Source organism: Oryzias latipes, chromosome 13 (assembly GCF_002234675.1).
Source record: "Oryzias latipes chromosome 13, ASM223467v1".
Classification (NCBI taxonomy): Eukaryota; Metazoa; Chordata; class Actinopteri; order Beloniformes; family Adrianichthyidae; genus Oryzias; species Oryzias latipes.
The window spans coordinates 19576084-19638777 of NC_019871.2; the positions used below are offsets into that span (position 1 = coordinate 19576084).

Genomic DNA, 62694 nt, shown 5'->3' on the forward strand with positions numbered 1-62694 from the left:
TTAAAAAACACGAACATGATCTGTTTGCTAGAAACAAAGTTTAATTTAAAAAAACATATGATGAGGTGAAAATAGGTTTGTTTAAGCACTTGAAGCAAAAACATACTATTCTTCATTTGCTTTAGTATAAAGTTTTGAATTCCACATAAATGCTATGCATAGTTTTTATACATTAGTGGGACAAAATATCCACATAATTAAAAGACCACATATACATATATATTTTATCATTAATAAATAACAAATGGCACTATTACAAAAAAAATTGTGAAGTCTAATATTTTTTCCTTTCTCTGTGCATGCATCCTTTATAACATATATTATAAACACAAAACATTTATGCAAATTTAAGCTAAACTGGTATGGTACAACACAGGAGGCCTCCTTAAGTGTAAATTAAATGTATCTAATCTGAGAACCATTGTAGATGCTTTAAAATGATAAAAGAAATAATTATTATTTTATATGATATAATAATTATTCCTACATGCTTGATCAAATTTGGTATCACAGAGCAGAGTGCATTCGTTTGGTTGCAGAATACATTACATGTTTTGGTTCTATCCCCACAGAGGGAGCTGTGGGTACAGTTCTCACTGCAATGCCGGAAGAGACAAAAGGAATTAGCTGCACCGGCACTCCTGAAACTGTCTTTTGTGATCATTGTTGGGTTCTATAAAAGGGAAATGCAATAAACAACAAAGAAGAGAACATCAATCCATTTTCCAAACCCGCTGAATTGCTCCAGAGGTCTAGAGGCTGCTGGAGCCTATCCAAGCAACTGATTGGTTAAAATGGGGTACACCAAAGACAGGTCACCTGTCTGTGACAGGGCTATGCAATCACTCACATGCACACCCAGGGGCAATTTAGAATCATCAATGAACCTATGAAGCATGTTTTGCCCTCACATAAAAGGAGAGAACATACAAACTTCACACAAAAACAATGCAGCTTGGAATTGTACCAGGCCTAATTGGACACCACCATACAACCCTAAAGAGAAAATAATTTCCTTAAATGTATCTTTCCTCTTGTAAACTTTAAAACCTCTTTTGATCTTGCTGGAGACACAAAATAACTTGTTTGTGAACATTTAACTTAATAGCGAACCAGAGCAGCAGAGCAGATGAACTTGATCGGCCACATTCTACTGAACCAAAAAGCAGCCAGCCTGTCTTTTTGCTGAAGGCAAAGTTGCTCCACCCAAACTCTTTCAATGTTTGACTCTAATTCATTTGGTTTGTGCTGCAACTCGATAGTTTTATGTTGAATTGTTTTTCAGTGTGTTGGTTAGAGAAAAACTTCAAAGCAGATGGCATCTTAAATAAATTGTTATGACAACATAAGGACGTCCAGTTGTAAGTTTGAGAACTCAGAGGAGAAAAACAGTATTCCATAGAAAAGTTTGCAGAAACAAATGATCCATTGTAACCACTGAGACACTAAATCTAAGCTGGAACCTCCAGATCTTGAAAACAAAGCCAAAACAGAACATACAAAAGCATTTCAAGCTTTTCACAACACTAAGTTGGTCATGTGATGTGCAAAGTCAAAGACACAAATGAACTTGACCTCTTTTTCATCTGAAGATTCTGCTGTTTAAAGCAGACAGTAATAGTTGTTGTCAGAAAAGCATTTTTCCTTCCTTTAGTTCCTTTCTGTTTATCTTTCTGCTACTCTTAAAGCAGCATCTTTTCCAATAAGAGGTCCTTCCGTCTGCGTCAGCCTGTAAAGTCCACTTAGGGATCAGCTGTTGTCTATGTCGTCGTCATTTCTTCCTTTTGCAGTTGGAGAGTTGAAGGTCCTGAGCAAAAAGGTTCAGCTTCTTCTTGATCAGTGTTTTGTACTGGTCTAAAACCTCTCCAATGGTTTTCCCCTCCTTGGTTTTTTGTGGGTGGTGGGGGGGTGTAAGGTTATCCTTCTGCAAATAGATTCACAGCAAAACACTGATCAGATGGAACCGATGCCCACAAAAGAAACATAACTGCTGATGGCTGTGTGCTCTCTAAGGAAACAGCATTTTTTATTCACTGTAACTTTTTTGTTTTGTTTTCTGCTTTGATGATAGTTTAAAAGGCATGAAAACATTCATGAAAGTTAATCCCAGCTTTTTTCTAATTGTTTTTGTATCTCAGAAGATAAACCTTTATTTTTCATAAAAATGTCTCCCCCTTACACTTAAGAGTGTATTCAGACTGGGAAAAACGTTTGGCAAAGCGACCAGAGGCAGAAATTATGGAAGTCCTGAGCTTTTAGTTCATTCAAACTTTATATTTCGCTCAAAGATTTTGAATTACTGTATCAGCGTCGGGCTTTTTATTCTCTTGGCCCAATGGAGGCATGCTGCTGGGCGGTTCCTGGTAAGAAGAAAACTAAGAAGGTACTGATAACTGTTTATGACATAGATTGTAGGGGAAAAATAGCGAGAAGCAATTTGTTTCACATTAAAAATTGTTTTGATGAGTGCGACTCTTCCAACCACATTTCAAAGATTTGCTGCGTCTCATCGCTGTTGTGTTATGGCATGGTTTTAAGAGAATTCTTATAAGGAACTGCAAGATAGCTTTTAGGATGACATCACAGCAGCGCAGCACGCATGCCATGTAACCACGTTACATTTGTTCACGGCTCATCTGCTGTTACATTCTGACTGTGATTAGATCACCTGACCACCCGCTACGTTTTCCAGTTTCAGTTGTTCGGTTCTGAGGACGGATTGTATTCAGACTGAGGAATCTCAGAGCAAACTGAAGTCAGTCCGATTGGAATTGAACCAAGACCATTGTGAATTATGGGTCTGAGGGCGGTTCCTGGTCCCAGACTGTTCTGGATTATCGAGGGAAACAAACTCTGGTTCACTTAAAGCGGACCAAATGTGTCCAGTCTGATTACACCCATAAAAATCAGGGAATAAAGGTTCTAGGATATCAGTGTTTCCTGACAGGACCCTGAGTCTACTGTTACATGGATGTGGGTGACTGTCATTTGATTTGAATTTAGCGTTTGCAGTGTAGTTTGGATCATGTGTGTTTCAGGCCGTACCTGGATGGGAGCTTTTTTGACAATAATCATATAGTTTTTGATCCTGAGTGTCCTCATACACTGCAGGCTGGTCTCATTGTTAATGACGAGGTCAAACAGCTGGAGGGCCTCCAAAATCTCTGCCTGCTTCTGCTGGAGCTTTAAGATATACAGAAAAGAAAAGAAACACAATTACGACATCTCACTCAGAGAAAACTTTTGAAACTTTCTTACAAGCTTAAGTTGCGATTGAGAAATGGACAGAGTCTCTGGAAATGTTCTGAGGTTCTGTGAGGTAACAGCTTGGTTCAGGTTCAATGTTTATGTGGAAAATATGACAGCGGGAGGCGCATTCACAAAACTTACTAAGCCAGAGCTTTGGATGTTGTGAGGATTGTGCACCTGGATTTGGTTTTGTCAGAGGTGTTTTTTTTATTTATCATGTTCTGTTTTTTCGGGTGTTCCCCCCCAACCGTTACACCAGGTAACTTTTTAAATGCTTACGTTTATTTATTAAATGTTTAAGCCTGGTCTCCTGCATATGGGGTCCTACGTGGTTCCTGACAGATTTAGAGATGAACTTTTAGGAATATTTTTAGAATTTTGGAGTATTCTCAGAAATTTGAATTTAAAAAAATTGTTATGTAATGATAGGAAAGTATTAATAAAATATTTTTGATCGTGAAAAAACTCATATTTAAAAAATAAAAAGGAGGGTAAAGAGAAAGATTTTAGGATCATGACGATGTAAAAGACAAACATATTTAATGATCGGATTTCACACTTCTATACTTTTTGGAAATACTGTAGCTTGGTTTCTTAGTCACAGTTACTATCATCGCCTAGATTGGATTTTAAAGAACAAAACTTTGCTTTAATCATCTTTTAAATTGATAAAACTTGAATTGATGCATCTTTGTTATTAGCAGAATCAAGCTGAAATGAAAGTATAGCATGTAGAGACAAAGATTTTTTACATTTTTATTCAGAGTTGTTCTGGGAACAAAACATCTCTGAATGTCTTCAAGGCCAGCGTTCCTGGACAGAGATCCTGTCTAACATCAGGAAAGCAGCTTTATTTATTCCTTGAATGTTGAGCAAAGCTGAGTCAAACTTTCTCCCCTGAATAACCCACCAGAATTGGAACAGGAAACATTGTAGGTCTTTGTTCTTTTTTTAACTAAATTAAAAGAAACGAGCTTATGAGATGTTAATTAAGAATGCCATTTTTAAAATTGTAATTTGAATATATTATTATTTTTTAACCTGTGTTTAATTTGAGGATGGTGGTACCCAGTTAATGATGGAGTAACATTAGCTTCATATTCACATTTCTGTCATTACTTTTTTGTTTGTTTTTGTTTTTGCTTATCTGCTCACTGTGTGAGAAATAAAAACTGATTGAAATTCCATGACCTTCAAGTTCAAATGTGACATCAAATTTAAACGCAAACTAATAATTAAGTGGTGCAACTTTCACTTCAAGTGAAAGGTAAAAATTGCTTTCACCTTATCGACTTTTCTCTTCCACAGCTCTGTTTGCCAGTTTTTGTTCCACCTTCGTTAAGCACAATAACTTTTTATTTTTGTTGCTGATCCTAAAACAACTCACAGTTAAATTCTGCAGAAATCTCCTCACTGATGGAATCATAGATAAAGAAGGCTTGACAAGAGCCTCTTTTGTTCTCCCACGCAATAGTCAGAGCCAGTTAATCATGATAATAACTTGTTGCATGCCAGCAGCAAAACTCATCAGTGGCCAAGTGGCACAGTGTCTGTCCTTGGGAAGTCATGCATTCCCATCTATCTACCCCCCTGGGAGATAAGAGCAAATTTCATTCACCCAGGGGAGTGACAACTGATGAGACTTTAGCAAAGAGAACTAACTGAGGATTAACACTTCTTTACAAATTAAAGGTGTTCCCAAATAATTAGGAGCTTGTCTGAAAAACATTTCTAATTCTTACTCATGGAACGCTCACGTTTCACTTTTAGACTCTACTCCTGATAAGCATCTCAGTATCTAATTTATTATGCAGAAAGTTCCTATTGTTGCTGCTTCTGTGTGACTTTTTCCTATCTATCAGATATTTATTTATCCCTCTACATTTAAAGGTTAACAGCCTTTAAACAGAAGAACATTTATAATCCATGTCAAATGATGTTAATATGCAGATAAAAAAGAAAACAGTAATTTTAAACAATGCCAGATACCAGTATTCAGTTCAGAGCCCTAAAAGATCAGTAAGTCCAACAAAAGTTTAAATTTATTGGATAGGCAACTATTTATTTCAAAGGGAATCTTATCTTTGTACTTACAGTTTTATTTTCCCATTCGTTCAAGTTTAACTCCACGGACGGCATCAGCACTGGAGAAGGCAGCACGTCGGTCTTATTGCATTCAACCTGAGTAAATGGACATGATATTTATGTCACATTGTTCAGATTTTGTCCTTTCTAATTCAGTTTTTTATCTTTCTTTTTAAAATATACTCTAATGAAAATGGTGTTTTTGGTGTTTTCAACATGTTCTTGTGACATATTTCTGATGATGGAGGACATATAAAAAGAGGATTAAGCCTAAAATTCCATTTGTGAGTATTTCTTTATTTAAATTATGGTGAATCAGGAGCTGATAAAAAAATTTCTATTTTGAAAACGATCGTATTTGTGATGTAGAAAATACGCTTAGCAGGCCATTCCATTCTGATGAATCCACTTCTAAACCATTAGATCCGTGTATGACTTTGCTTTCCTCGTCTGAGCTGCATCAGGCTCCAAACTGTACGGCTGCATAGCTCCAGTATTGCTTGCCATTTTTGTTGCAGCAATGATTTTAGGTCTGGGGCATTAGGAGCTGTGAACTAGCAGGGGAGCACGAAAAAGACAACTTTCAGCAATGGGGAGGGGAAGGGGGGTGAGGTTGCTCAACGCCAACTATCCATGCTTTGAAAATAGATTAAAAGATGATCGAAGTGGAACTATAACCAGAAATGAAATGCTCTTTTTTTTAAATGTGTTCGGGCTAAACAAAATATGTGTATATATATATAATTAATGATGGTTTGTGAAAACACTCACACACCAGCGGACACATTCTAGAATAAACTGAAATAAAATAGTGGTAGAGCGTTTGCCCTGAAACTTGGAAATAGTGGTTTCAGAGATTACCAAAGAGTCTAAAAATGCGACCAATCCTTCTCTGCTTGGGACACAACATTAAGGAGTCAAACCCCCAAAAGGTTCCCTGCTCCCCCAGGAGATGGGGCAAATTTGGGAAACAAAATTTGCACCAAGGAGTATGACAGCAAGTGAGACGGCTCACTGAAAAATGCCATATTCCTGCACAGACTGCAAATTAAGTTCCACAGCAGCCCAAAGCAAACTCTGTCTCTCCGTCAATTTTTAAAGCAACTCAAAAGATCAGCTTTTAAACATAATATATTTATGAGCCAAAATAAACTATCAATGAAACGACATTCAAACAAAAACAAAAACTTTCTTACCTTCTCTGCAACCGACATGTTTTTTCGAGCCACAGAATTGCACCAAAAGTTGTTGGGTCTGGCGTGGACCTGAGGCAGGTTTGTGGAAATCCCTCCTATCAGCAGCCGCAGCAGCAGTAGGATACAGCCTGGAGGAGCAAATGATTGATGAACTGCCATTGAGCTGTTCCAAACAGGAACACACAGTATTTATCTGCTTGTTTCTGTTTGTTTATATCCTCCTCCTTTATCTTTAAATCTTGTGTATCATTAGTGAAGTCAACCATAAAACCAGCATCTTAACGCTTTATCAGGCATCAAAGCATGTGTGTGACTTCTGCACTCATCCTTAATCGCATAAAAAGGATTCTGGGGAAAGTATGATAACTGACATACTTTGGGTTGTAGCTGAATTCTAAATGTTTCAGTGAATGGATGAGAAAGGGTTAACTCCATCTCGTATCACTATCACTTCTCTATAAAGCCCTGCCCACGAATCGTGCTCCAACAAGTTGCAAAACTTTGTTTTTTAAAAGTGAATCAAAATAATTGGGATTCTTATTTCAATGATGTTTCTAGTGGAATTTATGAAGAAATATGAACCAGGATTAATATCCAGTTCAAGCTAAAATGACAAATATGTAAGGAGTCTCTGCCAAAACACAAAATATCACCAAGGGTCTACTTTGTCGCTAAAATATCTTTTTGCACTGTATGCACCTATTACCCGGTAAATATGATTTTTTTTTTACTTAGTGCAACACCCACCACAACCACCAATAAAAAAAGACATTACAGAAACTGTCAATAAAATGAATGGGGTCAAACTCTTATGGGGCTCATAAGAATTATTTCAAACTCCACTAATGAAACCAAAACACATGTGATGGGGATCTCCAAAGGAAGTTATGGGTATTATGGACCTTCAGCTTGGTGGCTATTTTGTGGCAAAATGAGAAAATTGGCAATTTTCCCACAATATGGAAAAAGAAAACTTTTGTTCAAGCAATCTCCACAAAATTTCACTTGCATGCCGCCAATTTAAGAATATTGGGGAAACTTTTGACATGAGTCATTGGCTTCAGCTGACTGAAACAATATGGCACACAAACGCGTGGTAAACAAAAAACCTATGTTACCAAGGAAATAGAAACATTTACTTTTGCTGACTCTTCTAAAAATTACTTAGACCTGTTTGACACCCCCATGCGACCAAAAAAAAAAAAACTGTAAATGTATTCAACAAAAGCCGTAAATATATTCACAAGAGCAAAGAGTTAAACACCTAAATGTAAGTGTTTATAACCAATGTTGGGATTTAATTACATCAGAACTTATTTTTGAGAAATCTATTTTAAAAATTCCATATTCCCAATACCAAATTCTACTATTTCTATTGGCAGATATTTTTTCCACTCATTACAAGGTAAAAAAAATCTTGTATTCTATTTGTTTTAACTTGTTTTCATAAGGACGTTTTTTACAGTGTGTCATGGCTGACGTCGTAGACGTGACTGACCCAGACGCTGAAACCCGGAAGTAACTCACGATCCGAGATGTGGGTTAGAAGAGGTTTATTTTTACAAAGTTTTTGTGGTTGAATCCTCTTCGGATGGAGACTTATAGTTCTTGGGACGGGCGTAAGGCGAGGCGTGGACGCCGAGGACGGCGGAACCAGCTTGGGGCAGGACGTGGACGCCGAGGACGGCGGGACCAGCTTGAGGCAGGACGTGGACGCCGAGGACGGCGGAACCAGCTTGGGGCAGGACGTGGACGCCGATGACGGCGGGACCAGCTTGAGGCAGGACGTGGACGCCGAGGACGGCGGAACCAGCTTGAGGCAGGACGTGGACGCCGAGGACGGCGGAACCAGCTTGAGGCAGGACGTGGACGCCGAGGACGACGGAACCAGCTTGAGGCAGGACGTGGACGCCGAGGACGGCGGGACCAGCTTGAGGCAGGACGTGGACGCCGAGGACGACGGAACCAGCTTGAGGCAGGACGTGGACGCCGAGGACGGCGGGACCAGCTTGAGGCAGGACGTGGACGCCGAGGACGGCGGGACCAGCGAGGGGCGCGGTGGAGAGCTCAGGATGATGAAACCAGCAAGACCAGTGGTGAGGGAACCTGAAGGATAATGCAGAGCGTGGTGAGTCAAATAACTTAGCTTGGAAGGTAGATACTAAAAGGCCAGACATAAGCACCGGAGTGAGTATAACGAACTGGCGCTGAATACTGATGAGAAGATCCCTTAAGAAGGCCGGCAGGGTGATGAGGAGATGAAGGTCAGCTGGTTCCAATCAGCAGAGCAGGTGCAGGAGCTGAGGGAGGGGGAGGTGAGCTGACAGGCACCGTGACAGTACCCCCCCCCCCCCAACGACCGCCTCCAGGCGGTCCAGGACGGCGATCAGGGTGAGCCCTGAAGAAATCGTCCAGGAGGGAACGGTCCAGAATCAAGGAGCGGGAGATCCAAGAACGCTCCTCCGGACCGTAACCCTCCCAGTCCACCAGGTACTGGTGACCACGACCCCAGCGGCGAACGTCCAGAACCCGACTGACCGTAAAGGCAGGGGCGCCGTCGATGAGCCGGGCGGGTGGCGGGGAAGCGGACGGCGGGCAAAGGGGACTTTCCTGGAGGGGCTTGATGTTGGAGATGTGGAAAGAGGGGTGTACCTTCAGAGCCGCCGGGAGTCGCAGCCTGACGCAGGTCGGACTGATGACCCGGTCAATGGTGTAAGGTCCGATGTAGCGAGGTGCAAGCTTGCGGGAGGTCGCCTGCAGAGGTATGTTTTTGGACGATAGCCACACCTTTTGCCCGGGTTGGTAAGTGGGACCCTCTCTCCTGCGCCGATTGGCCATGCGACAGTTACTGTCCCGAGAGCGCTGGAGAGCAGCCCGAGCCTGGCGCCAAATGCGTTGGACACGTTGCAGGTGGTGTTGTACAGAGGGCACGGCTAAATCCAATTCATGAGAGGGAAACAGAGGGGGAGATTAACCAAGAGAAGCTTCAAAAGGGGACATACCAGTGGCGGCAGAAGGGTGGTTGTTGTGTGCGTATTCTATCCAGATGAGAAACTTGGACCAACTGGAGGGATTCTGGGCCGAGAGACAACGGAGAGCGGCCTCCAACTCCTGGTTAGCCCGCTCCGCTTGTCCGTTAGACTGGGGGTGGTATCCCGAAGTCAGGCTAACTGTGGCTCCCAGAGCTGAGCAGAAAGACCGCCAAACCTGGGAGACAAACTGGGGACCCCGGTCGGAGACAATGTCCTTGGGTATCCCATGGTGACGGAAAACTTGGTGGACTAGGACCTCAGCCATCTCAGCGGCCGTGGGGAGCTACGGCAGGGGAATGAATTGGGCGGCCTTGGAAAATCTGTCCACAATGGTTAATATAACCGTGTTACCTTGCGACGGAGGCAACCCGGTGACGAAGTCCAGGGCCAGGTGGGACCAAGGGCGTTCGGCGACGGGCAGGGGGTGAAGGAGACCAGCAGGAGGTGAGTTAGAGGACTTGGATCGGGCACATACCGCACAGGCGGCGACGAACCTCCTGACATCTTGCACCATAATAGGCCAAAAAAACCTGCGTCTCAGAAGATTGAGAGTCCGGTGGACCCCTCCGTGGCAAGACACCCGGGAAGTGTGACCCCACACCAGGACGTCGGAGCGGAGAGAGGAGGGGACTTAGAGAGTGTTATCGGGAGGAGGAGGATGGTCAGGCTCCTCATCCTGGGCCTGCTGGACCCGAGTCTCAATGTCCCAAGTGAGATTGCCGATAACGTATGTGGGCGGAATGATGGGGGCTGCTTCCTGATGGTCGTGGGCACTGAACATACGTGAGAGTGCGTCAGGTTTAATATTGCGACTGCCGGGTCGATAAGTAATGGTGAAGGAGAAGCGGTCGAAAAAGAGGCACCAACGGGCCTGACGGGAGTTAAGGCGTTTAGCAGCGCGGAGATATGCGAGGTTTTTATGATCGGTCCATACGATAAAAGGGTGCTCAGAACCTTCTAACCAATGACGCCACTCTTCTAAGGCGAGCTTGATGGCAAGGAGCTCGCGATTACCGACATCGTAATTTTGTTCCGCGGGGGACAACTTCCGCGAAAAGAAGGCGCACGGCTTGAGTTTACCAGAGTGTTCCTCGCGTTGGGACAGGACGGCTCCGACCCCGGAGTCAGAGGCATCGACTTCCACGATGAATTGGCGTTGCGGATCGGGTTGTATTAGGATGGGTGCGGTGACGAACATGGTTTTAAGTTTATTAAAGGCGTTATGAGCCTCGGGCCCCCAAACAAACGGTTGATTCACCGAGGTGAGTCTGGTAAGTGGTGCGGCGAGACTACTGTAGTTTCATATGAATCGGCGGTAAAAGTTGGCGAAACCAAGAAAACGTTGTAATTGCTTGCGTGAGCTGGGAGTCTCCCAGTTAGCGACTGCGGAGACTTTGACAGGATCGGGTCGGATGTTGCCGGCTTCAATGATGAAACCGAGAAAGGAGACGGAAGTGACATGAAACTCACATTTCTCGGCTTTAACAAATAACTGGTTCTCGAGGAGGCGTTCGAGGACCTGACGAACATGAAAAGTATGGATTTCCGGATTGGGCGAGTAAATAAGAATGTCGTCCAGGTAGACAAAAACGAACCTATTTAGGAAGTCGCGAAGGACGTCGTTAACGAGATGCTGAAAGACTGCTGGGGCGTTAGTGAGCCCAAAGGGCATCACCAGGTACTCAAAATGCCCCAAGGGTGTGCTGAACGCAGTCTTCCACTCGTCCCCCTCCTTCATGCGAACCAAATGATAAGCATTCCGGAGGTCTAATTTAGAAAATATGCGCGCTTCCTGTACCGAGTCTAAGGCGGAGCTGATGAGGGGCAGAGAGTATTTATTTTTGACAGTGATCTGGTTCAACTCACGGTAATCGATGCAAGGACGCAGAGATTTGTCTTTCTTTTGGACGAAGAAAAATCCGGCCCCTACAGGAGACGAGGAGGGGCGAATGTGGCCGGAGGCGAGAGACTCGTGAATGTATTTCTCCATGGAGAGCTTTTCAGGACCGGACAGGTTAAATAACCGGCCCTTAAGAGTAGCGCCGTTTAAGAGCTCGATGGAGCAGTCGTAGGGACGGTGTGAGGGCAGCGCATCGGCTTTGCGCTTGCTAAAAACATTCTTAAGGTCGTGATAACAATGGGGTACATTTGAGAGGTCGGTCTCCTCCGGAGTGTGCTCGTTATCGGGGGAGACAGGAGGGATGGCGGAGCGGAGGCAGTTGGCGAGACAGTGGGGGCTCCAGTTTGTGATGTGGAGATTAACCCAGTCGAACTGAGGATTATGACGGCGCAACCAGGGGAATCCTAGAATTACAGGAGACTGAAGAGATTTGGTGATATAAAACTGAGTGACTTCATGGTGGTTGCCCGAGGTGATCAGGTGCACGGGTTTGGTACGGTGAGTAATGCGTGTTAGAAGTTGGCCACCCAGGCCAGCAGCTTTAACGGGATGATCTAGCGGTTCAATGGGGAGGTCGAGCTTGGATACCAAACCACAATCCATGAAGCTCTGTTCGGCTCCGGAATCGATAAGAGCCCGACAATCATGGTTACGAGAGTGATGACTAATTTTGACAGGAACATAAAGGAAATTATTTCCCTGAGAGTCCGTAGGGGCAGCCTCCCGCGGCCTGTCTTCTAGCGGGGGGCTCTCGAGTTTAAACGTAGTGTGCATTGCTGTACGTGGTGACCTGATCGTCCGCAGTAGAAGCAGGTACCCTCCTCCATGCGTCTGCGCCGTTCCTCAGGAGTGAGTTTGGAATGGCCGATCTGCATCGGTTCCTCCGGGGGTCGGCTGGTGTTTTCTCGCAAAAGGGAGGGTGGCGGCTTTGACACAGGAAACTGAGGAACAGAGTCAGCGATGGTTTTTCCGACAGAACGTGTGCGTTCGTTCTGACGTTCTCGGAGCCGCACATCCGAACGTAGGGCGGCGGAGACAAGCTCCTCAAAAGTGGTAGCTTCGGGCTGAGAACATAGATGGTCTTTGATGTGATCACTTAACGATTGGTAGAAAACGCCTTTGAGGGCAATGTCCGGCCAACCAGCCTCAACCGCTAATATGCGAAAGTCGATCAGATGTTCACTTACAGATCTGTTGCGTTGTCTTAGGCCCAGAAGGCGGCGAGTGGCTTCCTCTGCTTTGCGGGGTTGGTCGAAGACCAGACGAAACTCCCCAATGAAGCGTTCAAAAGGTTCCTGGAAGACGGGGTTAGCTGAAAGATACGCCTGGGCCCACTGAAGGGCTTTGCCACGTAGAGAGTTAACAACGAGAGTAATTCTACAGTGGTCTGCGTGGTAATATCGCGGGGCCTGCTGGAAAATCAGTTGACATTGTAGCAAAAAACCACCACATGAACTCACGTCTCCTTGGAACGGTTCGGGTTGTAGCCGGAAATTCTCCTGAGTCCATGCAGTGGTGGCTGGGTTAGAGCTACTGGCAGCGGAAGCTGTGGAGTTGGAACTAGTGTTAGCCGTTTGTTGGCTAGTTAGCTCAACCAGTGTTTGGGAGATGCTGTCCAGACGGCGAAAAAGATCTTGCTGCGTCGTGGCCATCTGGTTGAGTGATTCAGCTTGACGTCCGAGGGCTACACCTTGTTGTGAGACGGCGAGGCGGAGTCCTTCCGGGTCAGCTGGGTCTGTGTATGGGCCAGTTCGTTCTGTCATGGCTGACGTCGTAGACGTGACTGACCCAGACGCTGAAACCCGGAAGTAACTCACGATCCGAGATGTGGGTTAGAAGAGGTTTATTTTTACAAAGTTTTTGTGGTTGAATCCTCTTCGGATGGAGACTTATAGTTCTTGGGACGGGCGTAAGGCGAGGCGTGGGCACCGTGGACGGTGGAAACTGCCTGAGGCAGGATGAGAGCGCCGACGGCGGCAGAGCGGCCGGAGGCGAGGCGTGGACGCCGAGGACGGCGGAACCAGCTTGGGGCAGGACGTGGACGCCGAGGACGGCGGGACCAGCTTGAGGCAGGACGTGGACGCCGAGGACGGCGGGACCAGCTTGAGGCAGGACGTGGACGCCGAGGACGACGGAACCAGCTTGAGGCAGGACGTGGACGCCGAGGACGGCGGGACCAGCTTGAGGCAGGACGTGGACGCCGAGGACGGCGGGACCAGCGAGGGGCGCGGTGGAGAGCTCAGGATGATGAAACCAGCAAGACCAGTGGTGAGGGAACCTGAAGGATAATGCAGAGCGTGGTGAGTCAAATAACTTAGCTTGGAAGGTAGATACTAAAAGGCCAGACATAAGCACCGGAGTGAGTATAACGAACTGGCGCTGAATACTGATGAGAAGATCCCTTAAGAAGGCCGGCAGGGTGATGAGGAGATGAAGGTCAGCTGGTTCCAATCAGCAGAGCAGGTGCAGGAGCTGAGGGAGGGGGAGGTGAGCTGACAGGCACCGTGACACAGTGTATATGATCAGCTCTGATAGAATATTCTTGAATTGTTGGAACATATTTAGCTTTAGAGATTCACACCAAAATATATATAAGACGCCATCCAAATCTCTTAATGTAGACACCAAAGGTTATGAATCCAAACCTTTAACTTACTGCTATAAGCCATAACCGGCTCTCCCTGGATGCATGGTGGTCCTTTGCAGTGGTTTCCCCTCCATTTGACGTAGTAGAAATCAGGTCAGACTCACTTTCTGCAAACAATATTCCAAAAAATCCAAGTCTCTGTCTGCTGGGCGCAAACCGGATCCTTCACGACAGTTTTTGTCTGTCTTTCGCTTACATCACTGAGAAGTAAAAGTGAGTGGTGTGTGTCTGCAGTGTGCGCAATTTTTGAAGAATGCTGTGTCTTTGATGGAAACAGAAGTTAATGTTTCACCCTAGGTCCCTGTGCAAATACAACCTAGAATGTACAAACTCAGTTTAGACACAAGGATGTCCTCGTTATGTAATAACAAAATTGCTTTCTTTTTTGGTTTATGACTGTCGTTGAAATGCATAGTATATATACCCACTCTTTGACTAAATGGAGTTCTTCCTTTACACTCCTTGCTGAGGGCAAACCTCAAAGGTGGCACTGAATTGTGCAATAATTTCAAAGGAACTGTAGATTTCACAGATACCATTCCAGATTGAGATACGTTTACGACGACTTTGTCTGAACTTGTCTAAACTGTCGCTGAGCGTGTGTCATCCTCTTCTTACCAAAGTTTTTTTTAGTCCACACTGAAACAGGTGTTCCATGAATGTAAAGTTTTTAATTTCTAACTAACCATGACACAGATACTGCCCCCCCCTCCACACACACCCACTCATATTTCAGAAAGACATGACTGAAAGCTGCTATTTGTTTTTAAATAGACAACGTCACAGGATTTGACATTTGTGCAATGTTTTCCTGTGACGATGGAAATCCGTCCTGCATGAGGGCTTGATAAAAATTAAAAGTGAAAATAACAGACACTTCATTTCTATTTTACTCAAAGTTTTTTTTTTTGCGCTATCATCTGTGTGTGTGTGTGGGGGGGGGGGGTGTGTATGTGTGCGTGTGTGTGGTTGCTGCACGATTCAACTGAAGAGGTTAGCTGACTCCAATTCATATCACAGCTGGTTCCTTCCTGAAAGGGACAAAGCGGGTTTAGAAGATGAATGAATGGATGAGGTTATTTCAGTCATAAACAAACCAACCAGATGCCTCAATTAAAGTAGGCGGAGCCTGCTGGCCCCCACATCCAACATTTGAAATGTCGGATTGGCAGATTTCATGTAGCCCTCTTTCAAGTGGTAGGGGTGTGGACTTCAAACAAGCTCACTCCTGATTGATAGGAGTGGTTGCCATAGAAACGATGACACAGACCGCCTCAGTCTGACCAGGACCACTGTTTACTGACGAGTTCTGTCTCCAACACGCCGTCGTCTGTATTGCGATGAAGGGTGACTAAATTGACTTCTTTTGGTTGGAGCCAAAAGTAAACCATTTTCTGCTGTGTGGATGACGTCACACTCAGTGATCTTTTCTCAGTGAAATTTGCATGTTGTCCCCAATTCAATTCAATTCAATTTTATTTGTATAGCCCAAAATCACAACAACAGTCGTCTCGATGGGCTTCGAAGTAAAACATGAAATCAAAAGGATCACGAATACAAAGAGTTCAATAGGAAAATACTAAAATGAACTAACAAACTGACTAAGCTATACTGGCATCCCTGCCCTTAGACCCCCCTTCACTGTAAGGAAAAACTCCCCAAAAAAAACGGATTCCGGAAAAAACGAAGAAACCTCATGGGTGCCCACATGAAGGAGGGATCCTCCCCCAGGACGGACAGGCGATTTACCAGAACTCTTAGAGAAGAATTAACTTATCTAAATCTACAACTACATATGTAAAAGTCCAGCAGACAAGCTTCATCCAGCCGTGGTTGGGGGGACAGTCAAAGGCGCGAGTCGAGCCGGAGGCAGGAACCACAGCCAGGTGTAGGAGCAGGAGCAGAGACGAGGTACTCGGTCAGGTACAGAGCAGAGACGAGCCAGAGATGAGCCAGAGGCAGGATCCACAGCCAGGTGTAGGAGCAGGAGCAAAGGCGAGGTAAACGGTCAGGAACAGGAGCACGGATGAGCCAACAGGAGTCTGGAAGCACTCCCACTCCCCAGGAGGGGAGGAGAGAGGAGGGGATGCAAAGATAATCTCCAGGTGCTCTGGCCTCGTCGCACAGTCCGAAACAAGCTTTTCAGGTGGACTGTGAGATGTCTTTGTGTAATCCTGCGATGCCTTTGGCCTTTCCCAGCTGGGTTATAGGCTCCGGCAGCCCTTGTGACCCCTCACAAGATCCTGCAGCTGGTGAGTGAGTGAACTGTTCTGTTATTGAGATTATGCACACAGAGTGAGAGCCAAAGGAAGATCCAGTTGATGTGGAAGAAGTTTTTTTTACCAACTCTGTGGGACAAACCATTATCTGAACAGAGAGGGGCAGGAGTGTAGAAGTTTCGTATTAAAAATGTGTTTGGTTTTTTTAGGGCTTGGTGTGGTCTCATTTTGCCCTGCATGTGTCCTGGTGTGCGGCAAACCCCCTTACTTACAATTCATGGGAAAGACCGGGAGTTTGTGGTCTGTGGGGACGGTCAAAGACTCACAATGGAGGTTCTGAAACTGTTAGTGTGCAGAATAATGCTTTCCTAAGAAACCTGCAGTTAAAACATCACATGACGACACAAACTAAAGAATGCTCAGAGCTCTAGAAATTATTCAGAGATTATTCTTTTGCTTCTCACTTCAGCTCTGGGCTTTCCTTCTGTTTTGGAGGATTCTCTAACGTCTAAACCTCTAAATCTTCTGCTGAAACTTGTTGCTGAATTCCCCTCAGGATGCTGAGAATTGAGATTGAGAGATGATGAAAAGTACCGTCATCCCTCTGCTGTCAGAGGGTCATTTTTCTTTCTGCATGGCTTCAATGACCCCGTTGTTAAAATGTCGATGTGTGTGTGCGTGTGCGTGCATGAGAGCCCTTTACAGCACATTATCTTGTAGTTGCTCCTCCACACAAGCACTCGTCACCATGGTAACACCCAAGCAACAGCACGGCCTCTTCTCTCTCTCTGTCTGTCTTTTTATCTTGTGAGTAATTTTACGTTTTCTCCTTCGACAGATGTGATGCAGGCGAGGCAGCTCATCAAGAGAACCTGTTTGCCTCTTCACGTGTCCTCCACATCTTTTTTGAGAAATAAAAGGGAATATCTGATTTTTTTCCTCCAGGGGAGCAAATGCCTTTGGAACCACATGAGGGGTCCTCTTTGTCTCTTCTCTGGATGGACGAGGGTTCTGCATCAACAAGGTTTGCTTTCTGTTTAGTGAGGATAAGGTCCACAGGAATTAAAGAAATGTAAAGACAGGATTATTACACACAAACAAAACCTTTTGGTTATTTTATCCCAATACTGTAGCTGAGATCTTTGAACAAAAGCATAGACAGATATCCTAAAAGCCCTTCCATAATAAGACCTGCTGGATGTGGGACTCTAACCGGATCAGAAAAGAGAAATAGCATGGAACTTTTGCAGCATCTTCCCGTCTGTCCAGCCTGCCGTCAAGAATGCCACACCGTCCTGATATTGCCATGCTCTCACACCATGTGTAGCAGGTGTGTGGCAGCTGGAGGACCAACAGGATCGTGCTGCCGTGAAGCTCTGCTCTCTGTCTGCTCCATTCTATGCCCCTGCTGTAGACGCTATGTGGAGCTGCCGTGCTGGAGCTGGGGATGTGCCACTTCCTGTCTTCCTAAACATCCTTCCATAAAGTCTGAGCATGTCAGCAGACAGATGGGCTTCTCAGATGACTCACCTGAAGATTGCCCTCACCATGCAAAGGTAAGCTGCGATGACATTTACAGCAACAACAAAACGAAAGAAAAAAACATTTATGGTTTGTATTATTTATATCTTATTCAAAAACTTAGAATGAGTCCAATCTGGTTCTATGTTTGGATCCTTGTAATGTTATGATGTCAAGATGTTTATGATTTATGTGCAGATCAGAAAAATGTGATCCTCCTGACTACCAGAGAAAAATAGTTGTCCTGTTTTTAACACATTTCCACTATTAGGTATTTATCCAAGTGTGGACCAACATAATGACAAAAAATAAATGTACATTTTTGGAATTTTTCTTTTTTGCATTTTCTTGCCTCATTAATGCTGCTTTCAGGAAGGTGCAGCCCACGCCCGCTCCGATTGTGAGTATGTTCTGCTGATTTAAATGAAACTGAATCTAATGGAAACACAGTCAGAGTAGATTTGCTGGGCTGAAACTTAAATGTAAATGTTTGGAATTTAAAATAATAAAAAAGGTCAAGATGGGGTCATTTGGAAACCTTTGAGGAAACCTTTCAAATCTCATGACGAAACCTTTTAATTCTAATTTTATGAAACAGACACAAAACTTCATCTAAATCTTGATAGTTCTTTTGCTTTAAAACAAAGTATTATTTGCATTTTTAACAAAGCTGCATGTTTACTTGAACTGTTTTCTGAGACCCAGTATTTCCAATCAACCCTTACATATAATAGACAGATTTTATTGGACAATTTACGCTGAAAATACCCAAGTCTTCTTACTCCGTCGTACTATAGTAATATGCTGATGCTAAAATGTGATAAATAGGATTTTTTTATTCCAGTCAATCCGTTAAAATCCACATCTGTGGTGGATTCTGGAAAACAGTCCTCATTTGCCAATTCCGCGGAGACGACACTAGATGACGCTGTAGAGCTGCAGGAGAAGGAAATGGAGCAGTCCGTCTTTGGTATGGTTTCCCTCATCATTATGAGACTTTTCCAAATATTTTTTTTTTTGTTTGTTTTGTTTTGTTTTGTTTAATTCACCGTGTGGTGAGTCCCGGTGTTGTTCCGTCCCGTTTTAGGCCTGTTTTTCTCTTTGGACCCTTCATGTGTGCCTCCATCCCTCCACCTCTCCAGTTCCTGCCTCACAGTGAGCCACCATGGAGACAGTCCTCTGCAGAGCCGCACGCGCCTCGGCCAGGTGTGCTCTGATGTTGTGATCGCACGCGGACAGTACTACTGGGAGGTGGACGTGTGCAACAGCTCCATCTACCGGCTCGGTAAATCCGGGATTTGGTTTCGGTTGTCGCCAGTTTCCTCCGAAATGCAGAGAGCTGCGCTGTTAGGCACCAAAGCCTGTTTGAGTAAAACAAACACGCACGCGGGCTGTGAGCACGCGCGTTCGTATTCCTCATTAAACCGACCCACTGGATAGCAACACTTACAGGATGATTGGCCTGCAACCATTCAAACAGCAGCTTTTTTCATTAGAAATACCAGAAAATGTCTTTCAGTTTGTACCTTCCGTGACCTTTAACTTGGTTTTTGTCTTGTTTTGTGTAATTGGATTTGTGTGTTTTTATTTTCATACAAAATTCTCTTGTGACTTTTATTGCCCAAACTCAGGTGTGACTCTGTTGCTCAATAGTGTGTTTCAAAGCTGACATGGGCTCTTTAACCTGCAGACTAAGATTGCGCGATATGAGGAAAACTATGCGATATTAGTGATCAATATTGCGATGGGGATATAACTTGTGATACATGAACAAATGGCAACAGTAACAAGTAAAACAACAGTAAAAAAAAATGTTTTAAATTATTATTTAGTACATGACCTTTAACCTCAGAAAGCAGCTGCCATCTTTAATTTAAAGAAATCTCCTTCAGTAACTTCTACAAATTGAAACTTTTCCTACAGATTTCAATCTATCACCTCCTAACTCCTCGAGCATCACTGGGAAGATGCATTTTGAGTGGCGTTTCCATGGAGAGCTGGAATATGTTAACGGTCCCGTGTTGTTCGTACATTTTTTACTAGAATATTTTGTGAAAATTGAATACACAAGTCCAGGACTCAAGCTGATCAAAACTAAATAACATACGACATGGCTATATTAGGAAGGTGATTATCAAAAAACCCTCTGCTGTCAAGGAGATCCAGAAATGTAAGTTTGCTCAAAATTACATAGACCTGTTCATCCCCCCCTGGACGACCAAATAATAAAATGATTGCTATGGAAATAAAACCAACAGTTTTCACGTCCAGCTCTGATTAGGCTGGCAGAGGCAGAGGGGTTTAGTGGCTCTGGGCCATGCAATGCCATTCGCGCCTTTAATTATATTTACTTTTTTAACATTAAGAATGCTTCTCTTAGTGGATGAAGGATGCTTCAGAGGTCTTTTTGTGTGATTTGAATGGAGTTTGTTTTTGCTTCTTTAAGAGAAAATCATTTTCCATCCACTCAGGAAGGCTGTCTCTGTCTCCTCAGGGGTCTGCTCATTGGATGGTTGTAGCGGCTGGTGGCTGCAAAGGAATGGCGTGTGTTTCTCTGCGGTGTATGATGGATGTGACGAGCCAGTTCATTCTGTCCCACCAGGGATCAAAACCATAGGAGTCTTCTTCAACCTGGGAGGGGGAATCCTGAGCTTCCATAACCCCTATTATTACCCCATCATGTTACATGTGCCCCCTCTTTATGTGCCCTTATAAGCCCAATACTGATGAACCCCAAAATGAGTCTTCAGAGTCTTTCCAAAGACCAATCAATCGGATAGCTCTTAAATTTGGAGGTCTGTCAGGTGGAGGTGCCTTCATTTGAGCGTGCTGGGTGCTCACGGGATGAATGAACATCCTGTGAAATCTCAGACCTGCTTTTCTGTAGCTTTGAAGAATGACATCTGAAACGGTTTGGGTCCTGGAACAGACCATGTGTGCTGATCCACAGATCCTTTTTCTTATCAGGTTGGTTCTGGAAAATGACAGGGGAGGAAATGAGGGGACATAGTTTGCTCACATAAAGGGAGGGGGCAGCAGATTTGACCAGTATTTGACCAGACAACGTTGATATTCAGAGGATTCTCAAATCTGTTTGCGGTTTACAGCTTCAACCTGGGACATCCCTAGGATTGTGGGTGATACTGCCATGTGACAGACTGACAACCTGTCCAAGATGAACCCTACCTTCACCCAACAGCTGCTGGGATAGGCCCCAGCAACCCAGTGACCTCAAAAGGGATTCAGAAGGTTCTGAAGATGGATGGATGGATGGATGGATGGATGGAACAAAGGAAGCAGCAGAAGGCAGTCATAGGTTTGGGAGTGAGAGTGGCCTCAGTTTTCTGTGAGCGTCAGTCGTTTCCTGCTTGCCTGAAATCAGTTAAGCAGCAGGTCAGACTCAGTAATAAGCAATGAGTCAAAGAGAAGCTTGTTAGCTAGTCGCCTCTGCAGCCACTCATCAGGATGACTGTGTTGATGTTTACCCGTGGAGGCGTGCAGCAGGCGAGTGAACCAGGCTGTGCATGAGCCTCCTTTGCTGCAGCTCGCTCTGCAATTCTCCTCATTTATTGGCTTTTTTCAAATAAAGTGTGTGGAAGCAATTTGACTCTTGTAAACAGAAATGAGACTGGAGTGATGCAGATTTCAAAGTGCCGACAGAGCATGCGGGGGCTGTCTGCCAGGAAGGATGGATAACCCGTTGTGGCATGTGTGTTTGGCACCTTCTGCTTGATGGTTCTTGCTTTCTGAACGTTAACCGTGCTGGTGGATCCACTTGGGCTTCAGCGAGTGGAAGTACAGCTTCAAACATTCTGCGTCTCTTTTTCTGTGCCTATATTTAGCTGTCAGTATTACTTTGAGTTTTACATGTAAAGTCAACATATTATTTCCACATAAACACACCTTAATAAATTCATTTTTGAAATGCGTCTTTGCTGCAGGCTGAACAGTTAAAAAGGAGAAAGCTTATAAACCTGCATTCAATTTTCATCTGGAAAGACTATTATTTTTTTCACCTTTGTATATATTTTGTATATATTTCAATTGCATGTGGCAAAGCATTGTGGTTCCTTTAGATGGCACTTTCATCTTTTTATTTAAACTTCAAGAAAATCCCTGAAAATCAAAGATGTCCCACTTTCTCAATAGATAACATTTTTAAAATCAACAGATTTACTTTTATTTACTTCTAAACCTCATAAACTCAGATTCTAACAAACGGAGTTTGGGGTGATTTGATGATCTGCTGTCCACAGCTGCCGTCCCTCCTTTGTTAAAAGTCTCTTTCTTTTTTTGCGTGTTTCAGAGCATCTGTCCACAGTTTGGCCTTAACAGTCAGTAAATGCTGCGTCTCTCTGGAGGTGTCAGAATCAAGCCGCCCCCCACTCTCCAGCCCAGCCCATGCTGTGTATTTAGAAATGGCTTTTGCTTGCTAATTGCTCGCCATAATGACGGAGAGGTTCTCCTCCATCTTCACTCTCTGCTCGGACACAGGAGAAGGTGAAAACAGGAGGCGTGTTTGAAAGACCGCAAATTGATGCCGTTTGTTTGAATCAACATCGACTCTGAGACTTCCCCTGTTTGCAAATCATGTGAGGAAAAGAGCCCCCACCACCGGGGGGGCTACCGCCAGCATCAACATAACAAAGTCCGCAGATGGTTCGGTTCGGCTGTTGTTGAGCTTCCATTTAGTTTTAGAATCGTTTTTTTTTTCTTTTTCCTTTTATTATTGAAACCACAGATGAACTTAGAGATCCGTGCGCAATGCGCAGCAGTGCGCAGCGCTGTGCGCATCAGCAGGAACTATTTCCCTTTTTTCTCCCACAAGTCTGACTTTGATCTGGCTGCGCAGGAATGCGACGGGAAATGTTCATTTTGGTCATCTAAACATGAGTCACATTCATTTCCAGTCAAGCTGCCGAAAACACGAAGAGTAAATACGGTCATTGTGACGAGGAGCAGGATGTCTGCCAGATTCATTCAGCGACCCCACAGCAATCAAAAATATAAAAAGTCATTGAAATATTGACTTGGGTTGGAATAAACAAGCAACTGATTAAAAAACATACTCTAGTAACAGTTTGAACATCTGAAAGTGTTGACATTTGGAGTCAACAAACACCTTTTTCAGATTATATCAATATACTTTAACATGAGTTAATAACCCAGATAAAAAAATCTGCATATTGAAATGTTTATTCATGATGAGTGTTTGAATTCTGACCTCTAGAATCCACATTTGGAACCTTTTACTTTTTTTTTTAGCTAAAGACAAAATGACCAAAATTTATTTTAATTTATTTGGAATTTTTGGTGTAAATATTTGTATCTTTGGGCCAAGCAGGCATTACAAAGTGGAAGTTTGCTGTTTGACAGAGATGTAGGTTTTTTAAGACATAGTAGAAGCGAAGTGTACCTATAGAGAGAGCTCAGAGAATTCACAAACAGGTCTGATACAGTTTCAGTTTTTGTTGAACCAAAAGTCAGCAAATATACTTTTCCACCCAATCTCCTGCACCTATCCCGCCGCCTCAGTCTGAGCAGGATGAGGCCCCCTTGGGTGTGCGCGCGCTCTCTGAAGATCCAGGAAGGATGGTTATAAGTGGAGGCTGAAATCATTTATGGCACAAGGGTAAAAAACACACACACACCAGACACTCATGAGGCGCGCGCACAGGATTCGTCTGATTTGGCTTTTTTTTTAGAAAACCATTTAATGATGTCGTCTGCGCGTTCCTTCCACTTTGCTGTAACTCCCATCAGGTTGCAACATGCTTCTAATTAAGCTCAGACCCGGATCATAAAATCCACCTGCAGACCAGAATCCAAATCCTGCTCCTCTAATAGATTTTATTGGGCGGTGATGCTCCTCAATTTCTCAGAGTTCAGCAGGTTTAGATCCACACGTTTCTCTGCACTCCTTCCAAGAAGAAAAAAGTAAAACTCTCCTTAAGTTGTGATTAACCTAGAAACCCTTCACAATGTGACGAAAGTTTAAACACAAAAGGTTTACATTTTATTTTCCACATGTGATTGTTTTTTCTAGCCGAGTTTAAATTCTGTTTTATGCAAAGGATGCTCTGGTTGCAGTGAGACAGTCGTAATCCACATCTGGCCTCCCTTCTCGCCAACTTAATGAATCACCGAGCGAAGAGAATAGTGTCGCTTATCACCCTGTGATGGAGTGCTAACAGCCCATCATCGGTTTGGTGTTGAGGGTCGCTATGGAGGCGCGTGAATTCCCCCCCCCCCCCCCCGCCTTGCTAAGGCACAGCTGCAAGGCGCACTTTCATGCACCAGAATAAATCCAATGACAGTCTTTGTTTTTATAATCATAGTATTGTTATGGGCTTATGAGTTTGGCTCATAATGAACTTTGTCATAAATCAGTCAAAAAAGAAGACTAATGACACACAGACACACGCACACCAGGAGACTTATGGAAGTTGACCCGCTCCACATTCTGCTGGACATTCTGCTTTTCCAGACATGTTGCATTTTCTCATAATGTGAGGCTAACGTTGGCAGCAAACTCAACTTCTGGCACCTGCGCATGCCCAGGGATGCCTGATGAGTTGCGTAAATCATATGGCTTCCTACAGCGTCCAGGAGCTTCACAGAAACCTTAAAACAGCAGGAAAAAAATGACGGAAGACGGATCTGTCTCAAAGAATCCCAAACATTTTCATTTGTTACTGTTTAATTACTTAGGCCTGAGCTCCAGTTGAAAAAATAAGGAGCGCATTCCTTACTGTACATGATCTGGAGATTCACTCTCTCGCTCGGCAGGAGCGCTCATAGAACTCCGCTTTCTGTGGGTGTCAGATGACTTTGGTGAGCTCTTCCACACAACCAACAAGTGTTCCTTCAAGTTTTATGGCTGCAGAGTGTGAAATCAAAGCAGAGCAGCCATAAATCTATGAGGAGACCGAACGACAATCTGCCCGATAGGCGAACATTTGGTCCTCATCATCATCACTCACATCAGAAATGAGGAATCCCCCGAAATCCAGGTTTACGCAGTACGAGTCATTTTCGTCAAAATTTAGAGATGATTGCTGAAACGCAAAACGATTCCTCAGCAGAGCTATTTGCATATTATAAAGTCTCACGGAGCTGTCCATTTCCTCTCCATCGCCCACCCCCACCCATCTTTCATCCCACCCTTCCCTCCTCCCTAACGGTGGCTGCTTCAGGCTGTCAGCGAGGCAGGCTATAAAACCGAGAGGGACGGCTCAGAGAGGAGCCTGCAGCTTTTGAGTAACTGCCTCCGCGCGGAAAACATCTACCCGACTCAAACTTTTGGATATTTTAAGGGAAACTCACACGTGGGGCCTCTAAACGCGCGGGAGTCATTGGTTTTTTGTTTGTTCAAATCAGGCGTTTTTGGAGAACCTTTTCTGGAGATTTGGGATGCTGGTTCCCTGCGCGCTCCGCTCCCCGCTGTGCGTCCTGAGCTGCGCGTGGGGCATCACGCGGGACAAGCATCGCGGCTAAAGTCAACTCTGCAAACTCTGCCCATCCAATCGGATAAGTGTCAGGCGTGTTTCAGAGGGGGACTTCAAAGATGTGGACGACCGGAGCTCCTTTGGTCCACACAAACCCTCAAACTACAAAAACAGAGTCGTCCATGTTTGCATATTCTGCTGCAGGCAGATAGTTTGTATCAAATTAATGTCAGCAAAGCCTCGCGGATATCGCTGAAATATGTCATCTCTCTGACTGGCACACCGCTGAGCGGTATCGAGGAATATGAGTCGATTTTCATGGATGAGCAAATGAGCGTTTAGATCCCGCCCACTTTCACTGATTGACAGAGACATTCTCCTGAAAAAGCTCAAATGCCACAGCATGAGAATAAATCATCTTTTTAATGATGTATTGGAATTTAAGCGGCATATTAAAGCTTCCATCACAGTCTACACAGATAAAGCAACAATCGTCTCTAAAGCACTTGCCAAGTCCAAAGTAGAGTAAACAAAATATCACTATTCTCTTAGGGAACATCTATAAATAAATATAACGGTTAAAGACTGTGATATTTTGAAGTCACATGTTGTCAGATTCCTTAAAGAGAACAAGTTTTCACGTTCCTCAGAGAAACAGAAGAACATTCAAATCCGGGAAATCTACAGAACGTCCCTAATAAAATCATTTTAAGCCAAAAAACATTTATCCTCACCACTTTAAAAATGGCCTTATGCTATGAATTCAAACTCCAGTCAGGAAGTTCTCTTCAAAATAAGAGGGGGCCCAGAATGAAGCTGCTTTACATTCATTCACTTTTCAGAGCCTGAAACTGTTGACCTGACATCATTTATCATTGGATTCATCATTTTAGCTTCTTAAAAACCTCTTCAACTAAATTTCATAATCTAAATATATATAGTAAAAATTTCTTTCTAAAACGTGTAAAGTTTGTGTTCAGCTTTCTGGCTGAAAGAACACCATAAACAGGAAGAGAATAAAAATGTTTCCTGCATCAGACTGCTTTTACTTTGAAAGGGTCATGTACAGCAGTGGACCGGCAGGGATAGCAGAAAATCTGCATCCTCCACTGCAAAAGGCCACGAGGCTTTGAATGGATGCAGTTCAAACATGGTGGATGAGCTTTGCCAGTTTCTGCTGTTCCCTTTTATGTTTGTAAATCTGTTTTTACGTAAAGGCTAACTGAAGATGATCTGATCTTAGGGGTGAAGGAGAATGCGACGTTTGTGAGTGACAGGTTCTTTCACGAACCTTCTTCTAAGTTGTTCCTAACAACAAAAAACACACAATATTAATAAATTATAGACATTACAGTAACTTGATTTTTCACAAGTGAGACCCGAGACAACGTGAATGTTCAGAATGACGGAAAACACGAAGGTCAGAAGAGCCATCCTGAGAAAAAGAGGTTTCTTCAGGTCCAATGAAACATTTCTGGAAACTTCAGTTGTCTGAGTAACTGAAAGCTTGAAATGATGCATGAACCCCGTCACTGATTAGTGATCAAGTCCAGGCTCAAAGATCCTTGTCCATCGTGATTTGGTCGTGTGTGTTGATCCTGTCGGGCAGCAGACCTTCCTCAGTGGCCACCCAGGACTCCCGGACCTGGAGAAGAACAGCACTAGAGCTGACCTGCAGCTTTGTCTGAGGACGGACCTTTATAAATGTTTTCAGCTAACTGACCTTGAATGGCTCACTCACTCCGATAATGCACTGCAGGATGCTGCTGAAGTAACACAACACGCAGTCCCCGCCCCTCACAGGGATCTCCTCTTTACTGATGTAAACCTGCAAGAAGAAACTCATTAAGCTCCAGCAGACGTGAATGACCCAAACTCCATCTCCAGACGGGTACCTGCATCACTTCCTGGTTGAAGGCCACCTCGTTGTCTTTGACCCACGTGTAGGTGATGTAGTCTGAGACGCTGCTGAACCCAACCTGGAACCCATAAAGACCTCATGAATCTGCTCCTGCAAAGGCGTCTTTAGCAGCTGCCGATAGACAAGTCACCTTATACAGTCCAATCCAGTCCCAGCTGCTGGAGGGAAATGGTTGCAGGGGGCTGTACAGGATCATGGAGTCGATATCTGCGCTCCAGTCACCTTCTGTCTGCAAACGCACCAGAGGAGTATCGAACTTCTTCTTCAGCTAGAGGGGCGTAGAAACAGAATACCTTTTACTTTAGATCAGTGGGACCCAACCTTTCTCTGGCCTCGGACCGGTTCAATGTCAGACAACGTTTTCACGGACCAGCCGGTACGACGATGAAATGAACGTCCAGTTTTTTTACTTCTAGGTTCCCTCGACTCGAAAAACCCACACAAACTTTAAAGGTGCGATGGATAAATACAAAATAAATGGTCACTAAAACTGGTATTTTCTAAATATAACTATAAACACGAATCCACCGTTTGAACCACTTTATTGGCAGCATCCTCTGAATATTAGGCAACTGGTTGCTGAATATTAATATGCATTTTTATTATGGTGTGTAGGAACAATAAATCCAGATCTGGCGTAAAAACTCCTGGTTTTTGTCTGCTAAATGCAGCTCTCTTTTATTTTGAAGTCAAAGCCTCTTCTCTTCTGTTTCCTCACTGGCTCTTTTCTGCCAAAAGAAACTTTCCAAATACGTTCGTCTTTTATTAACTTTGCTAGCTTAGGTTTTTCAATTTTACGGTCGGCACAGCTGTTTTAACAAAGAAGCGAATAGATTTTGACACGTGACTGAGTGACTTCACATGCATCAAGTATGAGTCGGCTGTGGTGGAGAGAATCTAGTAGTTTTCCAAAATAAAAGCTTTCTTCAGAATCAGATTAGAAATAAGATGGACAAAATGTGGGAGGTGTTTTTTTTGTCTGTAGCCCGGTACCAACTGTGCTTTGCACCCATACCTGTCTGCAGGGTTGGGGACCACTTATTTAGATAAATCTACCAACAGATCTGATATCTGTGGTTAAGAGTAACTGGTGATTTTAAAAGTGTGTTAGTATTGTTAAACATAAATGTTTTGCAAGATTTAGATAATATAACTGCTGGAATTTGAGTGTGGAGCTAATATAACAACATATAATATAACAATATAATAAATCAGACTTTAGGGTTCCAGTTACTGAAAGTTTAAAGATTTCAAACATAATTTACAAAACAAATTGACGTCGTCCGGACGGCGGAGCGTCTCACCTCCACAGAGAAGATGCCGAGGACGGGCTTATGATCGCTGATGCTGAACTCCATGCTGCTGGAGTACAGCTCCTGTCTGACCTTCAGAGGGAACTCCTCATCCTCCTCAAGCTGTCGGATCCTTTTGACATCTGGCCTGGAACCATCTTCTTCTTGCTCGTCAGGGGGCGGGGCTTTAGGTCGGATCCTCCACAGAATCCTGTCGGTCCAGGCCGGTTTTCTTTTCTTACCGCTACAGAGTTTATTTGACAGAAGAAAAGTAAATCAGTTGCTAAAATTCTGATTTTTAAAGTCTTGAGAAGCTCTTGATGTGGAGGAGGTTCAGCTGAATGTTCAGTGAACTTTCTTCTCTGACATGGTGTTACTGGACAGAAGCATGACGGGACAACATGACATGGAGGTAAGAAGCACAACATGCGAGGAAACAGTAAAAGGGGACTTGAACAAAAACCTGCTTTTGAATTTAAACGTCAGACGTGTTCCACAGAGTCATGAGGTCTTGAACCAAGCGTGTTAATAAAGCTTTATCCAGTTCTGAAAGCATTAGGGGGTGTTAAACCTTATAATCCAAGACCACACAGGGGTTATGCTTACTGGGATGTTTAGTGGTTGCTCACAGCAACCAAACATATAAATGTGCACAGAAATGTCTTACTTAAAGCCAAACCATGTTTGGTAGAACCTAAGAAGGAGAAGCAGGTGAAGAGTAAACCAAAGGTCTCAAAACATGATCCAACATTGGTCGATGATTTCTGTCTTTTGCTCTTTTAGAGTCACATTTGTGAGGACCAAGAAACCTGTACATGGCAGAATGAGTCCCACCCCACCCAGCTCAGCTGCCCGTCCTACCTCAGCCAGTTCCTCATCAACGTTGCCCCACCCCCCAGGAACAAGCTGGCCCCTCAAAGGCAAAGCATCGTTACAGCAGAGATCTGACCATCACGTTCACTGAAGTTCTAACCTGCTGTCGTAGGAATCAGAGTTCAGGTCAAACTTGTAGGTGGGCGCGAAGTCCAGCGGCCCCTCCTCAAACTCCTGTAGCAGCGCCTCCTTTTTCTTCATCATATTTAACTGTAAGGACACAGTTTAGATTCACTCAGAGTTTCTGCATGAGCAGGTATCAGGTGAGTCATCTAGACCAGGGGAGGGCAGACTTTTTGACTCGCGGGCCTCAGAGGGTTCTAAAATTCAATAGAAGGGCCGGAGTCCTTCTCCGGGAGCAGGTGCGTGGAGTGTTTTGGTAATCCACTGTATAAGAGAAAGAAATAACATGGAATCTGGACAGAAACATTCAGATCTAAAATTTATATACATTTTAAAACAGAACATTATTGAATTTTTATTTCAAAACAATGCCTTCTGTTCTCATTTTAGAGCTAATTGCACCAATAGCTTGATGTACTTTGTGTAAAACGCAAACTTAGAGAATTGCTGCGTTCATGTTGTGTTTGAATGATCGGAAGAATGAAAAACAACAAATTGTCCAACACCACATGGATGCTAAAGCAGGGGTCTTTTTCTTGTGAAGGCCACATAACTTCTTTTCTTCTCCGATGTGTCTTAATTTGCCCAATTTTAAACTTCTTTTGTCTTTCTAGTATTGTGAAGCCCTTTAGTACCCTCAAGGACATGTAAAGTGCTATATGAATCAAGTTTCATTCATTGATTAATCCTTCATGATTCTGATCTGTGAGGCTTTAATTTCAGTCAGGATGTTTATTTAAAAAAAAAAAAGACCAAACTGGACGATGTTCTCAGATGATCAGCAAAGACAATTTCAGCTAAAGTGTTGTAATAGAGTTGACACCAACAGGAAGTTAACGGAAGACGTCAATAAAAGTGAAGCCAAGATCTCAACCCTTTTGGGTTTTGCAAACATGTAGATCAGGGGTCGGGAACCCATGGCTCGTGAGCCACATCTGGCTCTTTTGATGGCCACATCTGGCTCGCAGACAAATCTTTAATTAAAAAAAAAAACATTTCATTAGACCAGTCATTCTCGGGCGCGATGCGATGCCAGTTTGGAACAGCCTGAAACTTGTGAATGTTTACTGAACTCGGCAGATGCGAGCTCCCGTCTTTGAGAAGGAAAAGGGGAGGGGTAGTGGGCGCAGGCAGCAAGGTGAGGCGGCGCACTGATTAGAACACGCTGCCCGTCGCATACCACACACTGCAGCCTGTGAGTATTGCTGTACTGACAATGTTTGGCTCTGTGTGTGCATGTGAACAGTCTCTCAAATCTAAAAAACATTAAGACCAACCTATGATCAGGTTTAACGGATGAAAGTCTCAACGCCTGCATGAAGCTTAAACTCACCATGTATCAACCAGACTATAAGACCATCAGCATAACCACGCAGCACCAGAAGTCACAATAATGGTAATAAATAATCATTTATTAGCAACAGCATAATGTCGAGTCTCTTTCCCACACTGAGTCACGGAGACTTTCTTTATTCTGGTTACTGTAGGCCGTAACCAATGCTGTACAACATATTCAGCAATTCCTGAATCTGTCCCGCTGAGAGTGCTTCCTCCAATTTTTTATTCCCCTGCTCCCTCCTATTTCCCTTATTCGGTCCATAGCTGAACCCCATTGGTCCAAACTACCTAACGACAGGCTGTGCGACAGAACTGAGAGCCAATCAGCATCTCTGCTTGATGGGTTTAATGAACTCTGGAACTTAGAACTCAACCCAACAGCCACCCAGTCCAACTCAGCCCGCTACAATAACAAGGTTATTAAAAGAAACCACATATTTATTGTACTTGCAAAGTGTTGAAATTAAAAAAATGCAAACATTCACTTTTAGTTTTAGTTTTAAACATATTGTATGGCTCTCGCGAAATTATATTTAAAAATATCAGTTCATGACTCTCGGCCAAAAAGGTTCCCAACCCCTGATGTAGAGGTTAAGAGCAGAGAACTTGGGGAGCTTAGAAGACAACATCTGTGTTTTGGTGTTAGAGGAAGAGGACGGTTGAATCCTGCAGAGACACTGGAACAACAGTTTTATGCTTTAGCTTCCTATCGAGGCATAAGCTGCTCCCCAGGTTTGTACTGCAGAACCTTGAGACACAGAACCAAACTCAAACCTGGTCTTTGCTCCACAGCAGGTTGTACGTCTTGTTGGTGAGACAGGAGCGAATGAAGTGCATGCCATGGTCTTGGATTCGGAAGTTCAGGTCTCCAAACAAGAAGACTAGCCTGGACAAGGCACAGGAGGAAAACGTCAGTTCTTCTCGTTTCAAAGGATTTGGTCAAGGTTCAACCAGATGAATGAAGTTCTGACTTCTTCATTAACACCTGCTGCATCTTTGAGTGTTTGTGCTCACCTGTGGTCCATTATTTTTGAAGCCTTCTTACAATCAAAGGTCTGAGTGTCCACGATGCTCTCAAACTCGTCCACTCTGTGTGTGGCATATTCAATGTGAGGAGTCAAATGGCAGTTGAGGAAGCAGAGCGTGTGACCGTAGAAAGAGAAGCGAATGGACACACCCCCTTTGTTACCCTGAGGATGAAACAGGAAGTCACAGTAAACCTGTCGATCCGCTCTTTCTGTTCACTTCATCACATCAGAGGGGACACATCAACAGAAAAAAATTCTTCAAAGCTTTTCTTTTCAAACAGAAAATACAGGAATTTGGGATGTTTTTAAATAAACTAGCAGACATCCCATCGAAAAAGTTCCTTACATTCAAGAACAATGAATACAGTCCTGACGTTTGACATGTGTGCGCATCGTCTCACTACTTTCTGTTGATCTTAAAGCTTCTTTACATTTTCAACTGATATTTCTGATCATGCAGAGTGGAACATTTTGACAGAATATTGATGTATGATCTTAGAAAGATTTAGGACAAAATCAGAGCCACAGTTCTGCTCAAATGAACAGATCCAAATTATGTTCATGTGAAATCAAATGAGTACAAAGGCTGTTCACCTTCAGCCATATATGAATGTAAAGGAGAACCTAATACCGCGTTCACACTGAACGCCATTCGTACGTCAGAATCGCTGCTAGACGCTTGTTCAAAAATGTGTTGGCATTCCAGACTCCTGTGGGAGGAGCTACTGACCAAAGCCTCATCTCTACATGGGAGCACTGACTATCATTTACAGTCTACACATAGAAGACATGGATGATGAGTCCAAAGACTCTTCCTGTACAGTGAGATTCACCGTCTACTGCAGGCTTTCAGTGGTACTTCCATCTCTCTGTGACCCAGTTTGATGACTTGCTGTCCATGGAAGGAAAAACTACAAATGAAAGCCGCAAGCTACGTTGTTGGGCCTACAGATGCTAGCCTCCCTCTGTGTCCCCCTTTTGACCTGGCCTCACTAGCTAAGAGGATGTTGAACGCGCCGTATTCTTCTCTTCCCCAGCCAGCCTAGTCAACAAAAACAAAAAAGTAAACAATTTTTTTCAAAAATGCAGCTTTTCTGTTAGTTTTATTTCCATCTGGGGGTGACGAATATGTCTGTCAATTTTAAAAGTATGGTTAAACCGTTGGATTTTCTCGGCAGATGAGGTTTTTTGTTTAGCACGCCCAATACATTCTTATTGTTCGTCATATTGTTTTGTTCAGCTTGAACCAGCGATCCATGTAACAATATTCCAGTAAGAAATGTAGCAACAGGGGAACGCCACTTATGCTAGCTCACCAAACTAACGCTGTTATAAATCTACAAAATTCTTATTCCAGCATTTTTTTCCCAAATCTTCCCAATGATGCTCAAGGACTTAGGAGACGATAGATGAAAAACCCTTGGAGGAGTTTGGATTTGCATATGCAAGATGACGGCCTCTTTTCGAAGTCAAAGTCAACAAAACTTCAGTTGTGGTTGTACCCTTAAGGTGGCGGCGTGTGTGAAATTTCGTGAAAATTACTCAAACAAAACGGGGGGGGGGGGGGGGGGGGGGGGGAATATGACAAATCGCCTAATTTCATATTTTACCACAAAACGGCCACCAGGTCGTAGGTTCTGTTGCCATCCCATAATAATTGCAAAACTTCCCTTGGACATCCCCAATAAAAGGCACAAGACAAAGGAAAATCTTTTTTCTTTTGTCTTGTCTCCGTACAAATAAGAAAATATCACAAGGTTCAGGAGGAGAACGATCCGATTCTCCTTGTTGTTTTGTACCCTGCCTGCTGATCATCAACACGTCACGGGCCAAAGCGGAGTCCCTGATTGGTTGATGTGATGTGTATCTTTTGCAACAGCTCAGATATTTGACTTTTGTCATTAGTGAAGATTTAAATAACATTGTTTTGTTTAACACACGGTTGAGTGAAGAGTGAGTTCCCACCCAGTAACCAAAGATGCCGGTGCGCGTGTACGTGGCCCGTATGTCTCTGATGAACGGCACGTGCTCCAGTTTGGAGAAGAAGAGCAGCAGAAGGCCCTGCATTCTTATGGAAGACACCTGAAATGATAGAGAACCTGGATGGATCTGTTCCCGCTCACACCTGGAAGGCACCGTGCATGCGCCGGACCACCTGTACCTTCACACATGACCGCGGTGCCAAAGTGGACATGAACAGGTGACTCCAAGGGTCATCGAAGACCATATCCGACAAAAACCGAACTGGTCCAGAGTACACTTCCTGCAGGCTAAACAAAAACGTCACGAATGTCAGCCTGGTCTGATATTTAACAGAATGGTGGGGTCAGAGGTCACAATACCCGATGATGTAGAGGTCTGCAGGTTTTGATGAGTTCAGGTGGAGCAATGAGGTCACATCCTCAGGAGGATCTGCCGTGGCTACATTCCACGTCACCATGTGAAGCCTGAGAGGGAAGAAGATAAGGAATAGTGGTCACTTTCCAACCATAACCCCCTGGGAGATTCATGTTTCCCTGATCCAACACACCTGGTTCAGACCGTCACTTGAGAGCGACTCCTTCATTTAAATGTGTTGGAACAGGAAAACATGTAAAACAGAGCTGCCCAACCCTGGTCCTTAGGATGCCCCACCCTGCTTGGTTTCCCAAGTCTTCATACTGTCATGTACCTGGTATCTTCAGCCAATCAGAACTTTCCATCACCTGGCCCAGCCAATCAGCAGTAGGAAGAGCAGGAGAAAAACAAGCAGGGTGGCTGATCTGATGTAAACCTCCAAACCCCTCAAACTGTAAGGGGTTTGGAGGAAAATCTTTTAAAGTATTTCCAGTCTGACCTCACGCTGATCAGTTTAGGTTCTGTGGCTTCATTGTTCAGCTACTTAGCAATGTGGCCTTTGAAAGGCTCAAGCACTGAAAGCTCAAGTAGATCAAGAAATGAGAGAGCTAAAAGAGAACCAACAATTACCCCTAAAAAAGCATCCAATGTACAAAAAAAACGGAATCTCTAAAAAGAGCACACAAAATTTTACTTTAAAAACACTTTGGAAAGAGAGTCGGACTTAGAAGAACAGACAAAATGTGAGGAAAAGGGAACCAGAAACACAAAAACTTTGAACTTTAACCAAAGATAAATGCATCAGGATTCAGCATGAACGCTGCAACAACAGAACCTCTATAGTAATGATGGTCCAAGCAGGTCAGGCTGCTGCAGATAGTGAACATAAACTATTTCACCAAAGCATAGGCAGCTCAAAAAACTCTTCGGGAGGCTCTCGGCTACGACCAATCCAGTGGACAGTAAAAGTTCAGCAGACATTCAGCTCACAGAACTAGGAGAAGAAAACATCAGGCCTCTAAAAAACATGTCAAAAGTCAGAAGATTGATTTTCTCTCCACCTGAAGATGCGCTTTTTGGCCACCTTGGAGCAAGCAAGAAAGGCACTGTCCAGAGTCTCCACCATTTTCTCATGTAGCTCATTTTTTAGCTCCACGTCATCCATGCAGGTCATCAGCTGGCTGAGCCGGTGCCGTAGCGCCAGTCTGGTCCCGGTCGACTGCGTGGCATCGGAGGAGATGGTGTTGCTGCGAGAACGCCCTACAGAACCAAGGAGGCGGCTAATTTCATCCATTCTGATGCAAGATATGCAGAACAACCAGATGGGATGGGCTGACCGGTTCTGGACCAAACCAGTAGAAGAGTAAAAGGAGTCTGGAGAGCAGCAAGTCTTTTCAGAATCAAACCACCGAGCAGACTGAGGAAAACTCCAGGACTCAACCGTTGGGACCAATTAGGAAACGGGTTTGTTTGTTCCACAGGTGGTCTTTGTGTATTCATACCAGCTCTAATCTCATTGCAAAATGTCTCAACAATATGCCCATTAAAATCTGAGTAAAGTCAAATGTAAAAACCCAAGTCCGTCCCTCCAAAAGCGGCTGAGCGCTCAGCTGCTCCATCGTCAGATTAAGCAGTGAAATATTTTAATTTTTAAACTCCAAATCCACAGCAGGTATGCGATGTTAAGCAACATAATCCTCCTGGATGAAAGCCGTCATCTTTACTGATATGAGCTCTGCAGTGTGGATGCAGGAACAACAGCAACTTTTCAGAACCAGCAGAACTGCTCAGGAACCAACACGAATTCTAGTGAGGATTGGCTAAACAAAAAAATAAATTGCATCACTCCACATTGATGAAGACAAAGATAAACACAGAACCAAGTTAAAAAAAAAGAAAAAGGTTAAATATAAACAAAGAGACAAACGTCTGTGACTCTCCTGTGACTCACAGAACTGATGCAGACATCAGGAACTATTCAGAGAACAAATTTCCACTTTCCAGCAAAAACAGACTTTTTTTCAGTGATCACTGGGACTTAAAAAAAAAACCCTAATCCTATGCAACCTCTTGTGCTGAAAGATTTATTTGGTCCGGTGTCTTATAGACCAGAGCCGTTGCCTGTATATGAGAAATGGACTGAGACACCCCTCCCCTCTGGTGTTCCAAACAGGAAGTACCCGTTGGCTCCAAGAAGCCAAACCCATAAACGGAACGTATATATACAGGGGTTGACATAGCCCAGAAATTTGCACTGGCCCACAGGGCCAGTAGTTTTTGAAAGTTACTGGCCCGACACCGCGCACAGCGAGACCCGCCGCTCCGCAGGTGCTTGTAACTATAGGGGGGTCCGGGGGCATGCCCCCGGAAAATTTTAATATGGTGCAATTTGGTGCATTCTGGTGACATCTAACACTAATTTATACACTTTTCAATGACTGAAAATAGAGCATTATCAAACTTAAATCTGCTCTAGTCTGTTTCAGATGTTTTGAAGAGAGCACTGGAGTGAAGTAGTTAACACTAGTTAAGAAGTTTTCATGCTGCTTCTAATCACTGCTATTTCACATTTGTTCCTAATCAATAGTTAAGAAGTTTTATTGACTTTTTTGCTCTGACTGCCTTAAGGTTCTGCTTTTTGTTACTGTTGCAAAGTTACATTTACTTTTTAGTTACTTTAGTTGCTTAATTAAATTAAATAATTGAAAAATTAAATAAAATTAAATTACTGAGATCATTCAGCTAACTAGAAATACTTATTGCTTACAGTGTTGTAAAGAAAACCAAAATGAAGTAGTTTGACATTATACTGCCTTTGAGTCTGAGATTCAGGTATTTGGAGTTGCCTTTGATTCTTTGACATTCAGCTTAAAGCTTAGTGGATACAGTTTCATCTTCAATGCATTCATTAAATATCTTGCTGTCCATACTACTAATTCCACCCACTCCATCTAACATATTCCTATCTATTCCTGCCATGTCTTCCACATCTCTGACATGCTTCAGTCTCTCTTCAGTGACGGTGTTGGATTTATGATCATCGCGGTGAAAAACCACCAGGGGGCGCGCGCTGATATGTTTGTCAGTTTAAAGTGTGGGTGACATGGCCTATTTTAATAAGCCAAAATATAGTAAATAGTCTCTATTTCATGTTGCGATTGTATTTAATATTTTTCGAAAAAGAATAGCGAAAAACGCGATATAAACAACGAGGACGGCCGCCGGCTTCACGCATTCCGCCGACTTCGCGCCGCCATGTTTGTGACGTAACGAAAGGCAGACAACATGGCTAGCACCGATAGCAAAGCACAGAGTGATGCTACCTATTAGCGATTTATCATCAGATGAACAGAAAGATGAAGAGGAAAGTTGCGGAGATTATCATGATGATGAGTCACTTTTGCAACCGTATCGATTCGAAGCCTTTTGCGAAAGTGAGGAGGATATAGCAGAAAGTAGTAGGTCTAGTGATGCCGATGACGATAGCCAGCATGAAGATTCGGCTAGACTCCAGTAAGTCTAAAAAATGTATAAAATTAAATTACTCCACTTACCCTAAAATATACTCAAAATGTCCCCTTTTGGCCTAATCTAAACAAAGGTAAACACTGGTTTTCAACCCAATTTACAAAATAAATGTCACAAAATAAAAGTTTCCCAGATATTACTACTCTTTAGTTAACAAAGTCACTGTATACCATTAACAACTGTGGAACATTAACAGTTTTACCTGTTTGAACCAGTTTGAAACCTTTTCTCGTGCGCTCGCGCTCACACACACACACACACAGTTCAGTTTACTCACGGTACCGGCACCTCAAAAGCAAAAGAAAAAAAAACGTTGCAGGCCTGTTGCTTCTCTTGCAAAACATTGAGTGCGTTGAAATACTCCAGTTGGATCCAAGGACAACAGAAAACACGACTACTTCGCCTCAATGTGATCCATCGTGATGCACACTAGCTTAGCAGCCTCCGCTCCCGACTCCAGCGCCGTCCTCTCCGACCCAGATAACGGCTCGCTCGCTTCCAGCTCACCCGCCTTTCCTCGACTCAGAAGCCAAGATCCTCCTCCCAACTCTCCGTTCAAAATTCTTCGTTTGTGTCCCGGTTTTTGTCCCTTCGAAAACGCAGACTTCTCTCCTGCAGATCTGGAGGGAAAAATCCTTCGCCGTCCACCTTCTTGAACTTTCCCCTTTTCAGCAGCGTTTCTTGTTTTGGGAATTTATACACAGATACACTTTCACTAGATGTATTGCTACATCCAGCTGCCACACAACGACTTGGCATGTTGATGATTAACAGATTTAAACACGAGAGAAACGAAGACTACCTGTTTTGTTTACATGCTGTCCGAAGCGGAACTGCGAAAGTCAACGCCTTTCGTGACGTCACAGGTCATATCGAGGTCACTTCCAGCCTGCGCTCTTAGCGGCAAATTCAAATCTCTGATTCCTTCGAAAGATGTCTATTATTCATATGCTTCGGATTTTTTTCGACGCTAACTATTGGTATCAATAGAATCAGCGTTTAAAGGGCTTTTTTATTTGACAAAGTTGTTCAAAGCATGGCATCCACACTTTAAATATATCTGCATAAAATGTAATAATAACCCACTGGCTTGTTCCTTCGTTGTTGCTGTTTAACATTGTTTAGTATTGAATTGTTACATTCAATAAAGTTTGAAAAAAAAATTGAGTGAGCACGTGCCGCGTGGTGCTCGGCAGTGACAGCCGCGCGCAGGCGGGAGAGGAGGAGAAGAGTGATAAAAGGTTTCCCATAGAAACCCTTGAAGTGTGAACACAGGACTAGCAGAAAAAGTGAATTATAAAGACGAGGTAAATCTACACGTTTTCGCAAAATATACTTTATTGAAAAAGGTGAAAAATGTATTAATTGTTAGATATTTTAATAAGTTTTACTTTTATAAGTAAAAAATAAAGTCTTGTGGTCCGTACTGCTCGAAAAACAGGACCGGGCCAGCGGACAAATGGCTATGTCGAGCCCTGATATAGAAATAAACAGCTATTAGTCATTCTATTTGTCAGAATAATCATTCTTACTCTCAGACTTTTTTTTTCTTTTCAATGTTCTTGAAAATGTTGTTTTTCTATGATATTTCTTTCAGTGGTGATGTTAATCAAGTAATAACCAAACCAATCAGATGCATCAATAAAAATAGGTGGAGCCTGCTGGTCCCTACATCCAAGCGTTCAAAACTTTTGTTTGAGAGATTTCGTGTCGCCTGCTTTCAAGAGGTAGGGCTGTGGCCTCCCAACAAGCTCACTCCTGATTGGTGAAGGTAGTTGACATGGAAACAGGTCACTGCGTACTGACGATGTCTGGCTCCAACATAGCAGGGTTGCGAAAAAAAATAGCGACTAAATTAACCTCATTTGGTTGGAGCTGGAAGTAAACTATTTTCTATGGCTGACGTCTGTCTCTCTCCCTCCCTCCCTCCCTCACTCTCTCATACAGTCGACCACCGGAATCCAGCGAGAGCTGCAAAGTTCACTGTTTGAAAAACAATATTCTCTTTTTTCATGTTTTTTGTTGGCATTTATTTATTTAAACATAGTTTTTAAATATTAACAATACCTTAATTATAACAGTGCTATATGCTTTTATATGCAACTCTTTTAATGCATTTAATTTTTGAATGTTCCTTTCAAAATAAAACATATCCTGTGTCAAAAAAGACCCTCCAGCTGCAGCAGATTTACCTAATTTAAAAATAAAGTAAAGTTAAACCTGACATTTTCTATTATGACGCCATCATCCTTCTTCATCATTTTACTATTGAATAACATGACACCACTGGTGTCCAAATTCAAAATAAAATCTTTAAGTTAATTCTCATAATAAACCACTCCATGTTGCTCAGTTATCTGACATGTTAAAATTCGAAATTCAAAACCTAATGAGCTGCAATAACTACAGACTACAAGCCAGTATTTATTAAAAGCAAAGCCAAAGAAAGAGCTAACGGATAACGAGCCGCATGATGATGATGATTAAGCTCCGGAGCATCAGGTGGTTGCAGACCCCAGCTCCAGAAGAAGAACGTGGAGGAAGAAACTCTCACCTGAAACTCTCGCGCAGATGAACTCTAGCGTCCGTCTGTTCGTCTTTCTCCTCCGTCATCCCCGCACCTGACAGGAACACAGGTTCATTCATGATGCTAGCACGCGCTCAGCCTCACCTCAGCCTGTCAGGTAAACTTCACTGCAGCAAACTTCTCGTCTACAGCGTTAGCATTAGCTGGATGTGTTTACTAACGACTGGTTCCCGGAGCAGAGAGGACTTTCCGCAGCAGTTACTGAAATTATTTGGTAAAAAAGCCGCTAGCTACAGATGCTAAACAAAAAAGGTTTTCTTTTCAAGTCAACATTTTAAAGTGAAAGTATAAAACATAAATTACCTTATATGCTTTGGTAGTAATATTCCCTTCTGTGTTGGTTAATCTACTTCGAAAGGAGAAGACTGGAATCTGCTGCGAAACGGTCCTGATCCTAAATGCGTTTGTTGATGGTCGTAGCTGCCGCCCTTGTTCCGGAAAGCGGATGGCCTTCAACATAAAAGCATAAAGAGGAAGTTGCTCGTGTATTATTTTGAAGGGACTCTGCTAGACATCCGGCTTAGCTCCAACCAATATTTTTTTTTTTTTTTTTTTTTATTGAAAAAGACAGTTGAGGTTAACAGTTTGAGACAATTGTATACAACTATGCAAAGTATAAAAACATCGAAAAAAGGTACTGGACATGTACAAACAACAAATGCAGAATAAAGACAATATAATTTTTTTTACCAATAATACAGAAAAATAAAATAAAATAAATAAAAGACATTAAAATAAAAATTAAAAAAAGGGGGGGTTTACATAGACATTGTAATTAATCTTAACTTAGGGGGCTATCAAGAAGCTGTAATTTACATATGATACTTTGAAGTTCCATAGCAGTTTTTTTTTCCATGAAGTTTACAGATGAAAAAAAAGAGCAGAGTTCTTTATGAAATGTAGAAAAAAATGGTTTGATTTTAAGGAAACGGCATTTATGTATATAGAATTTACCCAAAATAATTACAACATTCAGAATAAGTTCTGTGTTCTTGTTTTCTAAAATAAACCCAAAAATGATATCCTTAATAGAATAGTCTGCTAAAAGTGGAATCTTGGGGAAAAGCCAATAATGTAAACTATTCCAAAAGACATCAGAATAAAAACATTCAAAGAAAAGATGCTCAGTTGTTTCAATCTCCACATGACAAAAAGAACAACAATTTTCAGGAATTCCAAACCGTTTTCTTAATAATTCCTTGGAAGGGTAAATACCTGAAAAGGTCTTAAAGTGAACTTCCTTGGCTTTAGGAGGAATGGGTAGTTTTAAATATTTAGTTCGTATTTGTTTCTTTTTTGAATTATTAAAATATTGGGTTATATAATTTGGATTTGAGATGTAGGGAAAGGACGTTACAATAAAATATTCTCTGATTTGAAGGTTTGGGAGTTTGGCAGTTGCTATGTTGTGTCCATTAATCAGAAGCTTGGGGACAGTAGGATGTCTGTAGATGTCATTATGAAACAAATCAGAAACTGAGCTCACAACATTTTAAGGAATGGCCTTAATAATTTTTTCAAAATCTTTTCTATTCGTTAGTGAACCATATTTAGCTGTGAAATCATCAAAAGACATGAGAGTGGCATTGTCATTAAGAAGATGCATTAAAGACCAAATTCCATTTTCAAACCATGTTGGAACAAAGATAGATTTGTTTCTGATAGTGATGTATCTGCAGTTCCATATGGGAGTGTTGTGTGGACTGTAATTGTGTTTATAAATGAGCTTCCAATACATGAGAACTTGCTGATGAAAAGACGAAAGTTGAATGGGAAGTTTCTTATTGTCAAAATCACAACTGAGTAAAAATTGGATCCCTCCTAGGCTGGAAAATATTTTATTAGGAACAATGAACCAAATACTATTTTGATTCCTAATAAATGATTTTAACCAGTTTATTTTTAAGGTGCCATTAAGGCTGTTAAAGTCTATGGCTTGAAGACCTCCATCTTCATATTTTTTAGTCAGCGTACCTTGTTTAACATAGTGTGTTTTCCTTTTCCATATGAAGTTAAAATTGACTTGATTAATAGATTTGATGGCTTGTTTAGGGACACCTATAGAATAGGTGGGATATATGAATCTTGATATGCTTTCAATTTTGGTGAGGAGAATTCTACCAAAAATAGAAAGATCTCTCTGTGCCCAGTTATTCAGCAGAGTCGAACATTTCTCTAGTTTGTCCCAAACATTCAGTTTTTCCAAGTCTGTTTTGTTTTTAGTTATATGCATTCCGAGGTATTTAACTGTGGATTTAATAGGAATATTATAAGCATTCAATAATGTACATGGTTTAATGGGTTAGATCTCACATTTGTTTAGGTTCAATTTGAGGCCTGAAGCTTTTGAAAAGATGTCAATAATTTTAAGAATCTTGGGGATGTCATGAAGATTATTAAGGAAAATTGTTGTATCGTCGGCTAGTTGGCTTATTGAAAATTCAGCATTTGCAACTGACAGCTTACCAAAGTCAGTATGTTTGATGAGCAAAGACAGCATTTCTGCTGCTGCAATAAAAAGAAGGGGTGAAATTGGGCAACCTTGTTTTATACCTTTGTTGATGTTAAATCTGTGAGACGTCCCCTGAGGTAAACAAACAGAACTACTGGTTTCATAATAAAAAGTTTTAACTGTATTAATAAATTTGTTACCAAAACCAAAGAATTGCAGAGTTTGAAACATGAAATTATACTCAATCATATCAAAGGCCTTGTAAAAATCTAAAAATAAAATAAAACCGTCTGTATCTATGAGATGTTCATAGTCAATCATATCCAGAACAAGGCGTAAGTTATTATGAATTGAGCGACCTTTAATAAAACCGGACTGCGTTTCAGAGATTATTTGGGTTATGTCTGACTTGAATCTGTTTGAAAATATATGCGTTAGAAGCTTATAGTCAGTATTCAAAAGAGTTATAGGCCTTAAATTATCTAGAAATGTTGGGTCTTTACCTGGCTTGGGAATAAGGGTGATTACACCCTGTTTCATTGTATGTGTTAGAGACCCATTTTGAATAATTTCTTTAAACATTTCAAAAATTAAATCTTTGATATGCTCCCAAAAGAATTTATAAAAGTTACTGGTCAGTCCATCATCACATCCTGGAGCTTTATCCTTGGACAGACAGCTTAAAGCCTTCTCTAATTCCTGCAAAGTTATTTCTGAATCACAAGAATTTCTAAAATTGTCATCAATCTTAGGAATGAAATCTTTAATTGTCTGGAAAAAAGTATTATTGTGGGATTCGGAATAAGATGACCAGTACAAATTACTATAAAATGAACTTATTTCTTTAGAGATCATTTCAGGATCAGAGCATAATTGATTATTAATATGAAGTTTCTTTATAGTATTCTTCTCTTGCCTCTTCTTTTCTAGATTACAGAAATAAGAAGTACTCTTTTCACCAAGCTCCACCCATTTTGCTCGGGATCTGATAAAAGCTCCTTTCGCTTTTTTAATATAAATATCGTCAAGAGAACACTGTAAAATGCTTCTGCGTTGTTTATCATCCTTGTTGAAAACAGGCTTGGAACAAGTCTGATTTAACTCAGTCAAAATTTCAGTTTCTTTTTGCTTATAATGTTTTGCAATTAATTTGCTATGTTTAATGGCAGTTTGACGTACTTTGAATTTAAAGAATTCCCACTTATCAGTGTAAGATTTTAGGGTTGAATCACTATTTATTGTTTCTAATAATTCAATAACAGCATTACAGAAAGTTTCATTAGTGAGAAGTGAAGAATTAAATTTCCAGTAGCCTCTTCCAAAGGATTTTTGGATTTGAGAGCTGACATTAAGTTCAATCAAACAGTGATCAGTAAGGGGAGCTGCTGAGATGTTAACGTCTATTTTGTTTTGTAGAAGGTTATTTGAGACTAGCCAGAAGTCAATCCGAGATTTTGAAGATCCATTAGGCTTGAACCAAGAGAATGTTTGTCTGAGAGGATTTTTGATCCTCCAGGGGTCAGAAACATTAACATCAAGACAAAAGTCCCGTAAAGTTGGATTAATATGATGGGTATTGAACTTTGAGGGTACTCTATCCAGCCATTCATCTAGAACCATGTTATAATCACCACCAATTACTACAGTATTTGTACAGTACTTATGATTGAGAAGTTTGACATGTTTTGCAATTTCTGTTAATAATAACTTGTTTTGACTAAGAATATTATAGCCATAGACATTGCATAAGATCAGAAAACCATCATCAGTTTTAAGAACACAGATGAGCCAGTGGCCGTCATCATCAGAGATATGGGTAATCACTTTGAACGAACAGTTTTTAAAGAGCAAAGCAACTCCAGAAGATTTGTTTGTACCGTGACAGAATAGGATTTTGTCTCCCCATTGATTAGACCAAAACTGTTCGTCTGCTTTAACAGAATGAGTTTCCTGCAGTAGAATGCAGCTGGCTTTCACATTTTTACAGAATAGGAACATAGATTTTCTTTTTACATTGTCTCGTAAACCCCTAACATTTAAAGAAACAAAGTTAAAATTAGACATGAAACACAAAAAAACAATAACACAAAAATGAACAAAAAGTTACTTACTTAGCTAGTTACTGAAGGTGAAAGTTAGCGGTTGGAATTCAGATCCCAAACAACATTGTAATGCAGAACTAGACCTCAAACTTTTAGAATAAATACTTTAAAACTTATAACTTTCAAGTTAACAACAACAGAGTTTCACTTTCCTCTGTGAACTTAAGGTGTGGAAAAAACGGAGCAAATGAGGTTTATGCTTTAAAAACAAAGCATTTATGGTAGTTAACTCCAAACTAGTAAAGAAGAATAAAAAAACACAGCTAGTCTGGAGACAAACGTACTCCGTTGGCGTACCCGATGTATGAGGTTCCATTTGTGCCAAAAATCTGTTTTTGTGTCCACTGTCTATGTCTTTGGTCGTCTCACTTTGTCGTCAGGACTTAGCAAGCTTAGCAAGCGTTGCTACTGTCGATAGCTCCGGTCGTTAGCTACTGTCGATAGCTACTGTCGATAGCTACGGTGTTTGCTACTGTCGATAGCTACTGTCGTTAGCTACAACGTTTCCCCGTGTACGGCCGGTAAATTTTTTCCTGTACTATTGCCGTATTGCCAGAAGGGGGGGGGGGGGGGGGGGGGGGGGGGGGGGGGGCATGCATACAACGCTTGACACGAAAACAAAGTGGCGCATTACCGCCACCATCTGATCTGGAGGCGAACTACTTCTATTTAACGCGGAGAATGACACATAATAAATATGAACATTTTACGAAGACTATTTATGAATGTGCTGTGTTCTGATCATGAAAAACGTGGCTGATTTATTAATAATAAAATTACAAACACATTGTTGTTGATTTAATGTATTTGTTCAGAAATAAACCCTCAAGTCATTAGTCCATGGCAATATTTATTTTTTCGCCGCTGAATGATTTACGGGGGCCTTGCAAGGAGGCCTTTAAAATATCTTCGATGAGTTACCTTCTCAAATTTTAGTGGGTCGAGTCACTAATTATGAATATAACAGTCGAAAACTGACTGTTTTTTGAGCTTTTCTTTTTAATCTATTTATGTAACCATGAGATGGCGCACTCGGGACCAGTATAAGGCTCTTATTAGCCCGTCTGATCCTCGTTTATCCATCAGATTTGTAACAACATATTTTATAAAGATCAGTCATTTTTCAAAATAATTTGAAATAATAGTTTCATCACAAGATTAAATTAAAGCCATACTCTAAATAACTTTAAACGGGAACGTGAAACCGTTGCACGTATGCACCCCCCCCCCCTCTTTCTGGGAGTGCGCGTTTGAAGGATTGTCAATAAAGTTTTTTTTTTTTAAAGTGTTTTGTTCCGTGATAATACGGGAAACAATTTATCGACGGTACAAAAGACTTCTCTGACGAACATTGCAAAATTTGAAATACAACAAGATCTAAGGACACGACATGGTGAGAGAACGTAGCATACGACACTAGCAACGGTTGCTGTTTAATGTCTCTTTCCCTGCACAAACTCCACTGTAGACAATGGCTGTGTCCGAATTACCGCCCTAACCCCTATATAGTGCACTATATAGGGGTTAGGGCGGTAATTCGGACACAGCCAATGTCTGTTTTACCCTTGTCCAGGGGACCTTTTAATAAACTCCTTGCTTCGACATTACAAGTACACAGCCTTCACTTCCGGTGTTACACTCTCAACTCCCCGGTCGGAACCCAAAACTAAACAAGCAATTCCTATTGCTACATCCCTTTTCTTTTAAAAAATTAAATAACTCAGATTCTAACAGTATCCAACTTAAATATTCACATTTTTCAGGTTCTTCAAAATAAAGTTATTTTCTACCAAAATAAAATTATTTTCTCCCAAATAAAATTACATTCTTTTTTAATAACCATACATTCTGTTCTAATGGCTTTCTTCATTCCAAATAATATAACATTCTTTCTCCTTCTCTTTTTTTTTTTTTTTCAAAGAAAGTCTCTATAAACAAATAATAACATATTAACTGCAAACATAGTCTTTCAGGTATCCTGGCTGGTGAACAACACGTCCTGACTTGGTGGTGGTATTTTGTAGGTCTCCTTGGCTTCGGCCTGAGTCTAGCCTAACAGGTTCTGGTGTTGATGGTATTTTTAAGTCGACCTCCACAGCTCTTCTCAGATGTCGACGGTTCCTCCGCCATTGTCCATCTCCTCCTCATAGGATCGATCTCCAAGTGTTTTGCACACTCTCGCCTTGTCCCATAAGCCATGTGGTTCGAAAGGTTGAACTCTGACTGAGTCTCCTGGGTTCAAATTGTCCATGTCTCTTGCTGTGCGGTTGTAATATTTAGATTGTCTCTCCCTGTTCTTCGTCAGTCCTTGGTTGTTCTTTGTTACTTTTGGTTGTAAAAGACTGTCACTCATTGGAATGAGTGTTCTTGTTCTCCTGCTTAAAAGTCTCTGTGCTGGACTTGTGTCCAAGCCTTGTGTTGGAGTGTTTCTGTGATCTAATAAGGCCAAATATGGATCCTGTCCAGCCAGTTTGGCTTTTCTCATGAGTCTTTTTGCTGTTTTGACTGCAGACTCTGCCTTGCCATTGCTCTGAGGGTAACCAGGTGATGATGTCTTATGTTTAAAGTCCCATTTCTGGCTAAAGCTGGCAAACTCTGTTGAGCTGTACTATGGCCCATTGTCAGAAAAAACAACTTCTGGTATTCCCTGACGTGCGAAATGAGCTTTCAGTTTCCTAATCACAGTACTTGACTTAGTATCTGGTAGGTGATCAATGTCCCAGAAATTGGAATAGTAATCCACTGTAATTAGGTACTCTCTACCGTCAAAGTTGAACAAGTCTGTCCCAACTTTGGTCCATGGTCTGTCGGTCAGCTCATGTGGTCTTAGTGTCTCTTTTTGTTGTTTAGCGTCCACTTTTCTGCATATATCACATTTTGCGATATATTTTTTGATGTGGTCATTCATACCGTGCCAATAAATGCAGTCTCTGGCTCTTCTGAGGCATCCCTCTGTGCCGATATGTGTTGAGTGGATCCGCTGGGTTATTTCCGCCTGCAGCGCGTCTGGAATCACCACTCTTTCTCCTTTGAAGACCAGTCCATCCTGTGTACTCAGCTCGTCCTGCATAGATTGGAATTGGGTTATTTCTGTCGGCACCTCCTTTTTACAAGTTGGCCATCCCTTTTGTATTGTTTCTATCAGAATTTGTAGTTTATGGTCAGTTTTTGTTCCTGTGCGTATTTTTTCCATGCTCTCCGTTGAGACAGGTACATACTCTACCATGTTGACACATTCTGTCTCCAACTCTGTCTGACTTTTGTTGTTGCTTTCTTGTAGGTAGGCTCTACTCAAGGTATCGGCTAGCAGCATGTCTCGGCCTGGAACATAGGTTATGTTTATCTCATATTTCTGTAGTCTCAATAACATCCTTTGCAGTCTCTTAGGCGCTTGCATCAGTGGTTTTTTGAAAATGTTTTCGAGCGGCTTATGATCTGACTGCACTCTAACAAGACGACCGTATGTGTATTGGTGGAATTTTTCCATGCCAAATACAATGGCTAAGCACTCCTTTTCAATTTGTGCATAACCTCTTTCTGTGAGCGTTAATGCACGACTTGCAAATGCCACTGGCTTACCTTTTTGAGTCAGAGCAGCACCTAACCCCGTCTCACTGGCATCACACTGCAGTGTCAACTCCTCTTCTGGGCTGTAATATTTTAAAACTGGGACTTGTGTTATTTTTTCTTTCAGTCTTTTAAATGCATCTTCTTGCACATCTGACCATTCCCACAGGCTGTCTTTGTGAGTAAGTTGTCTCAGAGGTTCACAGTCATCTGATAAATGTTTGTAAAATTTTGCCAAATAGTTGATCATTCCTACCAGTCTCTGCACACCTTTAACATCCGTCGGTGCTGGCATCTCTTTGATTGCTCTCACCTTTTCCGGGTCAGCTCTCAGACCATCGGCTGTGAGCAGATGTCCAATGTATGGAACTTCTCTTCTCCTTAGTTTGAGTTTCTCCGCATTCAGTTTTATGTTTTTCTATCTGCATCTTTCTAGAAAAAGTCTCAGGTTTCTGTCATGATCTTTCTCCGCTTCCTCAGTTGTATCACCTTTTCCTGTGATCAGAATATCATCAGCGATGACGTATGTGCCAGGTAGGTTCTCCAATGCCTGCATCAGTCTGCGCTGAAAAACCTCTGGAGCTGGGCTGATCCCCATCGGCATCCTCAGCCAACGAAAACGACCAAATGGTGTTGCGAATGTTGTGAGCTGACTTGACTCCTCCGTGAGCTTTACATGCCAGAATCCATGTTTCACGTCACATACTGTGAAGACCTTAGCTTTTGACACATCTGGTAGTATGTCATCTATTGTCGGTAGTGGAAAATGACTTCGCTTTAACGCTTTGTTAAGCGGTCTTGGGTCAATACAGATTCTGGGTCTGCCATTCGGTTTCTGCACAGTCACCATACCACTGATCCATTCTGTACTGTGTTCCACAGGTGTTATGATCCGTCTGTCTTCAAGACTTTTCAGTTCTTCCTTCAGTGGTTTCATCATTGACACCGGGACTCTGCGTTTCGGCAGTTTAACAGGCTGCACTGTTGGGTCTATTTCCAGCTCATATTCACCTTTTAAGCATCCATCTCCTGTAAATACATCTTGAAATTCTGTTTTTATCTCCTCCAACAACCAGGTATTTTCTTCTGCAGGTGCTTTTGTCACTGAGCTGTCCAAAGCGTAGATGTTGTCATATTTGACTTGTATTAGCTTCATTGCTTCACTTGCTGATCTTCCAAGTAGAGGTGTTTTGCAGTCCTCTCCTACCACTTGGAACTCTACTTTGTATTTTTTATTGTTTTTTGGATTAACCATTTTGACTTTACATTTTCCTAATGGACACAACTTTGACTTGTTGTACATCACTAGCACCTTATCCGTGTGCTCCATTTTTACGTTCGGGTTCAACAGGTTAATGGGAATGACGTTGCATGTTGCACCACAGTCGATCTGAAACTGTACCAGGCTGTTGTCAATCATCATGCCTGCAAAAAGCTGTTCCTTCTTTTTCCCGACTCCTTCATCAAACTGGTTCACTTCTTCAGCAGTTTGTGTTATGGCTGTGACTGTCAGTATGTCCTCACCTGAGTCTGAATCTTGCTCTGTCACTGTGTGGACCGTTTTTCTTTTTTCTCTCGGAGTGTTTTCCTTCCTGACGGTTTTACTCCTGCATGTTATGGCAAAATGATTTTCTCTGCCACACTTTTTACAGTTTTTTCCATATGCTGGGCATTTTGATTTGATTCTTTCATGTGTTCTTCCACAATATCTGCAGGAAATCCCTCTCTCTTGACTTTTCTTCTCTTTTTGTCTTATTACATGTAACTCTTCTAATGTCTGTCCTGTTATGGTTTTGTTGTATTCTCTTGAAATCTCCATTGCTCTGCATATATCCAGACATTTGTCTAATGTGAGATTCTCTTCTCTGAGCAGCCGTTCTCTCCAACTGGAGCTGCTTGTCCCACAGACAATCCTGTCTCTGATCAATGAGTCTCTTAATTGTCCAAAGTTGCAGGTACTTGCTAGCATTCTCAGGTCTGTAACATATTTATCAATATTTTATCCCAGAGCCTGATTGCGTGCAAAAAATCTGTATCTTTCAACTGTTTCATTAACTTTGGGATTACAGTGTTCATCTATTTTAGCCATCAGACCACTCACTGTTACTCTTGACTCAGCTCCGATGAGCGTTCCACAGAGCTCTCTTCCTCGTTCCCCGATGAGATAGTAAAACAGCTTCACTCTTGCCTTTTCCTCCGTGTCTGGCAGAGCTAGTTCCGTGTAGAGTGTAAACTCTTCTTTCCATGTTTTCCATGCTTTCGGAAGGTTTGCTGCGTCCATACTCCATTGTGCAGGTGGTTTTAATCCATCCATCTTTTATACTTTCTGTCGTGCTGCTGTCTTCGGCGTCTGTCCTGCCGCTTCAAGCCGTTAGCACCCACGCGGCTAACTAGCTTAGCCTAGCTTAACGGGACGGTCCGCTCCGCTTCTTCTTCACTCACGCACCGGGTGTGTCGTTCGAAGCACCGCTGCCACCATGTTTAATGTCTCTTTCCCTGCACAAACTCCACTGTAGACAATGTCTGTTTTACCCTTGTCCAGGGGACCTTTTAATAAACTCCTTGCTTCGACATTACAAGTACACAGCCTTCACTTCCGGTGTTACACTCTCAACTCCCCGGTCGGAACCCAAAACTAAACAAGCAATTCCTATTGCTACAGTTGCTAAGGATCTTCCTGACGACATGGTGAGAGAACGTAGCATACGACACTAGCAACGGTTGCTAAGGATCTTCCTGACGCCGTAGTTAGACGACATGGGATAAGGACAATGACAAAGATAAAGTTTAAGGATAAAGCAAGCATATACATCACAAAGTTAATACAAAGTAATAATCAAAGAATCATGGGCATGCAGAAGATATTGCTTAGTAATACATAGACATGAACCAATGTAAAATGAACTCGTTCAATAGACATAGACAATGAGCCCAAAGCATAGACAGTGGACGCAAAAACACGATCAGTAGACATAGACAATGGACCAAAGACATAACAGTAGACGCAAAAACACATTTTGATATTTTTGGCACAAATGGAACCTCATACCGATGTGGCCCCGGTAGTACACGTTCTGTCCCGCAGCTCTCGCTTTCTCCATTTTGGGCCAGACAGCAGCTCTTGCTTCTCGGTCAGCTTTGCAGAAATCCTGCTTGAAGAAGATTCCCAGCTCTTGACAAACCCTTGCATCCTTAGAAACCTTCCAGAAGATGTCGCGGTAGTGCCTCATGGAGAACTGGATGATGATTTGGCGGTGCCTCCCGGTTTCTTTCCTCCCCAGCCGATGTACTGTATCCACAACCATTTCCAACACCGATGTGTGCTGTGGGGCGATCTTTGCCAGGATCTCCAGGACTTCTTTGCGGGTGTTTTCCTCGGTTTTTTCTTTCAAACCTTGTAACTTCAGGTTCCAGCGCCGTTTATATCGCTCCATCTCCACCACCCTCTCTCTTAAGTCATCATTTTCTTTCCTCAGCACAGAAACTTCTTTTCCCAGATTGTGCACTTTGGATTTACAGTCCTTTATATCAGCAGCGTTTACCTCAGTGATCTTCGTCAGATTAGCCAGAATCACAGAGTTTTCCCGAAGTCTGCCGTCAAAGTCGTCAAATCTCGCCGTCAGTTTTTCGATGGCGGCAGTTAATGCTGACAACTCGGCATCACTTTTGTTAGAGACGACTACCTTGTTAGGTGGAACGGAGGGTTTGGTGGGTGTAACCGGGGTTTTCCTTTTAGTAGACAGCGAGGAAACTTCCATGGCGTATTCGTGGTCATGTGTTGTCATCTCAGTTCGGTAAAGTTAGAAAGATATTCACAGATTCGGACTTCCGTCCTCAATAACTCCTCCGATAAACGTTCAATCGTGACAGCAAGTATCTCAATCCTTTCGTATTAACACAGAGAGTGAACTACAAATGCATTTCAAAAGAAAAAAGATCGCTTTTTTTGCCTTTTGATCAAAATTGTTCTCTTCGAGCTGTGAATGCAGACACGCAGCGAGCCGGCAGCCAAGGGACCGTCAACAAAGTGCAACCTCTGTGAAACACCATTCTGTAAAAATCAATACTCTTTTGAAAAGTGAATACATATCTACATTTATGTGAACTGGTAATGAAGATCTGTGAGCATATTCATGCTAAAATAAATATTTTGTGTGAAAGTCCATCTTTATCATATTTTGTTGCACATATTTTTCACATTTTGATAGAGATATGAATTATAATTAAAGTGATTAATAGCTCTGAAAATACTGACGCTACAGTCACCAAACTTTCCTTACTGACTAATCATGACCTTATTGTCCGACTACAACAAAGACTTGGTCAGAAAACCGCTTTGTTTATGTTTTTCTATTAGTCATATAGAAATATGGATCATATTCAGTCAAAAATCCTCAATAGCTCTGAAAATACTGAAGCTACAGCCACCAAACCGTCTGTACTGACTAATCATGACCTAATTGACCGACTACAACAATCATTTGATCAGAAACTCACTTTATGGGGGGGTGGGGATTCTATATATTGGATATATGAATCATATTTGGTATCAATTGTTTAATAGCTCTGAAAATACTAAAGCTACAGTCACGAAACTGTCTGTACTGACTAATCATGACCTTAATGTTCAACTACATTAAAGATGTGTTCAAAGAACCGCTTTGTTTATTTTTTGGGAATTTTCATATAGAAATACGGATCATATTCGGTCAAAAATCCTCAATAGCTCTGAAAATACTAAAGCTACAGTCACCAAACTTTCCTTACTGATTAATCGTGACCTTATTGTCCGACTACAACAAAGACTTGGTCAGAAAACCGCTTTGTTTATGGTTTTGTATTAGTCATATAGAAATATGGATCATATTCGGTCAAAAATCCTCAATAGCTCTGAAGATACTGAAGCTTCAGTCACCAAACTTTCTGTACTGACTAATCATGACCTTATTGACCGACTACAACAAAGACTTGGTCAGAAATGAACTTTGTTTATGGTTTTGTATTTTTCATATAGAAATATGGATCATATTCGGTCAAAAATCCTCAATAGCTCTGAAAATACTGAAGCTTCAGTCACCAAACTTTCTGTACTGACTAATCATGACCTTATTGACCGACTACAACAAAGATTTGATCAGAAATATCCCCTTTGTTTATTTCTGGGGAATTTCTTATTTTGAAATACGGATCATATTCGGTCAAAAATCCTCAATAGCTCTGAAGATACTGAAGCTACAGCCACCAAACCGTCTGTACTGACAAATCATGACCTTATTGACCGACTACAACAAAGATTTGATCAGAAATTCACTTTGTTTATTTCTGGGGAATTTCTTATTTTGAAATACGGATCATATTTGGTCAAAAACGCTCAATAGCTCTGAAGATGCTTAAGTTACAGTCCCCAAACTTCCTGTACACACTAATCATGTCCCGATTCTCCCACTACCACAGAGATTTAGTCAAAAATTCACTTTGTTCTTTTTTAAGAATGAAAAATAATTTGTCAATTACACTCATTTGCTCATGAAATACAATTAATGCAGTCCTCAATAGTCCTCATTTTTTATTATACCATCTTACTACTACAACCTGTTTCTTTCTTTATTTTTTATGGTATCTCAATTATTCGTATATTGATCATCATTGGCCCATGACATTTAATTAGTTCTGCTTATAGTTTAATTACAGTAAACAACTCTTTCCCATTTATTTATACCAAACCACTAAAGAAAATGGTGAAAGAAAATCACTTTCAGTAGCTGTTAGAAATGATTTATTAGGAGAAAATATAATGCAATTAGGGCTGCACGATATGAAGAAAACTCGCGATATGCGATATTAGTAATTAATATTGCGATATCGATATAATTTGCGGTATATAAACAATTAGCAAAACAACCAAAAATATTATTCCCATTCCATTACAACAGTTTAAAAATTATACTACAAATGACCCTTGTTGACGTAGGAGGCGAACATACAACATAATAGGGCGCCATCCAATTAGTTAACAACGTGAAGGGGTCCATCTGATTGGTCAAATGCAGAAAGGGATTCTTTCAGTCAATTAAACACTTCAAGCTGCCATAGGATTGTTTGGCCACATCTAAGGTAACCATTTATTGCAAATTTGCTGTCTTTTGCGATATGCATATTGCACAGCTTGAAATTGCGATAACGATAAATTTGCGGTATATTGTGCAGGTCTAAATGCAATGTAGACCCAATAAATAAATAAAAACTGTCCTTAGTTATACTAGTATTCAAACAAACAGACTTGAACAAAACATTGTCAGTGAACTAAATTGTATAATTATATTCCAATATAAAGAATTCCCAAAAAATAAACAAAGTGAATTTCTGATCAAATCTTTGTTGTAGTCGGTCAATAAGGTCATGATTAGTCAGTAAGGAAAGTTTGGTGACTGTAGCTTTAGTATTTTCAGAGCTATTGAGGATTTTTGACCGAATATGATCCATATTTCTATATGACAAATCCAAAACCATAAACAAAGTTCATTTCTGACCAAGTCTATGTTGTAGTCTGATAATAAGGTCATGATTAGTCAGTACAGAATGTTTGGTGACTGAAGCTTCAGTATCTTCAGAGCTATTGAGGATTTTTGACCGAATATGATCCATATTTCTATATGAAAAATACAAAACCATAAACAAAGCGGTTTTCTGACCAAGTATTTGTTGTAGTCGGACAATAAGGTCATGGTTAATCAGTAAGGAAAGTTTGGTGACTGTAGCTTCAGTATCTTCAGAGCTATTGAGGATTTTTGACCGAATATGATCCATATTTCTATATGAAAAATACAAAACCATAAACAAAGCGGTTTTCTGACCAAGTATTTGTTGTAGTCGGACAATAAGGTCATGGTTAATCAGTAAGGAAAGTTTGGTGACTGAAGCTTCAGTATTTTCAGAGCTATTGAGGATTTTTGACCGAATATGATCCGTATTTCTATATGAAAATTCCCAAAAAATAAACAAAGCGGTTCTTTGAACACATCTTTAATGTAGTTGAACATTAAGGTCATGATTAGTCAGTACAGACAGTTTCGTGGCAGTAGCTTCAGTATTTTCAGAGCTATTAAACAATTTATACCAAATATGATCCATATTTCAAAATAAGAAATTCCCCAAAAAAAAAAAAAGTGAATTTTTGACCAAATATTTGTTGTAGTCGGTCAATTAGGTCATGATTAGTCAGTGCAGACAGTTTGGTGACTGTAACTTTAGTATTTTCAGAGCTATTGACGATTTTTGACCAAATATGATCCGTATTTCAAAATAAGAAATTCCCCAGAAATAAACAAAGTGAATTTCTGATCAAATCTTTGTTGTAGTCGGTCAATAAGGTCATGATTAATCAGTAAGGAAAGTTTGGTGACTGAAGCTTCAGTATTTTCAGAGCTATTGAGGATTTTTGACCGAATATGATCCGTATTTCTATATGAAAATTCCCAAAAAATAAACAAAGCGGTTCTTTGAACCCCTCTTTAATGTAGTTGAACATTAAGGTCATGATTAGTCAGTACAGACAGTTTGGTGGCAGTAGTTTCAGTATTGTCAGAGCTATTAATCAATTTATACCAAATATGATCCGTATTTCAAAATAAAGAATTCCCAAAAAATAAAAAAAGTGAATTTTTGACCAAATCTTTGTTGTAGTCGGTCAATAAGGTCATGATTAATCAGTAAGGAAAGTTTGGTGACTGAAGCTTCAGTATTTTCAGAGCTATTGAGGATTTTTGACCGAATATGATCCATATTTCTATATGAAAAATACAAAACCATAAACAAAGTTCATTTCTGACCAAGTCTTTGTTGTAGTCGGTCAATAAGGTCATGATTAGTCAGTACAGAAAGTTTGGTGACTGAAGCTTCAGTATCTTCAGAGCTATTGAGGATTTTTGACTGAATATGATCCATATTTCTATATGACTAATACAAAACCATAAACAAAGCTAATTTCTTACCAAGTCTTTGTTGTAGTCGGACAATAAGGTCATGTATACTTAGTACAGAAAGTTTGGGGACTGAAGTTTCAGTACTTTTAAAAGCTATTGATCACTTTAGTTATGATTCGTGTTCTAATAAATGTGAAAAATATGTGCAATAAAATATAAGAAAGACACACAAAATATTTATTTTAGCATGAATATGCTCACAGATCTTCGTTACCAGTTCACATAAATGTAGATATGTATTCACTTTTCAAAAGAGTATTGATTTTTACAGAATGGTGTTTCACAGAGGTTGCACTTTGTTGACGGTCCCTTGGCTGCCGGCTCGCTGCGTGTCTGCATTCACAGCTCGAAGAGAACAATTTTGATCAAAAGGCAAAAAAAACGATATTTTTTCTTTTGAAATGCATTTGTAGTTCACTCTCTGAGTTAATACAAAAGGATTGAGATACTTGCTGGTATATTTGAACGTTTATCAGAAGAGTTATTGAGGCCGGAAGTCCGAATCTGTGACTATGTTTCTAACTTTACCGAACTTGTCATCTCTGGGTTTTTGGATGCGGGAGTCGGCTTCTCCGATACAGGCTTTTCCCGTGGCATTCTAGGAGCTCTTAATATTGCTGTTGTTATTTTTCTCACTTCGTTCTTGTCTCTTTACAGTGGTAAGACTTGAGAGTAATACAAAAAAAGCAAAACTAGTTCAGCAGTTTGAAAATGAGGTCAAAAGGGACATTTTGGGACCGGACCGTAGCAGCTCACAAAAAGTTGACCGCACGGACCGCCATCTTAGCTCCTCCCCTCTCCAACCAATAAGTTATATTGCTAGAGGAGACACGCCCGCTTGGGAAGCCTGGCCGACGGTGGCGGAACGCGACGCCATCTTGGTGAGGTCGACCGTGCCGACCGTATATATATATATATATATATATATATACACATCATTTGTTGTTGTTAAATAAGAGAAACAAGATAGATGGTCTGGGGAAGTCGACGACCGGTTCCTTAGTCTTGGAGGTGTTGAGCTGTAAGTTGTTTTTGTGGCTCCAGACAACAAAATCATCCACCAGGCTCCTGTACTCCTCCTCGTCGCCACAGATACACCCCACGATGGCTGTGTCATCTGCGAACTTCTGGATGTGACACGTGTCCGAGTTGTAGCAGAAGTCCGCGGTGTACAGGGTGAAGAGGAAAGGGGAAAGTATATGGAGTTAATTCAGTCTCAATAATCAGAAATGCACACAACCGGTTTTACAAATGCACACGCTCCGATTCAATATGGAGTTAATTCAGTCTCAATAATCAGAAATGCACACAACCGGTTTTACAAATGCACACGCTCCGATTCACAAATGTCATTTTATGCAAACGTGAAAAATAAATTCGGAAATACACACCCTGTGTTTCACAAACACACAGATTGTGTTTCACACATGCACACTAAATGTTTTACAAATGCACAATAAGTGTTTCTCACAAATGTGCACACTGTATTTCACAAAAACATTTTAGAAATTCACAATAAATGTATCAAAAATGCACAGTAAGTGCTTCACAAACATGATTTTTAGGTACACATGTGATGTGAACTCACAGATCATTCGAACTGCAGACTGTGCATTCAAAATCCCGTTCTCGTTTGTGAATCTCCCCGTGTGTGTGAGAGATTTTTCTACGGTGAATATTGAGACTCATCTGACGGAGCGGGTCAACTAATGTCACCATTGGCTAGTGAATCTGTCAATCAAACTCATCGGCAAAGCAGGCGGGTTCGCTTTTAGCCAATCGAATGGCCCCTTACACTCCTCACTTTCAAAGTGACGAGGGAGGGAGCTGTTCAGCACAGCAGTTGAAAGGACGCGGGCGGCAAACATGGCGGAGAGGTCTTCTGAACGGGATCAGTCTCAGCCCGTAAGTAATGCATTTATTTGATCATTCCCTCGTTGTGCGTCCTGTAATGTTATTGAATACTAAGTTGAAGCGTTCTCCTTTGCCAAGTGACATGTGTGAATGCTTTATGAACACTGCAGCCGAGTCGTTTGCAGAGTACCCCCACCGCAAATTAGCTCAGCTTTGTTTTGCTTAGCCTGTGCAAGTTGTGGCTGCCTGTGAGTGTGAGTGAAGTTCAGCTAGCGTCTATAGCCAATGATCTGTAGGTTCTTAACATGATTCAGATAGAACTAAGGGGAAAAGCATGCCGGATTTACAGCAGCAAAGAAAGTTTAATAAAAAGTATTGATTTGGAGACGGCGATTTGTTTAAACACTGATGCTATGCTATGCTAACTAGCTAGTTGTTCCGTGTGCTGCCTTTATGTAAACGCGATCCGGGTTAAAGTTAGACACAGCATTTTCACAGCCCAGACTTTAAGACGGGGTGGACTGTGCAACAAAGTTAATTCATATGACATTCATGAAAACGGCATTTTTTAAATATAGCAGTCATGAATCCACTGTTGAATGAAAGAAGCCTCATTAAGTTTCTAACGTTAGAACCCGTATTCATTGTGATGACCAGCCCTGTGAGATTGTGTCAGAGTGTCAGCCACTAAAATCCCCGTATCTTTACTTCCAATGACGTAATGACAAGAATCCCAAACATTATGTTTTTAGGCTGTTTTGTAGTCGATAAGTAGTCACAGAAAGGGTGGATGGGAGAAATCAGCTGTCAACAGTGATTTGAGTAGAAGTTACTGTAAGTATTACACACAGGCTTCCTGTGATCAGTGTCTTGTCTCTGATTTTTTTAAAGGTGTTCTTTACTACAAGCTCAAGTAATCATAGCAAGAGTGTTTTAAAAAAATTCCCCTTTCATATATTTGAAAATTATGTAATTTAAGATAAGACAGCTAAATGATCTAATCCATGTTTGTTGTGTTTTTATTTATTCTCTAGGAATTACTGAAGCGTGACAGCGTGACAATCTTTTGTTCCTCGTGCCATCAGGCAATACAACTCTCTGGCAGGGCATCTTACAAGTAATTTCTTTTAATTTTACCCACTGATTTTCCAATTATTTACCTTTTTTTATCAATCTTTTTATTTTGTGATATTTCTATTTGTAATGCATGTGTGTGTATGTGTTTTTTTAAGATGGCCGTTTTAAAAAAATTTCCTCAGGGAATATTAAATACCCTTCTATTCTATTCTATTTCATATTTTATCATCCTATTGTATTACTGTTTTACCTGTCAATTGGGAATTTAGCATTTTTGCCGCCGTAAACATCTGTCAGTTGAAAGTATTTGTACTTGTATTCCTTGTATCCTGTACCTGAGAAGATAGCAGACAACAACTGTGCAGACACCCACTTGGCCTTCTTCGGTGACGCTGTGAACGTTTATGGCTTTCCTCTGAGGTATTCATGTCATTCATAAAGAAATATTTTATTCACATATCAGGCAGTATAAGTACTTGGTTATTTGTACAAAAATAAAATTACTTTTTTTAGACTCCTCTCCATAAACAAAGGCAACTCTAAAACTCTTTCCCCTCATGAATAACATTTTACCCCCCCTTAACAGTCTCTCTCACCTCATTTTTTCCCCAGTGATACATGTAACCCACTCCTGCAATTTTTTAACCTAGAAATTCTACTTATTGGCATCATACATAAGAACATTACATTTTAAACTGATGTGTACCGTATTGGCGATGCATTTGTAATTATGTGTTTGAGACATGATTTTCATGTTATTGTCAGGGTGAGAGGAGATCACGGAGGAGAAAATGTGGGCATAGCCGAGTTAATGCTCACAGTACGTACAACTGACACAAACGGGTTCATTGTGGGAAAAGTGTACACACAATCAACGGTGAGTTGAACCTAGTTTTAGAAGCTTTAATATATACACAGGGCTCCAGACTGCGTCCATTTGGTCGCATTTTGCGACCAAAATTTGAGAGTGTGCGACTGAATTTTACACCCAGTTGCACATGTGCTACCAGTAAATTTGCCTCCTCCACCCTCCGTATTTTTTATACATTAAACATGAAAGGAGCACGTCAATGATCGATGAAATGAGAGATGAAATCATCAATGAGACGCGAGCGCACACGCACGCAGGCAGACACACACACTCGCGCGAATACTCATGAGACTGGAGCACACGCGAGCACACACTCGCGTTTCATTGAGTGATGCCTGAGGCGGCCAATGCGTCTGAGAAGAATAGGGAAAGTCACTGCAAGTGGCTAAAATATGTGGAGGGGCGGGGCCTAGAGATAATCGAGTGCACGTAAACATCCATGGGAAGGAAACAGAGACAAATATCATCACAACCTGATATGTGCGTCTGAGCTATGAGCAAGCGAACTATTGATTCGTTCTTCCGACCTGCAGCTAGTGTACCAGTGACAGAGTGTACAGCAGGGGTCTCAAACTCGCATGAAGTCGAAGCTGCAGCGAGACTGAAAGAGACCAGGAATTAGGAGTTGTCCTTAACATTCAATTTCGTTTTAATATGCCTCTCCCCCTAAGTATGAGCTGTGATATTACATCTTCTATAATTATTTTAATGTTTTGTAATGGATGTAGCCTTTTTTTAATCAGTTGGTATTTTAAATTATTTTAATTGATCAGTGAACTACAAAAAACCCATCAGGACGCATGTCCCATAATGCATTGTTTTGTAGTCTGTAGGGCAGCTTTTAGTCAGTTCAATACTAAATTTCCAGCTGCGTTCGCTCTGATTGGTGTCTTGCTCTCACCCCTTTCTCGGGATATTTTTGTTTTGATTGACAGGTGATGTTGGAGCAAAAACAAAAATATACGTCACACACCAGGTGATCTGTGCAGTGTTGCGTCCATCTGGGTGATCTCAAACACGCTTATTGTGCATCTTGGCTGAACCTATTTGGTGTCACCAACATGAATTTCCATCCTCTAATATTTACATACATTTAAGTATTGTTTGAAACTGTGAAATTACGAAAGGTTACTACGGTAATCACTTGTTACTAAAAACTTTTTTTATTCTAAATGTATGGTATTTTTTTTACTATTTTTACTTAGTTGTACTGTCGTGACAGCGATGGTGCTGTCAGTTTACCTTCATGTTGCATCTTCAAAAGTGCAGAATAAAATATGACACTGAATTAGAAACAGCACATTGTAATTTCTGCATCTATTATTAAAGTATTTATTTGTAATACAGTGGAAATTAGTAGATTTGGTTAGAATGTTGATTTACGGTATGCGCCCCTAAATTTTCTGGTTGTGCCCCTAAAATTTTCAGTTAGGGGCCACTATGCTCCTAGTGAAAAAAGTTAGTCTGGAGCCCTGATACATAAAAGTGAATGATGTATTAAAAATAAATCTGACAATATAATATTTCTTTTTGCTTTTTTCCAAATACAGGATTGAGCTCCTCTGGTGTGATGTCTTCGTGAGTGTTACTGGTTTATATTACAACATCCTGCACTCTCCTGAGGACCAAGACTTGCTCAATATCAGTCACATCACGTATTCTGCTGCCATTACATTTTTCTACCACGCATTCAGGCCAGTTTGGATGTCTTTAGTGACGCGTGGGACACCCATCCAATCAGGACGGAGCAAAGCATGACACCAAATCAGCTGTGGCAGTTGGGCTTGACCCAGAACCCTGTTTCTGATCCCCGGGTAAATGCTTTATTTAATCTCACTGTACTGGACAACTGATTTGTGTGCAGTTTGACTAAAGTGGAAAGTATCAAGAAGAGTATCATGAAATCATAATGACTACAGTGAATTTTCATCGAAAATGAATGAAAAGGATTATTGTTGTGTGGTGCAAACAATTTCCCTAAATTGTTTGTTTGTAGGAAGAATAGCACATCTGCAAGTTCAAAATGCATCACAATGCATGGCCTTATGAGCCATCAGATGTACTAATGTCACTACTTTGTTAAGGTTCACTTATTTGCAAATTATAAACAGTTATGGAGATATGAGGTCTGCCTGCAAGCAACAGTATAAGTTATTATTAGTCGGTCACTGTTCCTACATAATCTAAAACACAAAAAAACAGTGCTGTTCATAAACAGTATCTTTTTTTTTTTTTTTTTGTCAGGGTATGCTGGTTCCAGAGATTGAATGGGAGGAGAGTGGATCCATGGCTGAACCTCATCCTGGGATCAATGTCCCGGTATGGGACAGTCCTCTTTTGGGTCCACAAATGTTGGAACTGCAAGACGACATCAATCCATTGTGGAATTCACACCGTTTGGGAGTGGACCTACATCTTTACTGTCCAGTGTGTTTAGAACTTAATTTAGGCGACATAATTACATA

At 41.6% G+C, this 62694-nt stretch overlaps 4 protein-coding genes across 13 annotated transcripts; 1 reads left to right on the top strand and 3 right to left on the bottom strand.

Annotated features, from left to right (window-relative positions):
• The first annotated feature begins 13609 nt into the window (after positions 1–13609).
• On the top strand, positions 13610–21778 carry LOC105355490. Of its 4 annotated transcripts, none has more exons than XM_023961573.1 (7): positions 13610–13762; positions 17274–17352; positions 17743–17884; positions 18222–18249; positions 18694–18819; positions 18937–19134; positions 20344–21778. In XM_023961573.1, exons 2-7 carry the CDS (start codon positions 17282–17284, stop codon positions 20562–20564), a joined length of 786 nt encoding a protein of 261 aa, XP_023817341.1. In that variant the 5' UTR covers positions 13610–13762; positions 17274–17281; the 3' UTR covers positions 20565–21778. The 4 variants fall into 4 exon arrangements, with proteins under 4 accessions (XP_023817341.1, XP_023817338.1, XP_023817337.1 ...); XM_023961570.1 differs by lacking the exon at positions 13610–13762 and adding an exon at positions 17060–17135 and having other exon boundaries at positions 17656–17884; XM_023961569.1 differs by lacking the exon at positions 13610–13762 and adding an exon at positions 17060–17135 and having other exon boundaries at positions 17274–17884.
• Positions 21779–25701: 3923 nt separating this feature from the next.
• Positions 25702–45421, bottom strand: LOC101165165 (inositol polyphosphate 5-phosphatase K). 4 transcript variants are annotated; one of them, XM_023961557.1, is made up of 15 exons: positions 45176–45421; positions 40628–40774; positions 40292–40358; positions 34215–34319; positions 34034–34142; positions 33838–33954; positions 31859–32034; positions 31619–31730; positions 29484–29593; positions 29178–29204; positions 28523–28754; positions 27349–27486; positions 27193–27276; positions 27021–27125; positions 25702–26942 (listed from the first exon to the last, which is right to left on the bottom strand). In XM_023961557.1, the coding sequence occupies exons 3-15, from the start codon at positions 40348–40350 to the stop codon at positions 26853–26855; spliced, it is 1464 nt and encodes a 487-aa protein (XP_023817325.1). In that variant the 5' UTR covers positions 40351–40358; positions 40628–40774; positions 45176–45421; the 3' UTR covers positions 25702–26852. The 4 variants fall into 4 exon arrangements, with proteins under 4 accessions (XP_023817325.1, XP_023817324.1, XP_020564006.1 ...); XM_023961556.1 differs by having other exon boundaries at positions 44888–45421; XM_020708347.2 differs by lacking the exons at positions 40292–40358; positions 40628–40774; positions 45176–45421 and adding an exon at positions 35271–36486.
• A 1013-nt stretch (positions 45422–46434) lies between these two features.
• Positions 46435–51101, bottom strand: LOC111948430 (uncharacterized protein K02A2.6-like). Of its 4 annotated transcripts, none has more exons than XM_023961558.1 (2): positions 48458–51101; positions 46435–48199 (listed from the first exon to the last, which is right to left on the bottom strand). In XM_023961558.1, the coding sequence occupies exons 1-2, from the start codon at positions 48738–48740 to the stop codon at positions 47487–47489; spliced, it is 996 nt and encodes a 331-aa protein (XP_023817326.1). In that variant the 5' UTR covers positions 48741–51101; the 3' UTR covers positions 46435–47486. The 4 variants fall into 3 exon arrangements, 1 of the variants encoding a protein (XP_023817326.1); XR_002874434.1 differs by having other exon boundaries at positions 46435–47942; positions 48759–51101; XR_002874433.1 differs by having other exon boundaries at positions 46435–47942.
• LOC111948493 lies at positions 51019–57200 on the bottom strand. Its single transcript, XM_023961868.1, has 3 exons — positions 56968–57200; positions 51495–52230; positions 51019–51122 (listed from the first exon to the last, which is right to left on the bottom strand). The coding sequence occupies exons 1-3, from the start codon at positions 57022–57024 to the stop codon at positions 51019–51021; spliced, it is 897 nt and encodes a 298-aa protein (XP_023817636.1). The 5' UTR covers positions 57025–57200.
• Between the last annotated feature and the right edge of the window lie 5494 nt (positions 57201–62694).

What these genes read in the sequence shown, in the direction of transcription:
- LOC111948493 (XM_023961868.1), bottom strand. Translation starts at nt 57,024, where the DNA reads ATGCCACGGGAAAAGCCTGTATCGGAGAAGCCGACTCCCGCATCCAAA. An exon ending in CCGCATCCAAAAACCCAGAG is followed by an intron (nt 52,231 to 56,967) that starts ATGACAAGTTCG and finishes TACCGAACTGAG; the next exon opens with ATGACAACACATGACCACGA. An exon ending in GTACTACCGGGGCCACATCG is followed by an intron (nt 51,123 to 51,494) that starts GTATGAGGTTCC and finishes CCATGTCGTCAG; the next exon opens with GAAGATCCTTAGCAACTGTA.
- LOC105355490 (XM_023961569.1), top strand. Translation starts at nt 17,564, where the DNA reads ATGGAACTTTTGCAGCATCTTCCCGTCTGTCCAGCCTGCCGTCAAGAA. An exon ending in AATGGAGCAGTCCGTCTTTG is followed by an intron (nt 18,820 to 18,936) that starts GTATGGTTTCCC and finishes GTCCCGTTTTAG; the next exon opens with GCCTGTTTTTCTCTTTGGAC. An exon ending in CAGCTCCATCTACCGGCTCG is followed by an intron (nt 19,135 to 20,343) that starts GTAAATCCGGGA and finishes CTGTCTCCTCAG; the next exon opens with GGGTCTGCTCATTGGATGGT.
- LOC111948430 (XM_023961558.1), bottom strand. Translation starts at nt 48,740, where the DNA reads ATGCCAGCACCGACGGATGTTAAAGGTGTGCAGAGACTGGTAGGAATG. An exon ending in TGCTGCTCTGACTCAAAAAG is followed by an intron (nt 48,200 to 48,457) that starts GTAAGCCAGTGG and finishes CCTATGTTCCAG; the next exon opens with GCCGAGACATGCTGCTAGCC.
- LOC101165165 (XM_020708347.2), bottom strand. Translation starts at nt 35,503, where the DNA reads ATGGATGAAATTAGCCGCCTCCTTGGTTCTGTAGGGCGTTCTCGCAGC. An exon ending in CCGGCATCTTTGGTTACTGG is followed by an intron (nt 32,035 to 33,837) that starts GTGGGAACTCAC and finishes TTTCATCCTCAG; the next exon opens with GGTAACAAAGGGGGTGTGTC. An exon ending in GAGTGAGTGAGCCATTCAAG is followed by an intron (nt 26,943 to 27,020) that starts GTCAGTTAGCTG and finishes GTTCTTCTCCAG; the next exon opens with GTCCGGGAGTCCTGGGTGGC.